Genomic DNA, 72,089 nt, shown 5'->3' on the forward strand with positions numbered 1-72,089 from the left:
GCCCTTTTCTAGGTATCACAATATTCTATTCTGTGTTCTAATCAGAATTATTTGTTATGACCTACTACATGGAACCAAAATTATATTTTACTAAATTGTAGCAAGAGAACAACAAAATCATGTAAATTATAGAATAATAACAAAAAGTTTAAAAAAATCAAGGCCTAAGACTAATTATGATTTACTTTCATATTTTTCTGCCTCCATGGATCCCTTGCCTCTCTTCTTCTTGACCTTCTTAAAGGAAACATGGTGCTTCTATTTTCATTTTTACTTGTCCTGCCTTTATGTTATCAAATTTACTGTTTCCTCCAAGGCCTAACAATTTAATTTTGAGACATACAGACAGACTGTGAAATTACAACCTAAATCCTAGCAGGAAAAGGTCTCAGTTAGGGTTAGGCATCAATAGCCCATCCACAGACTAATACCTTTTTGCAATATAGAACCTAGAACATGAATGCTCACGTCAGTGACATAATTCCTATCCTTTGGCTTCATTCATTTTTCTAAGACCCAGTTTCTTAGGCCAACTCCAGCACAATTTCTTTTTTGTAGATCCTCTGCAATCCAATGCACCCAGATTCTTTTTTTCTGCTCTCCCTATCTTATACCACAGGCAGCAAGTGGAGTCCTGTGTATGTTTCTACTTCTCCCCACAGACTTTCTGTCCCAAAGGCATGCATTTAGATAAAAGGAAATAGCACAGAACTGAGAACAAAACTAACCATATAGATCAGAAAAGCCTTAATATAAGACCACAGAAACTAGTTGTAATATTGGATACAAATCTGCAATTTGCAATGAATTATCAGTTTCTCTTTGGAGTCAATTGAGCAGAAACATGCAAATGAACTCACTGTTATGTTGGAAAGTTCCACAACAATTCTAGGAGTGCCATAATATTCCATCCACTTTTCCCTAGTCTTAGGTGGTTTTCCCTAATAGGTTGATGCTACTAAAGCATCTAAGGTTTAGGTCATTTGTACTGCCAACTCTCTACTTCTTAAATAAAGAGGGCAGTGATATTAATGATAATTAGTTTAGAAGCCCCAAAGATAAGGCACAGTTTTCACCGTTTAACTTGCTATGTCATAAAACTATAAATATAACCTTTCTCTTCCTAACCTTCTCCTCCATACAACCTCACTTTAGTCCAAAAGATAACTGGCCAACCACCCCTTGAAGATTAATGTGACAAGACTGAATTTTAGTCTGTCTGCCTAATCCTTCTGAATATCTAAGTTTTAATGTAACTGGTGGTCCTCTACTGGTACCTCAGGCCCACAGCTTTGGAGTGATGTCTCATACCTCCTGATCATACATACATGTAGTCCATTCTATTGCCAAATCCATTTACTCATTCTAGTGGTTGAATGGGATTTAAAAGCAGCACCTCTGTATCCTAACATCAGTGGTCCAATCTGATAAGCCAAAAACTGGGTAGTTCCATGGGTGGCCCTCCCTTTGCCTAACATTTTATCCACTGTCCTGCCCTCAATTCACTCTCTGGTATTGCTCATGTCTCCCTGTCTCTTCTCCTCGTGCTTTGTGAAGCACAAATGAGGTCAGGGGCAGTGCTTTATTCATCTTGGTATCTGTCTAATAACCAGCACTATACTTTGAACATAGTAGGTTCTCAAGAAAGTTTGGTAAATAAATTTCCATTTAACATATTTTAGCTCTATGTGTACAAATGAAGGCCACTGTGCAGGCTACAAATCATTAATGGACTTCTGCAGAGAAGAAGTGTCTGTCTTCAATTTGTCGTATATGATGCTATCAGGGGTGTTCAGCAAAGTTACTGATTTGATAATATTACATCTCTCCTCAAAACCTTAGACTGTCGGGCTTCCCTGGTGGCGCAGTGGTTGAGAGTCCGCCTGCCGATGCAGGGGACACGGGTTCGTGCCCCAGTCCGGGAAGATCCCACATGCCGCGGAGCGGCTGGGCCCGTGAGCCATGGCCGCTGAGCCTGAGCGTCCGGAGCCTGTGCTCCGCAACGGGAGAGGCCACAACAGTGAGAGGCCCACATACCGCAAAAAAAAAAAAAAAAAAAAAAAAAAAAAAAAAACCTTAGACTGTCACTCAATGAGTGAAATACAAACTTCTGAGCACAGTCTTCAGGGCAACAGACTCACTGCCTTCTTTACTCTGTTTCTCCTCTCATCTTCCATCCCAATCATCAGAACATACTCAGTATCTAAATGCAAAGCTTAATAATTACAACTGTTTACCACATCGCTATCTCATCACATTTGCTTCCTCCTGTCCTGACTTCTTTGGTTCCTAATTCTATTTTATTAAGCTTACTGTGTATGTCCTTTACGTTAGCATTAGAAAAAACAGAGAACCAAGGAGTTGGAGGAAGAGAAGAGAGAGGAGGTAAATGGTGGAACAGACACGATGCGTCCACAGTTGAGTCTTGGGAAGCAAAGAGCTGCATCAGAACAAGAGGACTAAGCCAAAGGCCTTGAACCTGGGTTCTTTTCTGTAAGGTAAAGGAATGTGACATGGGTGCAATGGGCAGAGCCATACCAGATGTGTTGTAGCTAGGTTTTCTTGTGCTGTGTCCTGGAATTGTCCTGGGTATAGCTAAAGGTATTTTAACCCTGTGTATTTGAAAGGAATGGGAGAGAAGCTCCAGGTCATATACAGAGTTCTTCATCTTAGCTGAGTTTTAATAAAAGGGTATCCAGAGCATTTGCTATTGAAAAGACTCAAGTGATTCTGTAGTCTAGGGTGGGAGTTGGTCAGGAGGAAGAGGGAGGCAGGAATTAACACTGTGTAAAACTACACATAATCATTATTCTCTCACTTTTATTTCTTGAAACTACCTTGATACTGAGCTAGTCAGTTTCCTTCCTTCAGCATCCTTGTATCCCATGAGCCCTCAGCAAATCAGACAAGCTGACTTCTATCACTCCTACCCCCAAATCCTTTTCTAAAACGCTTGGTCTGAACATCAACACCATTTACCACCACACACTACTTCACTTTACCCAACCATTTGCATCAGAGTTTGGGATTTATAAAAACTATCCTGAACCTCATTTGGTTTCTTGAGTGTTTAAAAGATGATGGTGTTGGGTATGTGTGTTCCATCAGGAGTTATTTTATGTGCATGAACTATTATTCAAGTTTGAGGGGAATAGGACATCAGCAGAATGGGTGGCCACCAAGGTTTGAGGGGTGAAAGGCTCCCAGGCCAAAGAAAAGTTCTCCACTGGCCTTTATTTTGCATCATGAGAGACTGATTACTTCGGATTACAGTGCAAATATCCTTAGGGGGGTAGCAGATTAAGTCATTAATACTATATATATAACACATCATTGTAAAGCAATTATACGCCAATAAAGATGTTAAAAATAAATAAATAAATATATAGTAAACGAATTTATCATCATTAGAAAACCAGTAACCTCAAAAGGCAAAAGTAATGCAGCATTTTTGAGTGGGGATGGGGAAAAGAATAGATCCAGATCCCAGAAGTAGTGCTCCCTGAAAGGGGAGTGAAAGTACTGTCTATCGGGGGCACAGGACTAAAGGGAGAACAAAGAGAGAAGGAGGTGGAAGAGCGCAAACAGCTAGCTTTGCCTACTTTGCAATTTTAGCTTAGTCCTAAGAGGTTGCAAAAGGGGAGAGTTACTACAGACAAGTAAAACTACAAGAATGGAGGACTCAAACAGCACTCCTGTGTAATTATTTAAATATTAATTTAAAGCAACACATTACTTTATTAAGTTTTCTTAGATATTTACTTTTTTTTTTTTTTTTTTTTTTGTGGTACCCGGGCCTCTCACTGCTGTGGCCTCTCCTGTTGCGGAGCACAGGCTCCGGACGTGCAGGCTCAGCGGCCATGGTTCACGGGCCCAGCCGCTCCGCGGCATGTGGGATCTTCCCGGACTGGGGCACGAACCCGTGTCCCCTGCATCGGCAGGCGGACTCTCAACCACTGCGCCACCAGGGAAGCCCCCTAGATATTTACTTAATTGATGAGTCGTGAGAAAAGAAGATTCCGGGAGCTGCAGGTGAATTTTCAGAGAGAAAAAGAAAATTACTATTTATTGGTATCCTTCATGGGCTACTTGTAAAATGGTAATTAACGTATCTTAATAGGTCTTTTATTCCCTGCTGTCAATGCTCTGTTTAAACCCTCCAGGGACTACCAGTCAGGCATCAAATACACCTTAAGGTCTGGGATGATTGCCTTCCTCACCAGCCTCATCTCTGGTCACCATTCTACATATATTCTATGCTCCAGAGATACTGAACAATACGCAGTTCCCTTTGCCTCTGCCCTCACTATTTCCCTTGTAACTCTAGTGTCCCTCTTAAATTTCTCATTTTTAGGACTCATTCAGCTTGTGTCACCTCCTTCAGAGAGCCTTCCTTGATATCTGCCTAGATAGACGCATTCTCTGTCAATGCTCCTGAAGCACCCTATACATCCTTCTGTTATAGGACTTACTATGCTGTATTGTGAGTACTAGATTACAGTGCCTGGCATATACTAAGCACTCAAGAACATTTATTTGTTGAATTAATTCTTCTTTTCTTTTGGCTGCGCCACGTGGCATGCAGGATCTTAGTTCCCCAACCAGGGATCGAACTCGCGCCCCCTGCAGTGGAAGCGCAGAGTCTTAACCACTGGACCTCCAGGGAAGTCCCTTGAATTAATTCTTTAACACACGCGTTGGCTCAATGTTTGTTCATTAGTCTGCCTGTCATTAATCTCTTCCCACTCAAATACTGTCTAACATGCTTTGTATGCCATCTAGCAAAGTTCCATAAGTGGATTTTAGTGACTATTTCTGGATAATGATACTAAAGCAAGTCTTCATGTAGAATACATCCAAGGAATACTGGGATGGTGTATGTCAGTTGTGCACAATCATGACTAAACAGTCTTAAACAAACAGAATACTTTGAATAATAGAAAGTATTAGAAAGTATTGGTAGTATTACCAGTTAAAGCCAGTTCAAAGTCAAGGTGAATATCTATTTATTTTTCTCCCAATAAATGTAAAGTGTATTGTGAATAACCAGTGAATTCCAACGATCTGCATAGAAGTTTTACTTAAATTTTATGTACCTTCTTGAGTTTCTTTGTGTATGAGTATGTTTTTGAGTGTGTACAGTTTTGGAAAGGAAGGAGCTGGAATTAATAGTGAACAAACCTGGAAAAAAGTGTGAAGATAATACTGTTGTGGTGTTTTTGAAATATGTCTACAAATTCTTTCATAATACTCCCTCCTGTGGTGGAGGTTAATTCTTTTCTCCTAGGTGTGGGTTGGACTTAGTGACTTGCTTCTAATGAATATGTAGTGGAAGTGATGGTGTATAACTTCTGAGACTAGGTTGTAAAATATAGTGTGGCTTCAGCCCCTTTCTCTTGGATTGCTCACTCTGGGGGAAGCCAGATGCCATATCATGAGGATGCTCAAGAGATGTATGGAGATGCCCACGTGGTGAGGAACTGAGACTTCCTGCCAACAGTCATGTGAGTGAGAAACCTTAGAAGTGAATCTTCCAGTCGCAGTCAAGCCTTTAGGATGACTGCAGCAGCCCTGGATGACATCTTGACCATAACCTCATGAGAGACCCTGAATCAGAACCATCCAGCTAAGTTGCTTCTGTATTCCTAACCACAGAAACTGTGAGATGATTTTTTTAAGCTGCCAGGTTTTAGGGAGTTTTTTTGGTTATTTAGCAATAGATAAATAATGGCGTGGTTAAAAGAATAAGGAACTCTTCTATGGTTTCTAGCAACATGGTGCATTAAATATCCTAAAGAGCCTAACTGTGTAAAACCTATTAGAAATGCAATGGGAATTTGATAAAAATACAATTATAGTGTAGAACTTCCATACACCTCTTTGATGGCTGGACACATCTAGCAGGCAGTAAGAAAAGAGTCTAGTAGACAAAAAAATCAGTAAAGACATATAATAATTGAATAATATAATCAATAAATATAATTTAAAATTCATTTAGAGCCTTACATCCTTTAAATAATTATACATTTTTTGTATGTCCATGGAATACTTTCAAATATCAGTCACATATTTGGCCACAAAGAAAACGTTAACAACTTCAATGTGTTAAAGATCTACAGGCTACATTCTCTGAACCTAACTTTAAAAATGTGGCCGAAAATATTAATTTCATGATAATTAAGCAACATACTTATGGATAACTCTTAGGTCAAAGAGGGAATAAAAAGGGGAAAGTATAATCTACCTTAAAAAGAACACTTTATATCAAACCTATGGGAACAGCTTTTATTATTTCCCATAGGTTTTGATATAAGGTGTTCTTTTCACTGCTTCTCCCATGCATCCCAGACCAATATCTACAACTGCCCCCTTGACTATTCCACTTAGATGTCCCACTTGGATGCCCTCAGGCATCTCAAACTCAACATATTCAAAGCTGAACTTATTTTTTCTCTTCCAAACTTGTTCATCTTAATGTATTGCCTGTCAACTGAATGGCACCACTATTCACTATCCATTAAGTTGCTCAGACTAGAAATCTGGGAGTTGTCTTCAATTCATTCTTCCCCCATATTCAATCAGTAACCAAATCTCATCCATTTGACCCTCTTAGTCTGAGTCCAATCTGTGCCCAGCTCTTCATCCTCACTGCCACTGACTTTGTTCAGGACTCATTTCTAACCTTCACTATTGTAATAGCCTCTTAATTGTAATAAGGGGCAGTATGGTATTGCAGTTAGGATTGGTTGAGTAAGATAGACCTAGGTTAAAACCCTGGCTTTGCCACATATTATGTGAAATCTTGGGCATGATAATTTACCACTCTGAGACTTAGTTTACTTATGTGTAAAATGTTAGATAAAAATACTTTTATTGTTGGGAGGGTTAAATGAGAGAATATAGTTTAGTATAGTTCCTGGTACATAGTAAGTGTTCAATATGCTAACTGTTATTTTTATTGTCTCATTGCCTCCAGTCTCTTCACGTCTACTTCCACTCTCCTTTTTTATAAAAGGCAAATTCTTTTTTTTCTTTCTTTTTTTTGGTCATTTTTTGAAGTCTAGTTAATTTACAATGTTGTGTTACAGGTGTACAGGAAAGTGATTCAGATTCTTTTCCATTATAGGTTATTACAAGATATTGAATATAGTTCCCTGTGCTATGTAGTAGGTCCTTGTATTTTATTTATTTTATATATAATAGTGTGTACCTGTTAATCCCAAACTCCTAATTTATTCCCCCCCCCCACTCTCCCCTTTGGTAACCATATGTTTGTTTTCTATGTCTGAGCAGAAAAGGCAAAGTCTGACCATATTATGCTCCTGCGAATATTCTTCAATAGTTGCCCTTCGATAACAGGATAAAAGGTAGATTTCCTGGCACAGCTTACCAGAATCTTAATGATCTAACCCTTATCTACCAGTCAAGCTTCATCTGTAATTCTCTAACTTGAACTTTTAGTTAAAGCAATTCTGAAAAAAAACTATTTCCACAAACCCACTATGTTCTAATGTATATATCTTGGTAGATGTATTCTCTTCTCCTGGAAGGTTCTCTTTCCATTTGTCTGCTTAGAAAATTCTTTCTCATCCTTCATGTCTCCTCAGCTCAATTGTGGCACCTTCTGTAAAAGCTTCCTTGGCTTCCCTATGGAGAGTGGACTTTGTTTATATACCTCCTTTATTGCACTTATTATATTGGATTGTGATTACTGGCATGACTGTTCTACACTAAACTGTAAAATCCAGGATAGGGACCATGGCTTCTCTACTTCATGTGTTCAATAATTAGCATAGTGCATGGCATGTAGCAAAAGCTCAATAAATGTTAGTTGAATGAATGCATTAATGGATTGCAGGATTTCCTTAATAGTTATTGTTAATGTTTACCTGACTCATAGTTTAAGCTTGATTTCTTGGCCTTTTCCCCATTCACATCAGCATATGTCACCTATACATGCCACAAGAAAAAACAAAGAAAATCCTCAAATGAGTTTTCAAAGAATTTGAACATCATCTATTTCTCACAGAAATTTAATAAAGTGATTTAAAAAGTCCATTTATAATATACACGTGTTTCATTTGGTTTACATTACGTACATTACTTACAGAATTCAAAGGCTTATAGAATTCATTAATATACTAAAATTAACTAACTGAGGAATGCACTGATCAGCATGGAAGGTAATCAGTTGATAGCTAAAAAGAGTATGTGTGGTTTTTAAAGAAAGTTAACTATAGGGAAAATGTTTTGAGAGAGCTGGAAAGCACAGAGCAGGTTTTCTGCACACAAGGGATGTGACTCTTTGATTTGGCCAAGAGATCTACCTGCTTAGGTAATTATACAGGAAGATAAATCCAACAGAGTAGACTTTATTTGTTTTCCAGGCCTGAGAGCTGAACACAAGCCACCAGAAGTACATTTCCTGACACTGATGGGATGGGTGAAATAAGCTGGAAACTAGCATTGGATTCTATTGTAATAAAAGTGGTCATGCTATTTCTCAAAATAAATTAGGTGTTTGTGACCATGTGATTTATGCATATTGTCCAATGTATTTTAAAGCCTTCTTTAAAAGCAGATGGTCTAAATTCGTTTATTGGGTTTTTTTTGATAACATATGTAGTACTAAGTTTGCCGTCCACGCTACACTCAGAGAATACTTTTTTTCTGACTGTATAGTGAGGCTAGTGAAAAAAGTTATTAATTCCTGATGTGCAACTACTAAACTATCTTAAAGTAGTTAAGATTCTTTAATCAGGTACTAAGCATACAGATTATGGATGTTAGCACAGTAGCACAGTGCCCTGGACACAGCAGGTGTTTTATAAATATGTGTTTATATAGAGAAGCATATTGTGGCTAACATGCTACATTTGAAGAGATATATAATTGGGTCTGTCACTTTCTATGCATTTAACACAGAATATGGCAAAATATGTTAACTTTTTAGAACAGGTGAGCCAGTTAATGCAGTGCTAACGGAGCCAAGGAGGTGCATTTGATTCTTATAATGAATGACAAATTGGCAACCCACAGAGGTAATATATGTTGTGACCAGGTACACTGAATGTCTGTGGCCAACTTCCTGCCATCAGATGAGTGATCACTGGTCACAAAGGGGATAGGGCGAGGCAGTATGGCTGTCTCTGCACAACCCATCAGCACTAGAAGAGAAATGATTCACAAAAGCCCAATGTGTTGATTCTTCTGCAGGGCATAGGCATGGACCTTGAAGCTCTTGAAGCTCATCATTTAGGAAGACTGTAACCTAAGGGCTAAGTGGGAACACTCAAGTTGTTTCTGGTAAATCTCTATTAAGAGTTGAGACAAATATTCAAATTTTGGATCTATTTAACACATTTAAACTCTCAGGCTCACCATTTTTCTTTTGTTAGCTTACAGCTTGTTACTGATATTCCCTATACTTAGAGTATGGCAACACTAACATAACTGATAACCATGAGTGCTGGAAGTCTGAAGTAGCACAGGATTATTCCTGTGGGTTCACATTTCAATTTTTATAAAATCTTACTATAGGGTGGTTAATTTCAGGGAATAAGGCTGTTCTGAATTGTCATTTAATACATGAAACTGTGTTATGCCAATCTTGATCATACTTTCATATTTCATTTGTTCTGTCTGTATCTGGGACAAAAGAAATGTTACTTGCCTCTTGTTTTGAAGTATCCTGTAGAGAGTGTCTATAGACATTTGCTGTTTTTGCAGAAACACCTGGAGTTTGAAGTGAAGTACTTGTAATTTCTGGGGGAAAGAAGAGGTACCTTTAAATAAGAAAAAATGATATAGTTCTCCTTGTTGGGCTGCCATAATGTCTAGAATTACCATAGTCAACGATGTATTTATTTATGGAAGTTAAGGCAGTATCTCTAAGTATAAAAGGCCTTTTTTTGAAGTCCCCTGCTTACCAGCTTCCAGTGGCCTGCCACTGCCATCAGGGACAAGCCTGAACTCCCTAACTTCTGGCCCTAAATTACTTTGCCAGCTAAATCTCCCACCACTCCCCTGCCCTAGAATGAACTGTTTTGCACTTCATTCAGTAGGCAAGGGGGAACCACCGAGGACTTTTTGGTCGAGGAATTATATGTCCAAAGCTGTATTTCAGGAAGATTACATTCACAGCAAAATGTAGGATAGATTAAGAGGAAGAAGAGATTGGAGGCAAATTATTGCAGTACTTAAGGGCATGGGTAGCACGAATGGAAAGGAAGGGAAGATTATGAGAGAATTTAAGGTGGTGGATTGGACAGAAGGTGGCAGCTTTTGGATGTAGGATATGAGCAGTAGGAAAGAGTCAAAGATGACTCAGGTCTTGTGCCTGAATAAAATTAAAAGAATCAGAGAACGGGTTTGGGGGTGACTAGAAGATGATGAATTTGGTTTTACACATATTGGATCTGAGGTGCTTGTGGGCTGCCCAGGTGGAGATGTCCTAGTGCTCTTGGTGAGTGTGCAGGATATGCGTGGGAATCTTTTGCAGAGACTAACAAAGACTTAGCTAACCTCTAGTCCAGTCCTGGGAGATGGGAAACAGGATGTATTTTTATGTCTGGGGAGAAAAATGGCATTAGAGGGTAGAGACCTTCATGGGGAGAATTCTCTGTACTAGGACTCCCTAATGGCAGTATGTTGGGAATTTATATAGGCAGCCACAGCAGAGGGTCTAACTTCCCCACGCTTTCTTTGCCAATTCCAAAGGGCCTACTCACCCAGCAATCACTCAAAAATGTGTGATACTAATATTTACAATCATGAATAATTTTTATATCTTCCTTTATCAAATTAATCATAGGTTTTATAATCAGGGTAAAAAGCATAACTTGGAAAACTATATGATAAAACTAACTGGAAGATATTAGAGCAATTGCAAATATTGTTCATTTTCTTACCTCCATCATTTAAAGGATATGATGTCTTAATTGTTTCTCTTTCTTTCTGTATGGTTTAACATTCAAGACAAAAAATTAATTAGTACTCAGCCTTCTAAAAGAGACTTTTGCTGACTCTAGAGCAATCAAATTAATACAGTATCTCCCCTTTCCCCTCATCCCCTACTTCTCTCCTAAGCTCTGGTCTCAATGCTAATATCTATTATTAACCTCTTACTGGGTATCTTTTACAGGTACCTAAACTTAACTAGTTTAAAATGAAGCTTATCATGTACTCAGGTACTCCCATCTTTCCAAACTTGCTACTTCTCTGTCTTCCATATTCCGGTTAAAGGCCTAACAATCCATCCAGTGCTCCATTCCAGAAAGCTTAGAATTGTTCCGTTTATTTCAGATAAGGCTAGTTTAATCCAATCTGATGCTTATTGAGTACACGGCTTGGAACTGAAATAAGGTACATAATTCCCGACCTCAAGAAGTTTATCATCCAGTAGAAAGGACAGACAAATATGATGGAGTATAATGAGTTCTGAGTTAGAGGTAAGCCTCAGCACTATGGGAGCACAGAAAACCCATACACAAAAATTAAATCATCATCATCATCGTCATTGTCGTCTCCCTTTCTCTGGTTCTACTCATCTATTGAGTCACCAAATCCTGACATAGTCTGATCCTGAAATATCTTAAGTCTGTGGCCTCTTGTTTACCCTCATTGTCACTGCTTTAGTTTGGGCCTTTATCACTTTTATCTGGACTATCCCAATAGACTCAAAACTATCTTGTTTCTAATCTCTTTTCTCTATGTATCTATATCACACACTGCAACCAGATTATCTTTTTAAACCCAAATCATTCTTATTTCACACCCCTACTCAAAAACCTGCATCGGCTCCCTACTACTGAGAGAATAAATTCATACCTCAGCAAGGTATACTAAGTTCTGCCTTCAACCTACCTTTTTAGTCTGCTTTCCTCCTCTGCCATGGTTTTGCTGGCTTGAACTTTCACGCCTTCACTTAACACTTTAAGCCTGTCTGTAATATGGCCTCACCATATCCTCACATCTACTCATCTGGAAACTTCCCACTCATGTTTCAAGACCTAATTCAATTAAGCCCTCCTTTTATAAAGCATTTTTAGATTTCTCTTGGCAGGACTATTCTCTAAATCTTATGTGCTTCTACATTTTGTACAAATCAAAACTCTTCTCTCCTTTGACTGTAAGGACTTCTGTTTATGTGTGCCTGATCCCTGGAAGATGAGTCCTCAAGAGCAGTGATGATGTCTTTTCCATCTTTGTATCCTATGTCACCTACTTTCCCCCCTTTTCCTTCCTTCTAGCTTAGCACAGGACCTGGCCCACAGCAGGTTCTCAATAAATGTTAGCTATCATCATCATCATCATCATCGAATATTTGTTAGTTTCTGCTCAACTACATGGTACATTTAGCATGAAGCTGACTCAGAACCTTCTCTACCAAGGAGAGGGTCCAGACCTGTGTAGAACCCCATTATTTCTAACCAATCAGTACCGTGCCAGTGAAGGGGCTATCCCATACACAGGAAAGTTAACCAGATAAATAAATGATCAATACAAAGCACCCGAGACATACAGCTTTCTACCTTTTGTTCTGTTGTGTTACTCTGTACATCATGAGGAGAAGATGATGAGGGTGATGTTTTTTCAGGAATATTTACAGAACTATGTAAATGGTGAGATGGTCCTATAGCAAATGAAAGAGAAATCATTTAATTTTTAAACTTTATTGAATTATAATTGAAGTACAATAAACTGAACATATTTAAAATGTACCATTTGTTCAGTTTTGACATGTGTATAAACCTATGAAACCATCACCACAATCAAGATAAACATTTACATCACCCCCAAAAGTTTCCTTGTGCCCCCTTATAGTTCATCCCTCTCTCTACTCCTGTCCCCCAGGAAATCACTGATCTGTTTCACTATAAATTAGTTTGCATTTTCTAGAGTTTGCTATAAATGGAATCAAACAGGATGAACTAATCAGTTTTTTTGGGGGCGGTGATCTGGCTTCCTTCATTCAGCATAATTATTTTGAGATTCATCAATATTGTTGCCTGTATTAATAGTTTTTTCCTTTTTGTTACTGAGTAGTATCCCATGGTATGGATGCAGTACAGTTTATCCATTTGCCTGCTGAAGGACATTTGGGTTGTTTCCAGTTTTTTGGCTATTATGAATAATGTTGCTATGGACATTGATGTACAAGTCTTTATATGGACATATATTTTCATTTCTTGTGGGCACGTACCTAGGAGTGGAATGACTGAATCATGTGGTAGATGTAAGTTTAACTCAGGCTGCCAAAATGTTTTCCACAGTGGTTGTACCATTTTACATTCCCACCTGCAATGTCAGAGAGTTCTAGTTGCTTCACGTCCTTGCAAATACTTGGTATGATCAGTTACTTAAATTCTAGACATTTTACAGGGTGTATAATGTTATCTCACTTTGGTTTGGTTTATATTTCCCTAATGACTAATAATGTTAAACAGCTTTTTGTGTGCTTATTTGCCATCTGTACGTCTTCAGTAAAATGGTTGTTCATGCCTTTTGCCCAAGTTTATTCAGTTGTCACATTACATATATTGCATGTTTTTCTATATTTTACACTTTTTACAGTGATCATGCCTTCTACACGTAGGTCTGGAGACCATCTTTTGCTGTGCTCACTTTTGGGGCTTGACAGATGCGAAACAGCCATTATGCAACAGGGCTATTTTTTAAATTGTATATTATTTTTTTCATTTTTGACTCTCTAAGTACAAGACCTCTACCCTAGTCTTCCATAGGCATCCACCTGCCTGGGGGTGGAACTAGGGGAGGGGAGGTTAGAATTTTTAACAGGAGGAATGCCACGATAAACACCCAGGTAATATTCAGCACCTGTCATCCCAAAATATGATGACACAGCCAAGACAGTATGACCTGCAAGCCATGCAATTGTCTCAAGAATTTCCCTAAATTTTATCTTCTTTTCTGTGTAGGAAGAGCCTGGAATACTTAGAAAATTCTCCTTTAGTGTACTGGAGATACCCTAAGCCCACCAATAACAGTTATCTGGGCTCAGAAAGAAGGGCTGGGCTCAGTTATCTGGGCTCAGAATATGACTTAAGGAAAGTTAGGGGGAAAAAAGTCCACTCCTTTAGCAGCTCAGAGATGGTGGGAAAATGGAGAGGTGGTGGGAGAGGCTGGAGAGCAAAGATAGGGCTTCACATTTGGGCCTGGGTGCTTCAGATAACTGAGGTTAATATGGAGAGAAAAGAAGAGCTATTGCTCTGCTCTCTGTTTTGGACTCTAGAAAGAGATTTCTTCGGCTACCCCCGCCCCTGCTGCCTCCTCCTCACCTGGGGCATGACCCAGAAACGTTGCAATACAGTGTGGTCAGGCAGAGCAAGGCTCTCTCTGAAGTTTTGCTTTAACTATCTTACAACTGACATAAAATTGTAAGATAGTTAAAGTATACATTGTGGTGATTTGATATATATGTATACTGTGAAAGGATTCCCCCCATTTAGTTAATTAGCACATCCATCACCTCACATATTTACATTTGTTGTTGTTGTTGAAAACATTTAAGTTCTACTCTCTTAGCAAATTTTAATTATACAAAACAGTGTTTTCAACTATAGTTGCCATGTTATACACCGGCTCCTTAGAGCTTATTCATCTTATAGCTGAAAATTTGTACCCTTTTACCAACCTCTCCCTATTTCCCCTTGAGGTTTTGCTTTCTTAAGCCACTCTTGGTTCCCATGTGGTATACACATGGCCCAGAAAGGGCTGAGAGTCTAGCTGGGAAGCTTGCCATGGGGAGTCACTAGGCTGGGGGTAAGAGGGCTCCATCCCGAGTGTTAGTGGAGCAGCCAGCCAGAACTGAGGTGGAATGGGAAAGCCAGAGGATTCTACTAAGCCCAGCGAGACTAGACCATGAGTCATGGCAGTGATGGCCAAATCAGCTGTGAATGACAACAGGCCAAGGACTATCTCAGTGGAGATAAGGGCATCTCTCTGAAGACCAGAGAAGGCAGAGGACAAAAAAGTCATCCAAGCCCCCTTACTTTATTCCACCTCCATGAGGTCATGGAAGCCAGTGTTTCCCAAAATTTAATGTGCATATAATACACTGGGGATCTTATGAAAATGCAGATTCTGACTCAGTAGGTCTGGGGTGTGGCCTGAGAATCTGCATTTCTAATAAGCACCCTGGTGATGCCCATACTGCTAACACTTAAAGGAGTAAGAACATAAGCCACACCTCTTGCCCCAGACATCTTTGGGAAAGAAGCAGAAAAGTGGGGAAGCTCTCTGAAGGTCTGAGCCATTTTGGGGACCCCACAAAGGCAGAATCTAGAGGAGTATGTTAGAAAAATCAATGACTGAGCCAGAAAACAAAAGGAAGGAAGGCACTTAGATCCAGCAAATTGTGCTAGCCCTACATGTGCTAAAGAAGCCAACTCAAGAAGTAGGTTGAAATGTTAAAATGGCAACAGCTACTACTCAGTTGGGCAGTTCTAAAAGGAACAGGGGAATAAGAGTGGTGACACTGGGGCTTCCCTGGTGGCGCAGTGGTTGAGAGTCCGCCTGCTGATGCAGGGGACACAGGTTCGTGCCCCGGTCCGGGAAGATCCCACATGCCGCGGAGCGGCTGGGCCCGTGAGCCCTGGCCGCTGAGCCTGCGCGTCCGGGGCCTGTGCTCCGCAACGGGAGAGGCCACAACAGTGAGAGGCCCGCGTACCGCAAAAAAAAAAAAAAAAAGAGTGGTGACACTGATTGCACACTCCACTGCTGCAGAAAAATATGTGGCAGAATGAAATACTTCTGCTGCTAGTAAAGTGACAAGCTACTTCAGACCTGAAAAGTCCAAAGCCTAAGGAAGGGCAGGGTTTTGAGAGAAAGCACTGGTCCAGGTCTTGATCCTCACGAGGTCTTTAGGGCCATAGGCTTCAGAAACATCAGTAGCAAGCACCTCCAGTGAGCAATTTGCAAGGATGATGCTCCAGGTGAAACCAATGAGCTTCCCTAGGAGGCAGAACTGCTGAGCAAGGTATGGGAGCTGTGGTGGCAGCAGTCAGTGAAGCACAGCGTAAAAAAATGCTTTGGGATCTTTTTGGGAATGGAAAAGTACAGAAATGAGATCAGGAGCAGGGGCTGTGTGTGGAAGGGACAGGGCTCTGCACTGGGCTTGCAGAGTTGTCAGCTGCAAAACTTAGGCTGTCCTGTTCAGAGGCGTGTGGAGACAGTGACTCCAATTGAGTAATTAGGACCGCAAGAGCGGCTGTAGCATTGTTGGTAAGCATTACTCAAAATCCATCATTTATAACAGAGGACAGAGGATTTATCCATCTTATAAGCGGAAGCAATCAGTACCAAATCCAGTCTTTACACAAATTACTATTTTAGTATTTCTAATCATAATATTACAATTACGTTTTTGTCCTTGGTGTAATTTCTGGTGACCGGCAGATACTCATTTCCTTGATCTTTGGATAAGAAGCTTAAAAAAACACAATGATATTTATTTTTAATAGTGCTGATGACAAAGTTATTCAAGATAGATTCTATTTATCCTTTCATGCCCAACAGGAGGGAGCCATAGCCTAATCTGTATATGGGGTTGTGGGGAGGAATTAGAGAGGATAGGTAGTGGGTCTCAATGGGAGGCAATTTTGTATCCCAGGGGATAATGGAATTTGGACATGTCTGGAGACATTTTTTTTAAAAATATATATATATTTTACATCTTTATTGGAGTATAATTGCTTTACGATGGTGTGTTAGTTTCTGCCGTATAACAAAGTGAATCAGTTATACCTACACATATGTCCCCATATCTCTTCCCTCTTGCGTCTCCCTCCCTCCCACCCTCCCTATCCCACCCCTCTAGGTGGTCACAAAGCACCGACCTGATCTTCCTGTGCTATGCGGCTGCTTCCCACTAGCTATCTACCATACGTTTGGTAGTGTATATATGTCCATGCCACTCTCTCACTTTGTCACAGCTTACCTATCCCCCTCCCCATATCCTCAGGTCCATTCTCTAGTAGGTCTGTGTCTTTATTCCTGTCTTACCCCTAGGTTCTTCATGACATTTTTTCCTTAAATTCCATATATATGTGTTAGCATACGGTATTTGTCTTTCTCTTTCTGAATTACTTCACTCTGTATGACAGACTCTAGGTCTATCCACCTCATTACAAATAGCTCAATTTCATTTTGGTGCTCAGGCTCTTCGTTGTGGTGTGTGAGCTTCTCTCTCGTTGTGGTGTGTGGGTTTTCTCTCTCTGATTGTGGTGCATGGGCTCCAGAGTGCATGGGCTATGTAGTTGTGGTGCATAATTTTTATGTTTAAAAATTTAATATCAACTTGCCACTGGAAATGCAAAACAAATACTTCAAATATGGTGGTACATTTGAAGGGAGCCCTCATTCCTGTCTTGAGATTTCTAAAGTCACAAAGAGTACAAGGCTAGGAAGGTAATAAGGGTAAGTTTCCTTTTGTTGTCCAGCATGAAGAATATATTTTAATAACTAGATCTAATTTAACTCATTTCCTACTTTCTGGAGACTGGTCGCATTTCAGACCAGCCCTTGAAGTCCAGGTTCAGACCAGACTCGCTCTCTCCATCAATAGATATCCTTGTGAGTTTAGGCCACTTCTGAAAATTCACACTTTAAAATATCAAAATTGGCAAAAGCCTGTCCTCAAAATAGCCCAAATTATTGGTCAAAGCTCACTCTACCTTCTGGTGAGCTTCTTCTTTGACTTTTCTATGTTGTTCCTCAACTCTTGCTTCTCTTTTTACTTCTTCCTCAATCTTTGTTAGAAGTAACATTTCCTTTTTTGTTTGTTTGTTTTTGTTTTTGCGGTACGCGGGCCTCTCACTGTTGTGGCCTCTCCCGTTGCGGAGCACAGGCTCCGGACGCGCAGGCCCAGCGGCCATGGCTCACGGGCCCAGCCGCTCCGCGGCACGTGGGATCCTCCCGGACCAGGGCACAAACCCGTGTCCCCTGCATCGGCAGGCGGACTCTCAACCACTGCGCCACCAGGGAAGCCCAGAAGTAACATTTCTTTTGTTTTCCATTCCTAAGGAGCACAATGTCATGGTAGTCAGCAGGGGTTCTCTTTCATAATCTTTTTTTGTTTTGTCTTTGTCAGTAGGTGAATTAGGTCAAATCAAGGGCCTTACAGAAATTTGGACAACCATAATGAAAATCTTACATTGGCTTTAGAATGGGCTTATCTTACTGCTTTTTTATTCAGAATATATTGGTGGATGCAACAGAATGGCAAAAGGAAGGAAATTATTTTGTTACTGGAAACAATTCAAACATAAGCCTGGCTCCAAAGATGGATCTAAAAAGATGCTGGCAAGGGGACTTTCTCTTATGGATTTGGGGGGTTATCATATGTGATCTGTTGACCTTAAATGTATTTTGACAGAGAACCTAAACAAGTAGCCTTGTCTGAACGTTGAGGAGTGAGAATACAGGCATGGTTATTTTTCACTAGAGTTAAATTCTAAAACTTTAAGAGCAGATGAAGTGTGACTGTACTGTGATGGATATATAATGTGTGGTATCAGTCTCACTGTATTAACTAAAAACTTGTCTGTTATAACAGTGATACAAGATTAATAGCAGTTTATTATTTAAAAAAAGTATAAACAGTGGTTTACTTTTTAGACCTGAAATAACTTCAGGTAATATGGTGGGACTGTTAAAAATGTTTATAAATAAAACAATCATGCACAATTTTCCCATCATTTAAAATTTGGTGTTTCTCACCTCTTCAATTTATCTACGGAGACTAAGTTTTCTTAGAATGTGGTCCCAATGTCCTCTTTCTTCTTCCTTTATCTGGAGTATGTTCTGCTTTTCTGCCATGTGTTCAAGCTTGTTTAATTCCCTACTAATCATATCTAAATATCTAAGTAAAAGTGTAAATATAAGTGAAGATAAATTGGGTGTTTCCCTTATGATGGTATTATCTATTCTGACATTCCCAAACCACCTTCTGGGTTGCTTTTTATTTCTTGAACTACAGGAAACGTAGAGATTTTCAGGGACTTTTAAGCTAGTCAGATCCACCCACTCACCATGATGTACTAATTTTATCAGACTCTGTTGTTGTGGCTGGGACAATGGCAAAATATAGAACAGAGTGATTAAAAGCATTTTACATGGGGATTAGTCATAACTCAGGAGTTCTGGGAACATGAGTTTCCAAAGACAGCTGAAATCAACTTAAGCACTGACTTCAAAAAACAAGTAGATTTGAATTTCCTTTAAAAAATAAGTGGGTACTGGCCTCTCTGTAATTCCCAAGTTCTTGAACAACCTCTCATGTATAGATAGGTCTGTAGACTACTAGTCTGCCACTCTGGTGAATCAGTATATATTCTGGCATATCATGACATGAATCCATGAAATATAAGAGCCAGGTGATGGAGAACTGGCCCCCATCCCTGATAAAGGAGAAAGAGGAGGAACTATATATAATTCAACGCTTTGCCTCCTGGGGCATGGGATTGGCCGCTGAATGGTAACATTGAATGTGTGTGGGTAATAGCTGAATGAACATACACAGTTGGTTGGGGAATAACACCTGTTTATATTATCATCAGATGAAGTTACGGCAACTCTCTCTTTTTGATCTTGCAGTAATTTCCTTAAACTTAAGTTTGAAATGTGCTAATGACACCTTCTTTCCTCTGTTACTATGGACTTGGGTTTCCCAAGGTCAGGGATCTGTACTTTGGAATTGTTCTTCAAATATCAGTTTGCCTTACCTCTTGGGCTCCCTAGTGACTCCATTTTCTCAGGTAGAAACTCTCCTCCCTAGCCATGGTACCAAGGTTCCCAATCCCTGTTACCTCTTAATCTCCTTTCCTTTCTCTCCACATTGAAGACTACGGGAGATTAAATAGTGTCTAATACTTTTTTTATTCTGCTTTCAATTATTTCTAGTACTTTTACAACTTTCTGGGGTCCACAATATGTCCGCAAAAAAATGCATTAACTTTGGTCATACCTCTGCTTTATTAACAGCTCTTGGTCTGGAGTTGTTTGTATACTTTCCTGTAACAGCCAGTCTTGGAACTGTGTATTGTCATAATTGTCACAGGCTCTCTTGGTTTCATACAACTTATTTACTTGTTTTTCAATCATTTTCTGAGAGAGAAAAAAGAATTAAAAGTTTTTATATTGGCCAGAAATAACCCTGTCCTTTGATATGCCTTCTTATGTTTAGGGCTTGGTAAACTTCCTATAGTTTACAAATGGTTAATTAACTTGCATTTAAGTCTAGTGTGGCTCCACTCCAGATAAGTGAAAATTTCTCTGTAAGTGAAAGGCAGAGGTCTCATTTTTATCTCATAGATATTTAGAGATATTTTTTGATTTGTTACCTTAATGCTTCTAGGTCAGGATATCATAAGAAAATATTCTGTATAAGACCAAACCTTTTTTCTACAACCTACATAAAAACTTTCTTACAGTCCTCAAAGAAAACAAATTTAAGTGTTTAACTTACTTGTTCTCTTATATAGTTTCTTTCAAAGTCTAATTTTAAACTGGTGAGATACTGCCTGTACTTATTCAATTCCTTCAAGGTACATACAACCTATAAAAACAAAAACCAAAAACCAAATATATAAATAGAAAGTTGTAACAATCATGAACCTTTCCAGAGAAGAGAGTCATAAGAACATTCATTTTAGTAACAATTTTGGGATCAAGGGTAGTGATAGCATATTTTGGTAATAATATGGAAGGCAATATCTCTCTATAGTGGTTTATCACCAGGAAATTTCTACCTAAATAATATTATTTCAATAATATGGTTCACATCATAATCAAGAATTTACTATGCTTAATGAATTTGTTATTAAAACACCAGTATAATAATGATGTTAACTTTCAGAAGAATTTATTCTATCAAGCTGTATTCTGCTAGGTTTCCATTTTGTCTGTAGTCTTCTCAAAGGGTATAGGAAATATTCCTTGACAGGTATACAGTGCCATTATTACTTTTAGAGGCAGAGGAAAGGCACTAAAAATACAGCTGAGAGAAAATACATACATAAATAAATGTGTATGTATATGTCTTTACATATTCAAATCATTTGGTGCTTATCTTTTGCTTTTATCAAAGAAAAAAGATCAAGTGGGAACAATTTTATTTAGAAACAGCCGCCTGATTTCTCTTTACTCAAATACTGAGTAATTCATTGAGTTTTCTGTTAGGTATTCTTTATTGCTCAATTAAAAGTTGACACAGGCTCCCAGTGAAGTACAGAAGCAAGCATCTATCAAGTCCATAGGTTTTTGCTGGTTAACAGGAAGCAGGATTCAACCCACCTTATTATTGCTGGTGACATAGCCGCCTTTCTTTAATCTCCTCAGGATATCCTTTCGCCTATAGTATATTTTTAAATGTGGATCATGCAGGCTTTTATAGCTTGTTTCCAAAAGTTGACAATAAGAATCAGTCAGGTTAAAGTCATAAGAAGGTTGATAAAGCTGCAAACACACAGATTCAAAAGTACTACATGTGTAAAATGAATGAAATCACACTTTTAAACCTCAATTTGTTGAAGTGATTAGGCTGTTTGTTGAAAATAAAACATGCAAGAAGAATCTGAAGTGAGGGAATACTCCCTCCTTCAGAGGGAATCTGAAGTGAGGCTGATTTGGGTAAATCTAATGCCTTTCTCTTCCTCTCTATCAGAGCTGACTTTAGGCTGGAGGTGGCAGCCTCAGCCTCAATCCCATTCCTGGACACTGAGATATGGCCCTAAATGTTCCTGTAAGGTAGGTAGGATACTAAATATGAGCAGAGGAGCAGACAGGAAGGGGCATGATGGGTTCTAGCTTTGTTTTCCCATTGAAAAGCTTCTTTTGTAAGTTTCTGACTACTTGATTGATGCCAGCCTCTTGTCTCTCCCAAGGGACCTATATAAGGAAGCTGGATTCCCTGACTACCAATGTCTTCTTAAAAAGGCAAAGAAAGACATCCTTCTGGGCAATGATTTAATTTACAGTGAAACTAAACAGGAAGCCCATATCTTTCCTAGAAGAGAAACAATCAGCAGTGATGGCAATTGAAACAGTGCTGCAGTTAGTGGGTTGATTATTGCTTCTTTTAGATGTTGACTTTTGTTGGTGATGGCATGAGTTGACCAAACCTTGGCTACTGACCTATCAGGAAAGAACAAATCCATTCATTAAGGCCAGGGTAAGCTTTCTATTGTCAATCAAAATAATTGGTTTCCCTGAACAGAAGAATTTATTATGTCATCACTACCTGCCAGCGGGAGATCATAGGGCAGACTTTTAAAAGTAGGCAAATTGTTCTTTTCACTTAAGGTGGTATCTTTTCCTGAAAGCAAAGTGGCAAGGTTAATTGGCAAAGTATTTACTATTTACTTTACAGTAAAACCAATTTAAGGAGTTTGTGAACAGGTGCTACTCAAGTATAGTATACTAATAAGCAAATTAATTTATAGATAAATTACTTGAGAATAAGTTTACTATCAAATGTTGAAGGACTATAGCCAGTATTTTATAATAACTATAAATGGAGTATAACCTTTAAAAACTGTGGATCACTATGTTGTACACCTGTAACATATAATATTGTACATCAACTATACTTCAATTAAAAATGTTGAAGTAATAGGATCAGTTGTCAGGTTTGGATTAATGAATAGCTAGACAGGTACATTACATTGTTATATTTTAATCTTATTGAAAAGAAGACAGTTGAATACTATAATTTCCCTTACACTTGCATTCAAAATAATATGAAAGACCTTTAAATTACATTTCTGTAGCACTCTGCTAAAGTGGTTTGCAGTTCAGGAAGCAGCAAGGTCAGGTGAAGGAGCATGGCCTAAGAAATCAGGAGACTGTGGTTCTGGTCTAAACTCTGCCACCATCTACCTGTCATAGCTTCACCTTAAAAGGTGGTCATGAGGGTAAAGTTAAGTTGAAAAAAAACCAACTAAATGTGTAAATATAAAGTCTTACTTCCTTGAGGATATCTTGCCAAAAGACAAAGAAGGATCCCAGTAAGTTAGTCTTTACAGGAGTTGAATATAGTACCTGACCATGATTAAATGCATACGTTTTGGGCTTCCCTGGAGGTGCAGTGGTTAAGAATCTGCCTGCCAATGCAGGGGACACGGGTTTGATTCCTGGTCCGGGAAGATCCCACATGCCAAGGAGCAACTAAGCCTGTGCGCCACAACTACTGAGCCTATGCTCTAGAGCCTGCGAGCCACAACTACTGAGCCCACGAGCCACAACTACTGAAGCCTGCATGCCTAGAGACTATGCTCCACAACAAGAGAAGCCACTGCAATGAGACGCCCGCACAGCACAAAGAAGAGTAGCCCCCACTCGCCACAACTAGAGAAAGCCAGCGCGCAACAACAAAGACCAACTCAGCCAAAAATAAATAAATAAAATGAATAAATTTATATGTAAAAAAATAAATGCATACGTTTTGGGGGAATCAGTATAGTATAGAGCAAATCAGTATAATTAAGTATGGAAAAAAATCAGGAAATAAGAAGTAGCTAACAAGTGAATAACAGAATAACACAATATAAATATGGCAAATAAAAGATATTTGAGGGGGCTTCCCTGGTGACGCAGTGGTTGAGAATCTGCCTGCCAATGCAGGGGACACGAGTTCGAGCCCTGGTCTGGGAAGATCCCACATGCCACAGAGCAGCTAGGCCCGTGAGCCACAACTACTGAGCCTGTGCGTCTGGAGCCTGTGCTCCGCAACAAGAGAGGCCGCGACAGTGAGAGGCCTGCGCACTGCGATGAAGAGTGGCCCCCTCTTGCCGCAACTAGAGAAAGCCCTCGCACAGAAACGAAGACCCAACACAGCCAAAAATAAATAAATAAATATTTTAAAAAAAGATATTTGAGGAAGAAACCAACAGAGAGGGCTACATTTACAAAGTAAAAAGGAGTGTTATCGCTAGTAGTGAAATAGGCTTTGAGTATGTTTTAGGAATGCTAATTCATGGGAGCGGGTAGAACATATTGGGTTTGAAAATAGAAATTATATTGTTTTCCAGCAATAAAACTTTAAAAAATCATATATATTAGACAAATGTCTGAAATACCAAGGATCCCTGTACTCATCCTTGATGACACCCTAGAGAGTGGAAGGGTAAGGATGTCATAAATATTCCTGTAGAACCTTTTGCTACTGTGATCAAAGCACACACTCAACCAGAGAGTTCTCAACCTCCTTCAGGCTTGGCCTAAAGCTAAGGACAGTGTGCGGAGTGTTAGGCAGAGGACTTAAAATGTGTAACAATGTGAGTGCAGCACTCTGAACCAGTAATAGTACTTTCAGTGCTGAGTGAGAGAGTGCAGGCCAAGGGCAATGTAAATCCTAAGGAAGAATGAGACAATTGGGGGTTGGGACACTGGGGAAAGGCTTCATATAGTAGCTCTTGAAAGATGGCTCAAATTGAAGGTCAGGAAGGGGAGGAGTGCATGCCAGGTTTCAGGAGCCAGAAGAACAAAGGCACAGAAGTAGGAATTAGCATGGTACGTGTGGGTAGGCAGAAAAGACCCCGACCTTTCAGAGTTGAGGTTCTGGGTTGGAGATAAAGCTGAATTGGGTGGCTGAGGCATATCATGGGGGCTTCTATCATTAAAGTGAGGTTCAGACACTGAACACTTCAACTCATTTTAACTTCACTTGGTGTGTGAAATTGAAGTTGACTCAAAGCAGAATCATAGCAGTGTTTCAAGTTTAATAGCAAGCTGAAAACAGTCAAGAAAATCACTTCAGCACTATTAAAAGTTAGTTTGCCTTTTCACTTTAATTTGTAGGCAGCTTGACCCCAAGAGGAAGATTCAATAGATGAGCAGCTCCCACCTCTGGAATGGGTTTTTTTTGAGAGCTCTGTCAGATATAATTAGAAAGTTTCTTTTTTTCTAGAACTATTCTTTTAGTTTAGACCAATCTACTTAAACTTCAATAGGCTAATACCTCCAAATAAACCAAAGAATCACACACTCAGGGTTGAAAGAACCCATCCTGCTGACAACCTGGAAGGACTCCCAGTTTACCCTGGTCACCAACCCTATCTCTGAGCACCGTTCAGAGCTAATCCAGGCCAGAGGCAGCTCTAGGCACTAACTGCCGGGGGCCTGGGAGCCGGACCCATCCCCACCTCTGCTGAGATCTCCCCCTCTTCCATCTGCCCACCCTCCTTCCCTTCCGAGACCAGCCCCGGATCCCGGAGGAGGACCGACTGGCCGCCACTCACGGAGTCGCACTGCTCCCTGTCGGCAGTTAGGCTGCTGGCAGCCGCCTTAGCGGCGGCGGCTTGGACAGTGTTATAGCAGTTGCTGAGGTACAGATCCATGGCCATACGTCAGCCCCCAGGGGGCTGGGGGCTGGGGCGCAGCAAGCAGTCTTCGTTTCTTCTCTTCACTCACACCTTTCCCGCTCCACGCCCACATCCAGTCTGGGCAGCCAAGACAGTGGTCGCCCGGGTAAATACATTGAGAGCCGAGGCTGCACTTGGTTTGTTGGGAATTTGTACGTTGTCTCCCTGTTCTTTCATGCATCTTTTTATTGTGCTAAAAGTGCATAACATAAAATTTACCATCTTAACCATTTTTAAGTGTACAGTTCAGTAGTGTTACATATATTCAAATTGTTATGCAACAGATCTCCCGAACTTTTTCATTTTGCAAAACTGAAACGCTATACCCATTAAACAGTTCTCCTTTCCTCCCTTCCCCCCAGCCACTGGTAGCCACCATTCTGCTTTCTGTTTCTATGAATTGGAATACTTCAGATACCTTATATAAGTGATATAAGTGGAATCAAGGAGTATTTGTCTTTTTGTGATTGTCTTGTTTCACTTAGTATAATGACTTCAAGGTTCATATGTGTGGTAGCGTGTGGTATGGTTTCTTCCCTTTTAAAGGGTGAATAATATTCTGTTATATGTATATATCACATTTTCTTTATCCATTCAACCATTAATGGACACTTAGTTTGCTTCTACCTCTTGGCTATTATGAATAGTACTGCTATGAACATGGGTGTGCAAATGTCTCTTTGAGACCCTACTTCAAAACTTTTTGGATATGTACCTAGAAGTGGGATTGCTGGATCATATGGTAATTGTATTTTTAATTTCTTGAGGATGTTTTCCATGGTGGTTATGCCATTTTACAATCCCATCAACAGTACACAAGGGTTTCAATTTCTCCACATCATTGCCAACACTTATTTTCTTCCTTCCTTCCTTCCTTCCTTCCTTCCTTCCTTCCTTCCTTCCTTCCTTCCTTCCTCTAGCTCTCCTAAGGGGTGTGAGGTGATATCTTATTGTACTTTAGATTTGCATTTCTCTGATGATTAGTGATGTCAAGCATCTTTTCATGTGCCTTTTGGACATTTCTTGTCTCCATATTTTTGGTCTACTTCTTTGTTATATCTTGGTCATTTAGTAACAATACCTATCATTTATTGAGAACTTATTAATTTTAGATTCTATGCTAAACCTTGCCTCGTTTAATCCTCACAACAACCCCATCTATATTTACTCCATCTCTGTAGATGAAGACTGTTCACAATGACAATGGATAATTTGTGATGGGGCTGAGATTTGAATCCAAGTTAGCTGACTCCAAAAGCTATATTCTTAATCAATACGCTGTACTCTTATATGTGTTCTTGTTTTAATTCCGCATATATGATTACAACTCCTGCATTTAAAACTCTAGCCTGGTTATATACACTACTGCCAGCCAAACACTTCTATACGGATGTCTGACAAGCAACTGAAATTGACATGCCCAACACTCAACTCAACCTCTCCTCAGTGAAACAGAACCAAAAAAGGCCTAATTATTCCTTCTGTATTTCCTCTGTCAGTGACTGGTACTAGTTCTACTGAAGCCAGAAACCAGAGAATGCTCCTAGATGCCTCTCTTTCCCCATGACCTTGACATTCAATCCATCCTTAAGTCCTGCTGTGTTCACCTCCTAAATATTTCCTCTATTTTTCCTCTCCTTGCCACTTCTTCTACCACTGCTCCAATTAAGCCACTCATCACTTCTTGTCCACACCGTTATCACAACCTCCTAATATCTCTCACCTTTCACTCTCTAATCCATCTTTCATCCTGCCACCAACGTGATTTTTCTAAACTGCTAACAGATCATGTCTCTCCCCTGCTTAAAACCCCTAATGATCCTGAGGAAGAAAGAATGAAAACAAAGCATAAAACGTTTTTTGTGACTTGGTCCCTGTCTACCTCTCCAAGACACTACTGCAATACCATCTCTCAAACTTGACCCAACAGTAAGATAGAACTGCACACAACCTGCTGGTTCGTGACTCTGTGCCTTTGCTCATGCTGTCCCCTCTGCCTTGCATGACTATGCCCCTTCTTTGCCTGGCTAATTCTGGGGCCTCAATTGGAATGACTGGGGTAATTGGGCTCTCTCTCCGTGAGTTTTTCATGCTCTAGGAGCTAAGGCCATGCTTCTTCACATGGTGGTCTTAGGGTTCCCAGCAGCAAGAAAGGGCAAGCCCCGAAGTGCAACTACTTTCAAGATTTGGCTTACATCACCTTGACCAAAGCAAGTCACACAGGCAAGCCCAGTCAATATAGCGGAGGATTAACCAAGGGCATGGATACAGAGAGGTGTCGTTTATCTTTGGTGATTAATATGACAATATAGCACTGGCTTCCTCTGGTCCCTGTGATTCCTGTTCCTCCTATAGGCAAAATATACTTACCTCTCCCAAGACCCCAAAAGTTTCATCCAATTATAGCATCAGCTCAAAGTTCAGGATTTTGTCATCTACAGTCATACCCAGAGGTAGCTTCTTGTTGTTCCAGAGATTTATGAACTGTAAAGCAATTTGCATTAGTTATCTATTGCCATGTGACAAGTTACCCCTATATTTAGTGGCTTAAAACAATATAAAATCATTTATTACCTCCTTGGCTTCTGTTTCAGACAGGGCATCAGAGAGTATAGTTTGTCTCTGTTCCATGATGTCTGGGGCTTCAGTTGGAAGGCCCTTTCAGCTGAAGGTGAAGGCTGGCAGCATCTTAAGACTTTGTTCACTCACATGTGTGGCTTGTAGCTGTTGGTTAGGAGCCTGTCTGGGGTTGCCAGCCAGAACACACACACTAACCTCTTTGTATTGACTGGGCTTTCTCACAACATAGCACCGCATTGCAAGGGCAAGGGGAGAGAGAGAGCTAGAGCAAGAGCACGTGAGAGAGGGTGCCAGGCGAAAGCTCTGTTGCCTTTCATGACCTAGCCTCAGAAGTCATGCAGCATCACTTTCATGACATTTTATTGGTTGAGGCAGTTACAAAAGTCCACCCAAGTTCAAGGGAAAAGAACATGGATGCCACCATCTTGATGGAGAGCTGTCAATGTCACATTGTGAGAACAGCATGTGGGATAGTCTATATATTGATGTGACCATCTTTGGAAAAATACAATCTGCCACACAAGTTATCTGTACCACCCTAGATCCTGATTCTATTCCCTGGGAGTGGCTTTCTAGTTCACTGTTATCCATAGCTCTTATTTTCATCCTCTGGGCTCTTGACTTGGCCCCATGGGTCATACTTTTATATAAGAAATGGCCTGTGTTTACAACTTAGTGGCTTTCTCAGCCTTCCCCCTCCCTGCCCACAGAAAGCTGGGGGCCCAGTCGGAATTTGCAAATTGAGCAATCTAGGCTCTCTTAGATCTATTTGAAGGTATTTTGCTAGTTCAGCTCTCTTAAAAATGTGAGTTCATATGAATCTGACTCCACTGAACAGAAGTTATACCCACAACACTTTTTGAGACGGGCTTCTCTCTACTTTGGGTAGCATGTTAAGGGCTGTGGGACAATGCCCTTTTTCTTTTTAAATTGAAGTGTAGTTGATTTACAATATTATCTTAGTTTCAGGTGTACAGCATAGTGATTCAATATTTTTATAGATTATACTCCATTTAAAATTATTATAAAATATTGGCTATATTCCTTGTGCTGTACAATATATTCCTGTAGATTATTTATTTTATACATAATAGTTTGCACTTCTTAATCCCCTACCTCTGTCTTGTCCCTCTCCTCTTCCCTCTTCCCACTGGTAACTACTAGCTTGTCCTCTATATCTGTAAGTCTGTTTCTGTTTTGTTATATTATTCATTTATTTTTTAGATTCCACATATAAGTGATAACATACAGTATTTGTCTTTCTCTGTTTGACTTAAGATTCACTAAGAATAATACCCTCTGGGTCCATCCATGCTGTTGTAAATGGCAAAGTTTCATTCTATTTTTATGGCCGAATAATATTCCATTATTATTTATAAAAATATAAATAATATAATTTATAATATTATATAAAATTATTATATAAATAAGTAATATTATTTATAATAATATAAATAATAATATTCCAAGATGCTTCCATAAAGAAGCATCTTCTTTATCCATTCGTCTGTTGGATGGACACTTAGATTGCTTCCATATCTTTACTATTGAATCAATAAATATTGCTGCTATAAACATTGAGGTGCATGTATCTTTTTGAATTAGTGTTTTTGTTGGATATGTGCCCATGATTGGAATTGCTGGATCATATGGTATTTCTATTTTCAGTTTTTTTAGGAACCTCCATACTGTTTTCCATAGTGGCTGCATCAATTTACATTCCTATCAACAATGTACTATGGTTCCCTTTTCTTCACATCCTTGTTAACATTTGTTATTTGTAGTCTTTTTGATAATAACCATTCTGACAGGTGTGAGGTGGTATCTCATTGAGGTTTTGACTTGCATTTCTCTGATGATTAGCCATGTTGAGCATCTTTTCATCTGCCTGTTGGCCATCTGTATATCTTCTTTGGAAAAATGTCTATTCAGTTCTTCTGCCCATTTTTAATTGGGTTGTTTGTTTCTTTGATGTTGATTTGTATGAGCTGTTTATATATTTTGGATATTAACCCCTTATTAGTCATATCATTTGTAAATATTTTCTCCCATTCAGTAGGTTGTCTTTTTGTTTTGTTGATCGTTTCCTTTGCTGTGCAAAAGCTTTTAAGTTTAATTAGGTCCCATTTGTTTATTTTTGCTTTTGTTTCTTTTCCCTTAGGAGACAGATCCAAAAACATATTGCTGTGATTTATGTCAAAGAGTGTTCTGCCTACATACAATGCCTTTTTTCTATTTGAAAGTGTCTCTTAGGCACCAGCTTATATCTTTCTGGTGTCTTCACAAAGGATCTTACAGTTACACTCTTAATCTTTGCTGGCTTGGAAAACTCAAAATGTGAAACAGTTTCATTTTCTGACCCAGAAAATCTTTGCTTTTCGATATTTCCTCTAAAATTCTTTTCGTAAATTCTGTTAAGCTCACCTCTGTCTTTCTGTACATTATGATGTGCAGCTAAATGTCAAATGACACTCTCAACATTCTTCATGACTAGACATTCTCCTTAACTAGATACACAAGTTCATTAGGTACATTTTTTTCCATCTTCCACATTACTGCAGGTGACAGGTTTTTTTTGTTGTTGTTTGTTTTTTTTTTTGTTTGTTTGTTTTTGCGGGCCTCTCACTGTTGTGGCCTCTCCCGTTGCGGAGCACAGGCTCCGGATGCGCAGGCTCAGCAGCCATGGCTCACGGGTGCAGCCGCTCTGTGGCATGTGGGATCTTCCCGGACCGGGGCACAAACCCGTGTCCCCTGCATCGGCAGGCAGACTCTCAACCACTGTGCCACCAGGGAAGCCCTGCAGGTGACAGTTTTGCCAATTGTTTTGTTACTATATGACATGAGATGTCATTTTCCAACCTTCTATTACAGTTTCCTCATCACTTTTAGAGCTTCTACTTTGTTCACCCATTTCCCAGCCATTTTCTTTGCTGCTTTTCTAGCCTCTACCCACCACTCGGTCCCGAAGTTAATGCACCTGTTTTAGTTTTTTTCTTTTCTTTTCTTCCTTTTTCTTTTCTTTTTTTTTTTTTTTTACAATAGTACGTTACTTTTAAGTACCAATTTCAGTGGTCTAAGATGGCTTTACTCATGTATGTGGGACCTTGGCTACGAAGGTTGGAATAGCTGGAATGTCTGGGCCCCCTCTCTCCACATGCTCTTTTATCCTCCTTCAGTATTCAGCCAGGGAAGTGGCAGAGCCACTACATGTTTTGTGAAATAACATTAGACTTTACACAACTTTGGAAGGGTTAGTTGGAGAGTCAGAAGATGTGAAAAACCGTCACTAAGCAACCATGCTGAAGTGCTAGCATGGGTGGACAAATAGGAGTTTTCAGGGACATCTGAGAAGCTAAGCATGTTTAGTCAGTGAAGTGAGACAGTGGTGGGGGAATTGGTGGACAGGAGGAAAGCTGGAGCCTCTGGGTTATTACTCTTTTTGTGGCTTCACAGCTAAGAATATGTTGGTGGTCCTGGTGGAACTTATTAAATAAGTCAAGATGGAATCCTAAAATCATGTGCAAGTAACCCACAGAAAAGCAAAAAAATAGAAACGATGTAACAAGAAAGGAAAACAGAGCTTCAAAATACATGAAGCAAAACCTGATAGACATGAGAAAAGCAATAGATAGATCCACAGTTATATGTGGGGAGTTCAACACTCCTCTCTCAGTAAGTGATAGAACAAGTAGACAGAAAATCAGTAAAGGACATAGGAGACCTGAACTAAACTGTCAACCAGCATAACCCAAGTGACATTTATACAACACTTCACCCAACAGCCCCCAAACACACATTCTTTTCAAGTGCCCATTGAATATAGGCCAAGACAGACAGACCATATTCTGGGCCATAAAACAAGTCTTGAATTTAAAAGCATTTAAATGATAAAAGTATGGTCTTCGATAATGTTATTGGTTGAATTGTGTTCTCCCAAGACATATGTTGAAGTCATACCTTAGAATGTGACAGAATTTGGAAGTAGGATCATTGCAGATGTAATTAGTTAAGATGACATCATCTTGGAGTTGGATGCCCTTAATCAAATATGGTTGATGTCCTTCTAAGGAGACACAGGAGACATATGAAGGGAGAATACCATGTGACAACAGAGGCAGAGACTGAAGTGCGGCAGCTGCAAACCGAGGAATGTGAAGGATTGCCAGCAACCACCAGGAGCTATGAAGAGGCAAGGAAGGATTTTCCCCTATAGGCTTTAGAGGGAGCGTGGCAATGTTGGCACCTTGATTTCAGGCTTCTAGCCTCCAGAACTGTGATATGACAAGTTTCTGTTGTTTTAAACCACACAATTTTTGGTACATTGTTATGGCAGCCCTAGGAACCTAATACAGACCATAGTGGAAATAAACTAGGAATCAGTAGCAGAAATGAAGATTTCCACTACTGGAAAGGTAGAATAGATATAATTTTCCCCATTCTTCCCACTAAGTATAGCTAAAAACCTTGTACCTTATATATAAAACAAGCACAAGAAGACTCTAAATGATCTTCTCTGATAGAGAAGAAGGAAGACCTGATAAAGACCTGAAACCTGAGGTGAGTTCCCTGGGTTTCCTTTTTGCTTCAAATGTCCCAAACTGAATACTGGAGAAACCAGCAGCCCAGAAATGCCAATGGGTACAAACAAAAAAAGTCTCAAGAAAATCCTACTTTCTTCAGCCAAGACCAGGAAAGGGGCAGCCTAGCAAGACAGAAAACTTTTTGACAATAACTAACACCCAAGCACCACAGACAAATCTCTGGTTTCATCTCTACCCACAGCAGCTAAGGCTGAGTGGAGCACCTAGCATTCCCCCTTGACAGACTGTAATATATTGTCACAGCCCTCACTGCTGCGGTCGTGTCAGGGAAGCTGACTCAGGAGCTGGGACCTTTACCCTCATTGGGCAGTAACAATCTTCTTTCCCTCTTCCCCCTTAACCTCCTCTTCCTCCACCTTAGTGGCAGTGGAGGCCACATAGGAGACGTGGACTTCCACCACCACTTGGCAGTAACAAGGCACTTTTCTCATTTTCTGCTAGAGTGGTGGCATGGGAGGCCTAGTGGGCATTCAGGACACTCCCCACCCAACCCTGACATTAATGAGTCAGTGCTCCCTCCCTCATTCACCCCCATTCCCTTGCTAGAGCAGTGTCAGAGGAAGCCTCCGGAAGCAAAAGATATAAACAGGATTCAGATCTTATAGTACTTAAAATGTCCAGGTTTAAATAGAAAATTTCTCATCATACTGAGAACCAGGAAGATCACAACTTGAATATGATGCCAACAGTGAGATGAATCAGATGTTGGAATTATCTGATAAGAATTTTAAAGCATTCATCAAAAAATGCTTCAATAAGCCATTACATATTTTCTTGAAAGAAACAATAAATAGAAAAATCACAGCAAAGAAATAGAAGCTAAAAAAAAGGACTAAATGGAAATTATAGGACTGACTGAAAAATATGATAACAGGAAAATTAAAAAACCCACTTGTTGGATGGCCTCAATAACAGAGTGAAAATGACAAAGGATAAAATCAGTGAGTTTAAAGACAGATCAATAGAATTCACCCAATCTGAACCATAGAGACAAAATAGAGTTTAAAAAAATGAACAGATCTCAAAGAACCTGTGGTACTATAACAAAAGATCTAACATTTATGCCATCAGAGGAGAAAGATAGTGTTGCTGATAGAATATTTAAAGAAATATTGGGTGGAGACATCCCAAATTTGGTGAAAGACATAAACCTATGGATTCAAGAAGTGGAGCACCCCCCCCCGCAAAGATAAACCCAAAACACATCATAATTAAATTTATGAAAATTAATTACAAGAAAATTCTTGAACGCAGCCAGAGATAAATGGCACATTACTTATAGGGGAACACCAATGTGCATGACAGAGTATTTATCATCTGAAACCGCAGAGGGCGGCAGGAAGTGGCACAGAGTTTTTCAAGTGCTGAAAGAAATGAATTGTTAACTATGAATTCTATGGCTAGTGAAAATATCCTTCAGGAATGAAGAAAAAGACATTTTTAGATGAAGTAAGACTAAGAATTTTATGCTAGCAAACTTATCCTTAAAGAATGGCTAAAGGAGTTCTCTAATCAGAAAAGAAATTAGAAGAAGACTTGGAACTTTAGAAAGGAAAGAAGAACATCAAAATGGGTAAAAATAGGGATAAATATAATAGACTATCCTATTTTTCATGAGTTTCTTAAATCATATTTGATGATTAAAGTAAAAATTATAACACCATCTGATGTGGTGGTTATGTATGTAAAGGAACTATTTAAGACAATTATATTTAAAAAGTGGGCAGTGTAAAGGGACATAAATGGAAGTAAGGTTCCTATGCTTCACTCAAATTAGGCTTTGGTAAGTTACCTATGTATATTGTAGTTCCTAGAGCAATCATTAAGAAAAGTATACAAAGTGACATATTTAAAAACATTATAAATAAATCAAAATGGACTCCTAAAAATGTTCAAGTAACCCACAAGAAGGCAATAGAAGACAGAGTAATGAGAAACAGAGGAAACAAACAGAAAACAAATAATAAAATAGCAGACTTAAACCCTAACATAGCAATGATTACCTTAAATATAAATGATCTAAACATAGTAATAGGGAAAAAACAGTCTCCTCAATAGATGGTGTTGGGAAAACCAGACAGTTACCTACAAAACAATGAAACTGGACCACTTGCTTAAATCATTATACAAAAATGAACTCAAAATGGATTAAAGACTTAAATGTAAGACCTGAAACCATAAAATCTCTAGAAGAAAAGATAGGCAGTATAGTATGCTCTTGGACATTGGTCTTAGCAATATTTCTTTGGATATGTCTCTTCAGGCAAGGGAAACAAAATCAAAAATAAACAAGTGGACTGGATTAAAAAAACTCTTTCATAGTGAAGGAAACCATCAACAAAATGAAAAGGCAACCTACTGAATGGGAGAAGATATTTGCAAGTGATATGTCTGATAAGGGGTCAGTATCCAAAGTATGTAAAGAACTCACACAACTCAATATTTAAAAAAACCCAAACAATCTAATGAAAAATGGGCAGAGGACCTGAATAGACACTTCCAAAGAAGACAAACAGAGAGCCAAAAGACACATGAAAAGATGCTCAACATTGTTAATCATCAGGAAATGCAAATCAAAACCACAATGAGATATCACCTCACACCTGTCAGAGTGACTATCACCAAAAAGACAACAAAATCAAGTGTTCACAAGGGTGTGGGGAAAAGGAAACCTTCATGCACTGTTGGAGGGAATGAAAACTGGTGCAGCCACTATGGAAAACAATTTGGAAGTTCCTCAAAAAATTAAAAGTGGAACTACCATATGATCCAGCAATTCAAATTCTGGTGTTTATACAAAGAAAATGAAGACACTAATTTAAAAAGATATTTTAAAATAATAAAATATTGTAAAATATTGTAAAATAATCACAGGGATGTAATGTACAGCATAGGGAATATAGTCAGTAATATTGCAATAACTTTGTATGGTGACAGATGGGTACTAGAATTGTGGTAATCAATTTGCAATGTATATAATGTTGAATCACTATATTGTACACTTGAAGCTAATATAATATAGTATGTCAACTATACTTCAGTAAAAAAAACTAGAAAAATAAACTAATTAAAAGACAGAGATTGGCAGAGTGGATTAAAAATATTCTCCAACTATATGCCGTCTATAAGAGATGCACTTCAAATACAATGACATAAGTAGGTTGAATATACAATAATGGAAAAAAGTATTGAAGCAAATATTAATTTAAAAAAAGCAAGAGTGGCCATATTTATATCAGATAAAGTAGATTTCACTTGCTAGATACAAAGAGGCACATTACATAATGATAAAAGGATCAAACCACCAGGAAACATAATGATTCCAAAATGTACATGTACCAAAAAACAGAGCCTCAAAATACATGAAACAAGAATGATAGAGATGAATGGAGAAAAAGACAAATCCACAGTTATAATGTGGGACTTACTAAATGCCTATCAACAGGAGATTTGATAAATAACAATTATGCTGTACTCATGCCTATACAGTAGCTTAAGTGAAAGACTTGGAACTACATATATTAACAACATGTACTTTAAAAACATAATCTTGAGCAAAACTCAGTAAGCTGCAGAATGATATAATTTATTTGAAGTTTGAATCATGTTTATGGATAACCAGTTATGTAGTAGTAGTATAAAATCCTGCATGAAAAAGAGAAAAATTTAGGATAGTAGTCCCCTGGGGAAAAAGGGAGGTGAATGAGATCATGAAGGAATGTGAAAGAGACTTTGACTTCATCTTTCATATTTTATTGCTTAAAACCAAGTCTGACTCTTCTTTTACCCCTTCCTTTCCTTCGCTTCCCATCTCTTCTATAAAAATTTATTCCTAAATTAAATAGATGGGACAGAGCAAGGTAGGTGTCCATGCAGAGGAGCGGCTCTGGGTGGGGATGCTCAATTGTGGTAAGGTAGAAAACCACAGATGAAGGCAGCCTGAAGTGGAGTCAGAGCCTGAGAAGAGTGAAAAGGTTGTTTTTCTATGGGGGTTGGTTTGGTGTAAAGAATCAGAATCCAGGAGGAGAGAGGAAGGCATCCACATTTATGAGCAATTTACAAGCAGCTCAGTGTGGAGTGTCAGAGGCCAAGCCGGTCAATGAGGGTATTTACATGGAAGGGTGATCTAGCATGGAGATTCAGAGCATGAGTAGGATGGGGGATTAGCAATGTGTGGGACAGCATGGAGTATCAGAGTCTGTATTAGTTTTCTAGGGCTGCTGTAACAAAGTACCATGAACTGGATGACTTAAAACAATAGAAATTTGTTGTCTCAGAGTCTTAGGGGCCACAAGCCTGAAATCACAGGGTTGGCGGGGCCATGCTCCCTCTGAAACCTGTAGAGGAATCCTTCCTTGACTGTTCCTAGCTTCTGATGTTTGTAGGTAATCTTTGGTGTTCCTTGACTTGCAGCAGCATAACTCCAATCTCTGCTTTCATTGTCACATGGAATTCTAGCGTGTCTCTGTCTTCACGTGCTTGTCTTCTTATAAGGACACCAGTCATAGTGGATTAGGGACCCACTCTACCCTAGTATGACCTTATTTTAAGTAATTGTATCTGCAGTGACGCTATTTCCAAGTAAGGTCACATCCTGAGACACTGGGGGTGAAGACTTCAATATATACATTTCTGGGGACGCAATTCAACCAATAATGATCTGCCCTTTGCCTTCCCCACAAATTCACGTCCTCCCCACATGCAAAATACTTTTACCCCATTCCAATAGCCCCCAAAGTCTTAACCCATTTTAGCATCAACTCTTATGCCCCAAATCTCATGTAAGTATCATCTAAATTAGGTATGGGTAAGACATGGTCCATCTTGGGGCAAAATTCCTCTCCATCTATGGATCTGTGAAACCTAGAAAACAGTTATCTGCTTTCAAGATATAATAGTGAGGCAGACATAGGATAAACATTTCCATTCCCAAAGGGAGAAACTGGAAAGAAAAAAGCTGTCACTGGTTTAAAGCAGTTTGTAACACAACAGGGCAAATTCCATTAGGATTAATAGCTTTAGAATAATTCTCTGTGGCTCTGTCCACTGGCCCACCTCCTCAGCCCCACCATCTGGCAGTAGAGATGGCCTGGCCCTCTGGCTCTTGGTGGTGTCCTTGAGCCCTGGATGGAAGTTCTGCCCCCTCAGACCTGGGCAGCTATGCTGCCCTCTGCATCAGAGGAGGTAGCCCCTCCCTCTGGAACCCAGAAGGAGGCTCTGCCCTCGGGACAGGAGGAGGTCTGTACCTCTTAGCCCTGTCCAGAGACCCCAACGCCTGGACTCAGGAGGGAGCCCTACTCTCTGGAGCCCAGAACATGGCCAGTCCCATTGGCCCTGGCTGGCAGCCTGCCTCCATCCTGGGTGGCAACTTTGCCCCCTGATCCTTGGGCAGTGACGTCACCCCCTGATCTCTGGGCAGAGATCCCACCCTCTCAGGCCTACACAGTGACCCCATCCTCTGGAACCCTGATGGTTGCCCCACTCGGATTCTGGTGGTGGCCCCGTCCCCTAGCCCTGAGTAGCAGCTCCACATCCTCATGCCTTGATGATGGCCCTATGCACTCATGCCTGGGCAGTGGCTCTGGCCTCTAGAAGGAACTGGTGGCTCTGCCCTCTAAAACCACAAGTTTGGCCCAGGTGTCTGCATCCATGGCTCTTCCAGTTATTCTTCCTTCATTTTGTCCCTGTTTGTTCCTTCCAGTCCAGGTTGGTAGTGTTTCTGAGGTGTAAAACTCTCAAAAACTCTGTAAGTGTCCGTGCAATTCACAGAAGTCCAAGCCATCAGAAAAGAGGGCTCTCCACAGATCTTTACTGGATTACTACATCTCTATTCCTAGCTTCTGCTGAGATGGTTGATTGGATCCTGACATCATACTTGTAAGCTCTTTATTAAAGGTTGTCCAGCCACACCTTTGTTGTTCTCTCCAACAAAGATATTTCATATCTTCAAGTTCTGGTTCCTTTTTGCTTAACAATTCATTCATTAATTTATCTCTTTCTTCTCTCTTCTTAGTATAAGCAGTAAGGAGAAACCAGGCTGTACCTTCCACACTTTGCTTGGAAATTTCCTTAGCTAACTATCTAAGTTCATTGCTTACAAGTTCTACTTTCTTCCCAACAGTAGAAGATAATTCAGCCAAGTACTTTGCCACGTTGTAATAAGGGTTACCTTTCTTCTAGTGTCCAACAACTTTTTTTCTCATTTCTATTTGGACCTCACCAAAAGTACCTTCCAGCGTCTACCCATTACCCAATTCCAAATTTTAAGGTACAGTTCCGCATTTTAAGGTATTGGTTACAGCAGTACAGTACCCCACTTCCCAATACCAAAATTGGTATTAGTGTTCTAGAAATGCCTTAACAGAGTTCTGAAAACCATGTGGCTGGAGACAATAAACAGAAGTTTATTGTCTCAGTTCTGGAGGCTGGAAGTCTGAAATCAAGGTATCAGTAGGGCCATGCTCCCTCTGAATCTTCAGGGGAAACCTTCTCTGCCTTTTCCTGCCTTCTGATGATTTGCCAGCAATCTTTATGATATTCCTTGGCTTTCAACTGCATAACTCCAATCTCTGCTTTCATCATCACGTGACATCCTCCCTGTACGTGTCTCTATTTATATGGACATCTTCTTATAAGGGCATCAGTTATGTTGGATTAGGAGCCCATCCTACTCCAATATGGCTTCATCTAAACTAATTATATCTGTGATGTTCTGAGGTACTATGGGCTAGGACTTCAATTAATGTTTTTTTTTTTTGGCGGAGTGGCAGGAACAACTCAAGCTTTTACAGAGCCTAAACAAGGTGAGGAGGGTCTTCTTGTGTGTGGGTGGCCTGGCATGGAGAGTCAGAGCTGGAACAAGGTGAGGAGAGTGTCCACACATGTGAGTTGCATGGTGTAGGGTGTCAGATCCCTAGCAGTGTGAGGAGGGCATCTATGCAGGGGAAAACTTGATGAGGGGGTCTGAGCCCAAGCAGGATGAAGAGAGCATCTGTGAGGTGTGTCGGGCTTCTGAGAGTGAGCAGCCTTGTCTTGTTCCTGATCTTAGAGGAAATGGTTTCAGTTTTTCACCATTGAGAACAATGTTGGCTGTGGGTTGGTCATATATGGCTTTTATTATGTTGAGGTAAGTTCCCTCTATGCCTACTTTCTGGTGGGTTTTTATCATAAATGGGTGTTGAATTTGGTCAAAAGCTTTCTCTGCATCTATTGAGATGATCATATGGATATTCTCTTTCAGTTTGTTGATATGGTGTGTCACATTGATGGATTTGCATATATTGAAGAATCCTTGCATTCCCGGGATAAACCCCACTTGATCATGGTGTATGATCCTTTTAATGTGCTGTTGGATTCTGTTTGCTAGTATTTTGTTGAGGATTTTTGCATCTATGTTCATCAGTGATATTGGCCTGTAGTTTTCTTTCTTTGTGACATCTTTGTCTGGTTTTGGTATCAGAGTGATGGTGGCCTCATAGAATGAGTTTGGGAGTGTTCCTCCCTCTGCTATATTGTGGAAGAGTTTGAGAAGGATAGGTGTTAGCTCTTCTCTAAATGTTTGATAGAACTCGCCTGTGAAGCCATCTGGTCCTGGGCTTTTGTTTGTTGGAAGATTTTTAATCACAGTTTCAATTTCAGTGCTTGTGATTGGTCTGTTCATATTTTCTGTTTCTTCCTGGTTCAGTCTCAGAAGGTTGTGCATGTCTAAGAATGTGTCCATTTCTTCCAGGTTGTCCATTTTATTGGCATAGAGTTGCTTGTAGTAATCTCTCATGATCCTTTGTATTTCTGCAGTGTCAGTTGTTACTTTGCCTTTTTCATTTCTAATTCTGTTGATTTGAGTCTCCCCCCGCCTTGTTTCCTTAATGAGTCTGGCTAATGGTTTATCAATTTTGTTTATCTTCTCAAAGAACCAGATTTTAGTTTTATTGATCTTTGCTATTTTTTCTTCATTTCTTTTTCATTTATTTCTGATCTTTCTGATTTCTTTCCTTCTGCTAACTTTGGTTTATTTTGTTCTTCTTTCTCTAATTGCTTTAGGTGTAAGGTTAGGTTGTTTATTTGAGATGTTTCTTGTTTCTTGAGGTAGGACTGTAGTGCTTTAAACTTCCCTCTTAGAACTGCTTTTGCTGCATCCCATAGGTTTTGGGCCATTGTATTTTCATTGTCATTTGTTTCTAGGTATTTTTTGATTTCCTCTTTTATTTCTTCACTGATCTCTTGGTTATTTAGTAGCATATTGTTTAGCCTCCATGTGTTTTTATTTTTTACAGTTTTTTTTCCTGTAATTGATATCTAGTCTCATAGCATTGTGGTTGGAAGATACTTGATACAATTTCAAATTTCTTAAATTTACCAAGGGTTGATTTGTGACCCAAGATATGATCTATCCTGGAGAATGTTCCATGAGCACTTGAGAAGAAAGTTTATTCTGTTGTTTTTGGATAGAATGTCCTATAAATATCAATTAAGTCCATCTTGTTTAATGTATCATTTAAAGCTTGTGTTTCCTTATTTATTTTCATTTTGGATAATCTGCCCATTGGTGAAAGTGGGGTGTTAACATCCCCTACTATGATTGTGTTATTGTTGCTTTCCCGTTTTATGGCTGTTAGCATTAGCCTTATGTATTGAGGTGCTCCTATGTTGGGTGCATAAATATTTACAGTTGTTATATCTTCTTCTTGGATTGATCCCTTGATCATTATGTAGTGTCCTTCTTTGTCTCTTGTAATAGTCTTTATTTTAAAGTCTATTTTATCTGATATGAGAATTGCTACTCCAGCTTTCTTTTGATTTCCATTTGCATGGAATGTCTTTTTCCATCCCCTCACTTTCAGTCTGTATGTGTCCCTAGATCTGAAGTGGGTCTCTTGTAGACAGCATATATATGGGTCTTGTTTTTGTATCCATTCAACCAGTCTGTGTCTTTTGGTTGGAGCACTTAATCCTTTCACGTTTAAGGTAATTATTAACATGTATGTTCCTCTTACCATTTTCTTAATTGTTTTGGGTTTGTTATTGTAGGTCTTTTCCTTCTCTTGTGTTTCCTGCCTAGAGGAGTTCCTTTAGCATTTGTTGTAAAGCTGGTTTGGTGGTGCTGAATTCTCTTAGCTTTTGCTTGTCTGTAAAGGTTTTAATTTCTCCGTCGAATCTGAATGAGATCCTTGCTGGGTAATCTTGGTTATAGGTTTTTCTCCTTCATCACTTTAAATATGTCCTGCCACTCCCTTTTGGCTTGCACAGTTTCTGCTGAAGGATCAGCTGTTAACTTTATGGGGATTCCCTTGTATGTTATTTGTTGCTTTTCCCTTGCTGCTTTTAATAGTTTTTCTTTGTATTTAATTTTTGATAGTTTGATTAATATGTGTCTTCTCTTTCTTTTTCTCTTCCTCTTCTGGGACCCCTATAATTTGAATGTTGGTGCGTTTAATGTTGTCCCAGAGGTCTCTGAGACTGTCCTCGATTCTTTTCATTCTTCTTTCTTTATTCTGCTCTGCAGTAGTAATTTCCACTATTTTATCTTCCATGTCACTTATCCGTTCTTCTGCCTCAGTTATTCTGCTGTTGATTCCTTCTAGATAAGTTTTAATTTCATCTATTGTCTTGTTCATCATTGTTTGTTTGCTCTTTAGTTATTCTAGGCCCTTGTTAAATGTTCCTTATATTTTCTCCATTCTATTTCCAAGATTTTGGATCATCTTTACTATCATTACTGTGAATTCTTTTTCAGGGAGACTGCCTATTTCCTCTTCCTTTGTTTGGTCTAGTGGGTTTTTACTTTGCTCCTTCATCTGCTGTGTTTCTCTGTCTTTTCATTTTGCTAAACTTACTGTGTTTGGGGTCTCCTTTTTGCAGGCTGCAGGTTCGTAGTTCCCATTGTTTTTGGTGTCTGTCCCCAGTGGCTAAGTTTGGTTCAGTGGGTTGTGTAGGCTGCCTAGTGGAGGGGACTCTTGCCTGTGTTCACATGGATGAAGTTGGATCTTGTCTTTCTGGTGGGAAGGACTGCGCCCAGTGGTGTGTTTTGGGATGTCTGTGACCTTATTATGATTTTAGGCAGCCTCTCCTGCTAATGGGTGGGGTTGTACTCCTGTCTTGCTAGTTGTTTAGCATCAGGTGTCCAGCACTGTAGCTTGCTGGTCGTTGAGTGGAGCTGGGTCTTAGCGTTGAGATGGAGATCTCTGGGAGAGCTTTTGCCGTCTGATAGTATGTGGAGTGGAGCCGGGAGGTCTCTGGTGGACCAGTGTCCTGAACTCGGCTCTCCCACCTCAGATGCTCAGGCCTGACATCCGGCTGGAGCACCAAGACCCTATCAGCCACACGGCCAAGTAAGTGGGGGAGTTTCTTGCCTTTTGGGAAGTCTGAGGTTTTCTGCCAGCGTTCAGTACGTGTTCTGTAGGAGTTGTTCCACATGTAGATGTATTTTTGATGTATTTGTGGGGAGGAGGGTGATGTCCACGTCTTAACTCCTCTGCCATCTTGAAGGTCCCTCAGGCGGGTGATTTTTTAAGGTTAACATCAGATAGATCAATTTCCTTTTTTTTCACCTTTAGAGGAAAATTTGAAATTCCTCCAGTTAGTGTGTTGGACTTAGGTCCCTGTTCACTTGCAAGTCGTTGCTGTAGGCACTAGAGGGCGCACTCCTATCAAAGACCATACAAAGTTCTGAAAAGAAAATATTGTAACATTTTTTGAAATCTAAAAAAAAAATAATAAAAAATCAAATAAACCTTCAACCATTTTTTAAAACACCAACATGGTATCCTGGTATCCTTTTCATTTATCTTATATCTGTTTACTTTACTTTTAGAATTGTAAGATGTGGAATCTACTATTGTCTACATCATGGCTGTCAAAATTCTGGCTTCTATTTAAGACTAATTCTACCTCTTTGCCCTAGGTAGTAGCATGAACCCTACTGAGGCTATGTTGGTTGTCACTACAATTTTCTCACACTTCCACAGAGATGAAATTGTCACAGCTACCTTGTCAGTTGTCCTGTCATGCTCCCTTTGGAGTTATGAGACCAGTTTTTATTTTTATAGATTAAAAATATTCTTTTGTGTGTTTGATGGTTTTTGAGAAAAAGGCAAAGTTTTTTTCTTTTGAAAACCAAATCAATCCTGATATTGGGGTGCGTGGGAGGGGGGCAGGAGCTGGGTTTATTTGAGGAGGTATTTGAGGGTGGCAGTACTTGCTAGGGCAACTTTTCCCATGAAGCAAGCCCATTGCAGACTCAAGACTGAGTCAGTTCACTGTTGCTATGATGCATACATCACTGAGACACAGAGAGTGTTAGCGGTGAGAGAGACCTAAACAAACAACATCATTTCCTGTCTGTATTTAGTGAAACCCTAGGGCTGCACAAATGTTTGATGTGAATTTTGTTAAGAAGTTTTAAGCCCAAACTTGTACTAAAGGAAACTTTGTCCACTCAAATGTCAAGCTAGCTTCTTCTGGGTTCTACCTCAACATAATTACTCTTGGTATCTCAGTACTCAAACTTCTTTTATTATTTATTTATTTATTTTAACATCTTTATTGGAGTATAATTGCTTTACAATGGTGTGCTAGTTTCTGCTGTATAACAAAGTGAATCAGCTATACATATACATATATCCCCATATCTCCTCCCTCTTGCGTCTCCCTCCCACCCTCCCTATCCCACCCCTCTAGGTGGTTACAAAGCACCGAGCTGATCTCCCTGGGCTATGTGGCTGCTTCCCACTAGCTATCTATTTTACATTTGGTAGTGTATATATGTCCATGCCACGCTCTCACTTCTTCCCAGCTTACCCTTCCCCTCCCTGTGTCCTCAAGTCCGTTCTCTACATCTCCACCTTTATTATTGTCCTGCCCCTAGTTTCTTCAGAACCATTTTTTTTAGATTCCATATATATGTGTTAGCATATGGTATTTGTTTTTCTCTTTCTGACTTACTTCACTCTGTATGACAGTCTCTAGGTCCATCCACCTCACTACAAATAACTCAGTTTTGTTTCTTTTTATGGCTAATATTCCATTGTATATATGTGCCACATCTTCTTTATCCATTCATCTGTCGATGGACACGTAGGTTGCTTCCGTCTCCTGGCTATTGTAAATAGAGCTGCAGTGAACATTGTGGTACATGACTCTTTGAATTATGGTTTTCTCAGGGTATATGCCCAGTAGTGGGATTGCTGGGTCGTATGGTAGTTCCATTTTTACGTTTTTAAGAAACCTCCATACTGTTCTCTGTAGCGGTTGTATCAATTTACATTGCCACCAGCAGTGCAAGAGGGTTCCCTTTTCTCCACACCCTCTCCAGCATTTATTGTTTGTAGATTTTTTGATGATGGCCATTCTGACTGGTGTGAAGTGATACCTCATTGTAGTTTTGATTTGCATTTCTCTAATGATTAGTGATGTTGAGCGTCCTTTCATATGTCAAGCTTCTTTTAAATTTCATTGATTAATAATAATAATATCTGATACTGAATGCTTACTATGTAGCAAGCACCTTGCATGCATCATCTGGTTTAATAGTATGATTAACACTGTTTTTTTCCTACTTTACAGATGAGAGAACAGAGGCCTGGGGTCAAGGGGAGAGTGATTTTTAAAAATAAGATTGGTCATTTTTCTTTTTACACCTTTAAGTGATTTGGTCACTTAACTTAGGTCTGTTGGACACTAAGTCTTACTTACTTAACCATTAAACTATATAGCCTTCCCAGATAGGTAGTTGGTAACACTGTGTTTTTTTCCGCCAATACCAGTCTGTCTGCATCTGTTTATATAAAGTTGTATAAACGATAAGCCAAAAGGCATATATGGGCCACACTCAGCTTAAAGCTAGGAGAGCCTTTGAGAACTTGCACTGGGTGTGTGCTCTTGATGCAACAGAGAACACTGAGTGAAAAGACCTGATGGAAACCTGTGTGGAAGTTTGAGGGGCAGCAAAGTAGGCCCATGTGGCTGAAGTGAGTGAATGAGGGGGAGAGTAAGAGAAGGGACCAAATTAATAAAAGAGGACCAGATTTTGTAGGAAATTATAGACCTTTTACTTATAGGCTTTTACTCTGAATGAAAAGTGCAGCCATTGCGGAGTTTTGAACAGATGAGAGACATGATCTGACTTAAAGGTTTAGTAGGATTCTTCCAGCTACTGGGTTGAAAGTAGACAGTGGGCAGTCAAAGGTAGAAACAGGGAAACCAGTTAAGAGACATATTAGTTTCCTAGAGCTATAAAAAAGTGCCACAAACTGGGTGGCTTAAAACAATACAAATTTATTGTTTCACAGATCTGGGAGCTAGAAGTCTGAAATCAAGGTGTCAACAGGGCCATATTCCTTCTGATACTCTGGTTAGAACCTTTTCTTGCCTCTTCCTAGCTTCTGGTGGTGGCTGTTGAACCTTGGAGTTCCTTGCCTGGCAGCTGCAGCACTTCCATCTGGGCCTCTCTCATCATATGGCTTTCTCCCTGTATGTCTCTACCCTCGCATGGCCACCTTCTCTCTGTGTCTCTCTCCTTTTCTTATGAGGACACCAGCCATATTGGATTAAGGGCCCATCTTGCTCCAGTATGACCTCATCTTAACTTATCGAATTATATCTGCAATGACTGTTTTCAACTAAGATCACATTCTGAGGTAGTGAATGTTGAGACTTCGACATTTTTGGGGGGACACATTTAACTCATAATGGGAGGATATTGTGATACTCTAGGCAAGAGATAATTGGAGCTTGGGCCAGGGTGGCAACAGTAGTGGTAGTGAGAAGTTATCTGGCTATGAATATATGTTGAAGGTAGAGTCAAAAACTTTGCTGAAGCCTCATAGAACAGGGAGATCAGCTTGGTGCTTTGTGTCCACCTAGAGGGGTGGGATAGGGAGGGTGGGAGGGAGACACAAGAGGGTGGAGATATGCGGATATATGTATATGTATAGCTGATTCACTTTGTTATACAGCAGAAACTAGCACACCATTATAAAGCAATTATATCCAATAAAGATGTTAAGATGCGGAGCGGCTAGGCCCATGAGCCATGGCCACTGAACCTGTGTGTCTGCAGCCTCTGCTCCGCAACAGGAGAGGCCACAACAGTGAGAGGCCGGTGTACAGCAAAAAAAAAAAAAAAAAAAAAAAAAAAAAGATGTTAAGAAAAAAAGCTTTGCTGATGAATAGAGAGTGAGGCCTAGATAAAGAAATGGATCAAAGATGAGTCCAAGGTGTTTGGCTTGAGGAACTGGAAGGATGAAGTTAGCAACAACTGAGCTGGTGAATGTAGAAGAGTCAGTTTAGGGGGAAATCATGGTTTGAGTTTGGATAAATTAAATTTGAGATGCCTATTAGGCATTCAAGTGAAGATGGCCAGTATAGTAGGTAGTTAGCTATATGAGCGTGGAATTCAGGAAAGAGTTCCAAGTAAGAGACAAAGTTTTGGGAGTGATTTCTAGGGAGCATGAGAACCCACTTACAATTTGAGGTCATGAAGCTTAAAATGAAACTTAACTCCATCTAGGCTCAGTTGCCAGGATGCAGATGTAGAGAAGATGGAGAGTTGAACTTAACCTTAGTTCAGGTGTTTCTAGGTAAGTATGATGGTGGGAGAGGGAGTTGGGGAGTTGAGGATAGATGCTAGGAGTGATTATAATAGTGGACTATGAAATCTAAACAGGATAAACATGGAAATGAGGATATGAGCGAGGTGGTGGAGAGCAAAAAATGGTTGGGAGGATTTTCGGAGTGGTATTATTAGAGGGAATTAGATAGAGAGAGGAGAGTGGCTTGCTTAAAACTAAGATTTTAAAGGTGCTATGATAATTTGTAATGACAAGGGCTAGGAAATGAGTGTGGGCATGGGTGGCTGGGATTGGTAAGAGGACAAGATCTTTGAGTAGAAGTCAAGCAACTGAGAGGCCAGAGTATTACATGGATTGTTTACAATGTAGACAATATATGTATGTAGACTCCACATAGATATTGAAATCTCCAAGAATGATGACATGAGCAGTTGTGAGGAAGACAGTGAACCATGAGCTAAAATCATCAATGAATAAGGGAACTTGAACAGGAGGAGGGTAGATAACTGCAATAAAGAGGTGTAGTAGGCACTAGAGTCTGATAGCAAACTGACTGAAAGGAGCTGGTCAGGGGGTTTAAGGAGGACCCACGGACAGAAAGTGCCAAGGAGGAGCAAGGACACATACACCACCTCTGTGTTCAGTTGTATGTCAGGCATGAGAAAAAATGGCCACCACTTGAGAAGGCTGTACAGGAAACAGGATCCTCAGAGGGGAGCCAAGATTTTGATAAAGCAAGAAGTTCAAGGGAGATTTTGGAGAATTTGAGGACGTTGGGGATTTTGCAGAGAGCAGGAGAGAAGGGTTTGGGAGTGTTGGGGAGGGGTAGTAGATTGAGCCAGATTAGGGGATGTAGGAATTCATTTCCATGTGCAAAAGAATATGAGTGATCAGGTAGAGAGAACAGACTTGTGGTTGCCAAAGGGGAGCAGGGTGGGGGAGGGATGGGTTTGGAGTTTGGGATTAGCAGATGCAAGCTATTATATATAGGTTGGATAAACAACAAGGTCCTCCTGTATAGCACAGGGAACTATATTCAATATCCTGTGATAAACCATAATGAAAAAGAATATATATACGTATACATTCTTTTTCATATTATATTATCATATATACACACACTTTACTGTACAGCAGAAATTAACACAACATTGTAAATCAACTATACTGCAATAAAATAAATTTTAAAAATATTAAAAAAAAGAATGTGAGGGATAATGGATGATCTAGGTGGTTTGAACTTTTTGTGATGATTGAGATGAATAGGCATTTAAAGCATGATGAGTCCCTATGATCTCTTGGCTGGGAACAAATGGTCGTTTTTTTTTTTTTTTTTTTTTTTTAAACATCTTTATTGGGGTATAATTGCTTTACAATGGTGTGTTAGTTTCTGCTTTATAACAAAGTGAATCAGCTATACATATACATATGTTCCCATATGTCTTCCCTCTTGCGTCTCCCTCCCTCTCACTCTCCCCATCCCACCCTTCCAGGCTGTCACAAAGCACCGAGCTAATATCCCTGTGCCTTGCGGCTGCTTCCCCCCAGCTATCTACCTTACTACGTTTGTTAGTGTGTATATGTCCATGACTCTCTCTCGCCCTGTCAAAACTCACCCTTCCCCCTCCCCATATCCTCAAGTCCATTCTCCAGTAGGTCTGCGTCTTTATTCCTGTCTTACCCCTAGGTTCTTCATGACATTTTTTTCCCTTAAATTCCATATATATGTGTTAGCATACGGTATTTGTCCTTTTCTTTCTGACTTACTTCACTCTGTATGACAGACTCTAGGTCTATCCATCTCATTACAAATAGCTCAATTTCATTTCTTTTTAAGGCTGAGTAATATTCCATTGTGTATATGTGCCACATCTTCTTTATCCCAAATGGTCGGTTTTAAATGTAGGCTTTTCTTGAAAATGGTGTCTTATGTAGTATATAGTGGTTGATAATGGAGATTATAGGGGGAGGTGGAGTGGTAGTCTCACCAGGAGCATGTAGAGCACTGGGTCCCCCTTTGATCTTTTCCAGAGAGGTGGCAAGTCTGGAAGAGGCTTAATCTTACCAGGAGGGATTGTAACCGTCAGGGCCTCCCTTTTAATCCTGTTGGCTAATTGCAATACTTCTTTTATTTCTTTTATTTTCATATGCTGCTCATCACTTTAAAATAGCACAGTAGCACAGTGATGTTTGTTTTCATAAAATTGATATATGATTATTATAAGATATTCAAGTAGTTGAGAAAAGTGAGGTAAGAAAAAAACCTCCAGACTCCCTCTTGCAAGAGCACCGGAATCACAACTAACTGCTGAACAATCATCGACAGGAAGACACTGGAACTCACCAAAAAAGATACCCCACATCCAAAGACAAAGGAGAAGCCACAATAAGACAGTAGGAGGGGCGCAATCACAATAAAATCAAATCCCATCACTGCTGGTTGGGTGACTCAAACTGGAGAACACTTATATCACAGAAGTCCACCCACTGGAGTGAAGGTTCTGAGCCCCACGTCAGGCTTCCCAACCTGTGGGTCTGGCAACGGGAGGAGGAATTCCCAGAGAATCAGACTTTGAAGCCTAGTGGGATTTGATTGCAGGACTTCGACAGGACTGGGGTAAACAGACTCTACTCTTGGAGGGCACACACAAAATACTGTGCACATCAGGACCCAGGGGAAGGAGCAGTGACTCCATAGGAGACTGAACCAGACTTACCTGCTAGTGTTGGAGGGTCTCCTGCAGAAGTAAGAGTGGCTGTGGCTCACCACGGGGACAAGGACACTGGAAGCAGAAGTTCTGGAAAGTTCTCCTTGGCATGAGCACTCCCAGAGTCCACCATTAGCCCCACCAAAGAGCTGGGTAAGTTCCAGTGCTGGGTCACCTCAGGGAAAACAACCAATAGGGAGGGAACCCAGCCCCACCCATCAGCAGACAAGCAGATTAAAGTTTTACTGAGCTCTGCTCACCAGAGCAGCACCCAGCTCTACCCACCACCAGTCCCTCCCATCAGGAACCTTGCACAAGCCTCTTAGATAGCCTCATCCACCAGAGGGCAGGCAGCAGAAGCAAGAAGAACTACAATTCTTCAGTCTGTGGAAGGAAAACCACATTCACAGAAAGATAGACAAGATGAAAAGGCAGAGGACTTTGTACCAAATGAAGGAACAAGATAAAACCCCAGAAAAACAACTAAATGAAGTGGAGACAGGCAACCTTCCAGAAAAAGAATTCAGAATAATGATAGTGAAGATGATCCAGGACCTCGGAAAAAGAATGGAGGCAAAGATTGAGAATAGGCAAGAAATGTTTAACAAACACCTAGAAGAATTAAAGAACAAATAAACAGAGATGAAAAATACAATAACTGAAATGAAAACTACACTAGAAGGAATCAATAGCAGAATAACTGAGGCAGAAGAACGGATAAGTGACCTGGCAGACAGAATGGTGGAATTCACTGCCGCAGAACAGAATAAAGAAAAAAGAATGAAAAGAAATGAAGACGGCCTAAGAGACCTCTGAGACAACGTTAAATGCAACAACATTCGCATTATAGGGGTCCCAGAAGGAGAAGAGAGAGAGAAAGGACCCGAGAAAATATTTGAAGAGATTATAGTCGAAAACTTCCCTAACATAGGAAAGGAAATAGCCACCCAAGTCTAGGAAGTGCAGAGAGTCCCAGGCAGGATAAACCCAAGGAGAAACACACCGTGACACATAGTAATCAAAATGACAAAAATTAAAGACAAAGAAAAATTATTGAAAGTTACAAGGGAAAAATGACAAATAACATACAAGGGAACTCCCATAAGGTTAACAGCTGATTTCTCAGCAGAAACTCTACAAGCCAGAAGGGAGTGGGAAGATATATTTAAAGTGATGAAAGGTAAGAAGCTACAACCAAGATTACTCTACCTGGCAAAGATCTCATTCAGATTCTATGGAGAAATCAGAAGCTTTACAGACAAGCAAAAGCTAAGAGAATTCAGCACCACCAAACCAGCTCTACAACAAATGCTAAAGGAACTTCTCTAGGCAGGAAACACAAGAGAAGAAAAAGACCTACAATAATAAACCGAAAACAATTAAGAAAATGGTAAGAGGAACATACATATCGATAATTACCTTAAATGTGAGGATTAATGCTCCAACCAAAAGGCACAGGCTCGCTGAATGGATACAAAAACAAGATCCATATATATGCTGTCTACAAGAGACCCACTTCAGACCTAGGGACAAATACAGTCTGAAAGTGAGGGGATGGAAAAAGATATTCCATGCAAATGGAAATCAAAAGAAAGCTGGAGTAGCAATACTCATACCAGATAAAATAGACTTTAAAATAAAGAATGTTACAAGAGACAAGGAAGGACACCACAAAATGATCAAGGGATCAATCCAAGAAGAAGATATAACGTAACAATTATAAATATCTATGCACCCAACATAGGAGCACCTCAATACATAAGGCAACTGCTAACAGCTATACAAGAGGAAATCGACAGTAACACAATAATAGTGGGGGACTTTAACACCTCACTTACACTGATGGACAGATCATCCAGACAGAAAATTAACAAGGAAACACAAATTTTAAATGAAACAATAGACCAGATAGGGTTAATTGATATTTATAGGACATTCTATCCAAAACCAGCAAACTACACTTTCTTCTCAAGTTCACACAGAACATTCTCCAGGATAGATCACATCTCGGGTCACAAATCAAGCCTCGGTAAATTTAAGAAAATTGAAATCATATCAAGCATCTTTTCCAGCCAGACCGCTATGACATTAGAAATTAATTACATGGAAAAAGACGTATAAAACACAAACACATGGAGGCTAAACAATACATTACTAAATAACCAAGAGATCACTGAAGAAATCAAAAAGGAAATTAAAAAATACCTAGAGACAAATTACAACAAAAAGAAGACAATCCAGAACCTATGGGATACAGCCAAAGCAGTTCTAAGATGGAAGTTTATAGCAATACAAGCCTACATCATGAAACAAGAAAAATCTCAAATAAACAATCTAACCTTACACCTAAAGGAACTAGAGAAAGAACAAACAAAACACAAAGTTAGTAGAAGGAAAGAAATCATAAAGTCAGAGCAGAAATAAATGAAATAGAAACAAAGAAAACAATAGCAAAGATGAATAAACTAAAAGCTGGTTCTTTTTTTTGTGTGTGGTACGTGGGCCATTCACTGTTGCGGCCTCTCCCATTGCAGAGCACAGGCTCCGGACACGCAGGCTCAGCAGCCATGGCCCAGGGGCCCAGCCGCTCTGCGGCATGTGGGAACTTCCCGGACTGGGGCATGAACCCATGTCCCCTGCATCGGCAGGCGGACTCTCAACCACTGCACCACCAGGGAAGCCCTAAAAGCTGGTTCTTTGAGAAGATAAATAAAATTGATACACCTTTAGCCAGACTCATAAAGAAAAAGAGGGAGAGGACTCAAATCACTAAAATTAGAAATGAAAAAGGAGAAGTTACAACAGACACTGCAGAAATACAAAACATCCTAAAAGACTACTACAAGCAACTCAATGCCAATAAAATGGACAACCTGGAAGAAATGGACAAATTCTTAGAAAGGTATAACCTTCAAAGACTGAACCAGGAAGAAATAGAAAATATGAACAGACCAATCACAAGTAATGAAATTGAAACTGTGATTAAAAATCTTCCAACAAACAAAAGCCCAGGACCAGATAGCTTCACAGGTGAATTCTATCAAACATTTAGAGAAGAGCTAACTCCCATCCTTCTCAAACTCTTGCAAAAAATTGCAGAAGAAGGAACACTCCCAAACTCATTCTATGAGGCCACCATCACCCTGATTCCAAAACCAGACAAAGATAGTACAAAAAAAGGAAATTACAGACCAATATCACTGATGAATATAGATGCAAAAATCCTCAACAAAATACTAGCAAACAGAATCTAACAACACATTAAAAGGATCATACACCATGATCAAGCGGGATATATCCCAGTGATGCAAGGATTCTTCAATATACACAAATCAATCAATGTGATACACCATATTAACAAATTGAAGAATAAAAACCATATGATCATCTCAATAGATGCAGAAAAAGCTTCTGACAAAATTCAACACCCATTTATGATAAAAAAAACTCTCCAGAAAATGGACATAGAGGGAACCTACCTCAACATAATAAAGGCCATATACAACAAACCCACCGTGAACATCATTCTCAATGGTGAAAAACTGAAAGTATTTCCTCTAACATCAGGAACAAGACAAGTATGTCCACTCTCACCACTATTATTCAACATAGTTTTGGAGGTCCTAACCATGGCAATCAGAGAAGAAAAAGAAATAAAAGGAATACAAATTGGAAAAGAAGTAAAACTGTCACTGTTTGCAGATGACCTGATACTATATATAGAGAATCCTAAAGATGCCACCAGAAAACTACTAGAGCTAATCAATGAATTTGGTAAAGTTGCAGGATACACAATTAATGCACAGAAATCTCTTGCATTCCTATACACTAATGATGAAAAATCTGCAGGAGAAATTAAGGAAACACTCCCATTTACCATTGCAGCAAAAAGAATAAAATACCTAGGAATAAACCTACCTAAGGAATTAAAAGACCTGTATTCAGAAAACTATAAGACACTGATGAAAGAAATCAAATGACACAAAGAGATGGAGATATATACCGTGTTCTTGGATTGGAAGAATCACTATTGTGAAGATGACTATATTACCCAAAGAAATCTGCAGATTCAATGCAATCCCTATCAGATTACCAGTGGCATTTTTTACAGGACTAGAACAAAAAATGTTAAAATTTGTATGGAGACACAAAAGACCCCGAATAGGCAAAGTAGTCTTGAGGGAAAAAAATGGAGCTGGAGGAATCAGACTCCCTGACTTCAGACTATACTGTAAAGCTACAGTAATCAAGACAATATGGTACTGGCATAAAAACAGAAATATAGATCAATGGAACAGGATAGAAAGCCCAGAGATAAACCCATACATCTATGGTCAACTAATCTATGACAAAGGAGGCAAGGATATACAATGGAGAAAAGACAGTCTCTTCAGTAAGTAGTGCTGGGAAAACTGGACAGCTACATGTTAAAGAATGAAATTGGAACACTCCCTAACATCATACACAAAAATAAACTCAAAATAGATTAGGGACCTAAATGTAAGACTGAACACTATAAAACTTAGAGGAAAACATAGGAAGAACACTCTGACATAAATCACAGCAAGATCTTTTTTGTTCCACCTCCTAGAGTAATGAAAATAAAAAGAAAAATAAACAAATGGGACCTAATGAAACTTAAAAGTTTTTGCACAGCAAAGGAAACCATAAACAAGATGAAAAGACAACCCTCAGAATGGGAGAAAATATTTGCAAACGAATTAACAGACAAAGGGTTAATCTCCAAAATATATAAACAGCTCATGCAGATCAATATTAAAAAAAACCCAACTGAATCAGAAAATGGTCTGAAGACGTAAATAGACATTTCTCCAAAGAAGATATACAGATGGCCAAGAAGCACATGAAAAGCTGATCAACATCACTAATTATTAGAGAAATGCAAATCAAACCCACAATGAGGTATCACCTCACACCAGTTAGAATAGACATCATCAGAAAATCTACCAACAACAAATGCTGGAGAGGGTGTGGAGAAAAGGGAACCCTCTTGCACTGTTGGTGGGAATGTAAATTGATACAGCCATTGTGGAGAACAGTATGGATGTTCCTTAAAAATCTAAAAATAGAACTACCATACGACCCAGCAATCCCACTACTGGTCATATACCCAGAGAAGACCATAATTCAAAAAGACACATGTACCCCAATGTTCACTGCAGCGCTATTTACAATAGCCAGGAGATGGAAGCAACGTAATGCCCATCGAGAGACGAATGGATAAAGATGTGGTACGTATATACAATGGAATATTACTCAGCCATAAAAAGGAACAAAATTGGGTCATTTTTAGAGATGTGGATGGATCTAGAGACTGTCATACAGAGTGAAGTAAGTCAGAAAGCGAAAAACAGAGATCGTATGTTAACGCATATATGCAGAACCTAGAAAAATCGTACAGATGAACTGGTTTGCAGGGCAAAAATTGAGACACATATGTAGAGAACAAATGTATGGACACCAAGGCAGGAAAGTGGTGGGTGGTGGTGGTGGTGGGATGAATTTAGAGATTGGGATTGACGTATATACAGTAACATGTATATAATAGGTAACTAATAAGAACCTGCTGTATAAAAAATAAATTAAATTAAAAGAGAACCTCCATAAATAACCATCATTAACTAGGTATACATCACCTGAGACAACTGTATGAATTTTTACATTTGTAACTATTTTACACGTTCTTGGATCTCTTTTAAATAATATTGGCCCATTGTTAGAAACAGTTTGAATAGTGTAGATTGACTCTAATCCTCTTACTTTACAAATGAGGACATTGGGTCCTAGAGGCAGGAAAAGTCCAGTCCAAGGTCACTCATCCAGTCAGTTAGATCCAGGTCTCTTGACTTGCCAATTCAATTTTTTTTTCTATTAAACCATGTTCCTCTTTTCTTCTCTTACCATCTACATGGCATACCTCCTGCTCTTTCACCATATAAGTCTCTGAAGGGCTCACTTTGTCATTTGATTCAAACATTCATTCATCTAGTCATTCAGCAAATATTTATTGAACACCTGCTATATGCCAGGCAAAATCATAGCCATTGGGCATGTGGTGGTGAACAAAGTAGGCAAGATCTCTGACCTTGTGATGCCTACATTCTACAGAATGCACAGAAAGTTTATGTTTCACTTCTCAGTTTTCTCCAATCAGGCCACAACTCCTGTAACTATGATTTATTTATAACCCCAAATCCTTCAATGATGGGAAAACAAAATGGAAGTTTGTATAAAGAGTGAAAGTTCCTCACATCCTCACCCCCAATCTTAGTGAGTAACCATTAACATATTGATGTGCATTTGATGTGAATGATTTCAGATCTTTTTCTATGCTCTTAGAAACAAATGTGTGCACACACATGTGTATGCACACACACATGCAAACAAAAGGGAGTTTTGTTTAAGTTTTAAGTTTTTTGTTTTAAGCTAGCAGTGGTTGGAAGCTTAAAGTTCAGTGGTTGAGAGCGCATTCCTGTGTTTTCATTTTCTACGAGAAGAACAATGCAGCCATATGCCAGTCCCTCTCTGGATTTAGTACTTGATGCTTGGAATGTGAGCAGATGCTGAAGGCCATTAACGAAGCCCTTGAAGGGAGGCCCATTAGTGTATGTTGTAGACACAAGGCCAAAGTTGAATGTAGTATCTAACTGAGCAGCTGGCAAGGGGGCAGAAAAATGAAGAACACGCCCACATTGGTTGCAAGTTGATGGGCCATGGGAACCACATCATCTGGATCAGTGTTCCATAATTCCTACAATTTTGTAAACGGAAGCAGTACTTAGAGCCTCATGGTCTTTTAACCTCAATTGTTAAATTAGTGTGTTACAAAACAAACAAACTAACAAACAATGCCCTGATACGGTCTAAATAAGACTGATTTGTGTCATGCCTAAAATTGGAAAACTCCAAGATTTTCAGTTTTCAAATTCCTTAGATACAAAGAATAAGCCACAGTAATGTATGTTTGATTAATGCCAACTCTCTAAACCCTTTACTCTCAACTCACTACTCTTCATTGCCAAACACCACATGTACTCATCTTTCAGTTTAGGCATAATGACCCAGCTGCAGAAGACACAGTGGTGGTCTCTATCATGCCAACAATCAGATATTTGCCTTCTAATCAGATTTCATAAGAAGCCTCAATGAAGTAGTTATAACCAGATGTGAAATAATTAACCTTTGCTAATTTAAAAGGCCTAACAGGGAATGGTCTCTGTGACAGGTGTAAAATTTCATTCCTTCCAGAAAATTACTTGTCCAACACATGTTCCTTTTGACTGAAAAAGAAATTTCATTTTAAGAAAAGGTTCACCTTTTATCATGACCATTCCATGGGCACAACATATGAAGACAAGGGTTTTCCATGTAGCGGTTCATGACCTTGATCTTCTGATTGCTAATATTTATTGTTCACGTACAGATTATAAATATCCACTTGTTTCCATTCACCATCAGTGCACTTGAGTTCTGGTGCTTACAGTCCCTGGAAGTCTTATAATATATCATAGTATTGCTTTCTCAGAGAGAAGTGAAATAGGTTGGCACGTCAAAGAGTTGAATTGAAAATAGAGATTGGGAAAAAGAATCCTATTTCCACTGTCATAGAGTAGAATCAAGAGCAAAGAGAAACTATTTTGATGCCATAGTGCAAATATAAGAAACCTTTGACCTATCATTTGGGTGTGACCCTGGGCTTAATTTAGTACAACTTGAAGCAATTTTTTGAGTTCTTACCTTTCTCCTCCTACACTGACCCACACACATATACAACTTCTTCAAGTCGAGTTTAACATGAATGTTGCATGAATTCAAAAGAGATCTCTGGGTGTTAAAAGACCGCCCCCAAGGCCCTGAGACAGCCTTTGAGAGGGATAGGTGCTTTGCACAGAGACCTAGTTTTCAGGAGGAGGAGTTGTGTGGATGAGAGCAATGGGAGAAGGGATGGAGTCTGTACCTCCTTCGGGTTAAGTGAGATTAAATTTGAGAGGAAGTTAGTGAAGGGGGGTTGCTGATCTTGGGTATGTCAAACTTGCTGAGTGCTAACTGGAGGTGACATTAAGGTGGCAAAGCTGGAAAGGGCATAGTGGTAAAGGCTTCTGAAAACAGTGGCTGATAAATGGTCAAGCAGAGCAGACTGGCTGTTCTTTTGATTTTTTTCTCTTTCTTCTTGGGTTTCTCTCCTCTCTCTGGCTTGATTTTGTTCTCTTTCCCTCTTTTTCATGAGGTAGGAGTGAAAAGGATGGGCTTCAGAGAGGCTATGAGCTCACTGAAATTTCACTAAAGGGAAGGATCTATAGTTTGTGTAAGCTTCTCAGAGTTATCCAGATCCAGAACCCCCAAAAGACTGGGAGCTGCTTCTCTGCTCTGCCTCACATCTAATCCAAGTTGTCTCTATATGCCCCTTTAGAGCCCTCTTCTTTGAAAGTTCCCATTTCCTTGAGTCTTTTCTTTCCCTTAGTTCTTCTCTTATTTATTTAGACATAAAATGGAAGCAAAGTTATCTTTATTCACTTTTATTTATTGAACAGAGTTTTACCTTTTATTGTAAAAGCAAGTGAGTGGGATTTCTTTTATTTTTTTTCTCATAAAACCTCACCTAGTTAAATTTTTTCAAGTTTTTTTTTTCTGCCCCCTTTGGGACAGTTGCTCTTTTTTTTTTTTTTTTTTTTTTTTTTTTGCGGTACACGGGCCTCTCACTGTTGTGGCCTCTCCCGTTGTGGGGCACAGGCTCTGGACACGCAGGCTCAGCGGCCATGGCTCACGGGCCCAGCCGCTCCGCGGCATGTGGGATCTTCCCGGACCGGGGCACGAACCCGTGTCCCCTGCCATCGGCAGGCGGACTCTCAACCACTGCGCCACCGGGGAAGCCCTTTTTTTTTTTTTTTTTAACATCTTTATTGGAGTATAATTGCTTTACAATGGTGTGTTTGTTTCTGCTTTATAACAAAGTGAATCAGTTATACATATACACATGTTCCCATATCTCTTCCCTCCTGCGTCTCCCTCCCTCCCACCCTGCCTATCCCACCCCTCTAGGCAGTCACAAAGCACCGAGCTGATCTCCCTGTGCTATGTGGCTGCTTCCCACTAGCTATCTACTTTATGCTTGGTAGTGTATATAGGTCCATGCCACTCTCTCACTTTGTCCCAGCTTACTCTTCCCCCTCCCCATATCCTCAAGTCCATTCTCTAGTAGGTCTGTGTCTTTATTCCCATCTTGCCTCTAGGTTATTCATGACCTTTTTTTTTTCTTAGATTCCATATATATGTGTTAGCATATGGTATTTGTTTTTCTCTTTCTGACTTACTTTGCTCTGTATGACAGACTCTAGGTCCATCCACCTCACCACAAATAACTCAATTTCATTTCTTTTTATGGCTGAGTAATATTCCATTGTATATATGTGCCACATCTTCTTTATCCATTCATCTGTCGATGGACACTTAGGTTGCTTCCATGTCCTGGCTATTGTAAATAGAGCTGCAATGAACATTTTGGTACATGACTCTTTTTGAATTATGGTTTTCTCAGGGTATATGCCCAGTAGTGGGATTGCTGGGTCGTATGGTAGTTCTATTTTTAGTTTTTTAAGAAACCTCCATACTGTTCTCCATAGTGGCTGTATCAATTTACATTCCCACCAACAGTGCAAGAGGGTTCCCTTTTCTCCACACCCTCTCCAGCATTTATTGTTTCTAGATTTTTTGATGATGGCCATTCTGACCGGTGTGAGATGATATCTCATTGTAGTTTTGATTTGCATTTCTCTAATTAATGATGTTGAGCATTATTTCATGTGTTTGTTGGCACTTTGTATATCTTCTTTGGAGAAATGTCTATTTAGGTCTTCTGCCCACTTTTGGATTGGGTTGTTTGTTGTTTTCATATTGAGCTACATGAGCTTCTTGTAAATTTTGGAGATTAATCCTTTGTCAGTTGCTTCATTTGCAAATATTTTCTCCCATTCTGAGGGTTGTCTTTTGGTCTTATTTATGGTTTCCTTCGCTGGGACAGTTGCTCTTAATAGAAAAAGTACTGCCCATCCCTTCTGTGAGGGCTTTGTATTCTGCAGACCTATTGAGAAATAATATTCATAATAAGAACTAGCAGTTATTGAGCTTTCTGTGTGCCAGGGATTTAACATACATTATCTTAATTAATAATCGTACCTACAGCACAGGGTTGTTGTGAATATTAAATAAGCTCATGCATATGACGTGCTGAGTGCAATGCCTGGCACATAGCAAGCTGTCAATAAAAGTGAGCTATTATTACTGTTATTGTCACTCCTCCTCCTCCTCCTCCTCCTCCTCCTCCTACTCCTCCTACTACTACTACTACTCTGTTACTAGAATACGACACAACCAGTGGCCTTGAAAAAGCAAAGTTCAGGGTCTACTAACCAAAATTCTTGCTAGATACAACAAGACAGCTGGGAGTAGGATAGTATTCTTGAGATATGGCAGAGGAATAATGATCTGGAAGGAAGGGATAGGCTGAGAACTGCCCCAATTCCCAGCCCTGGGGATAGGTGTGACAACTTCTGAAGATGGTCTCTAGCAAGACTGACTGTTGTAGTGAATAAGAGCACATCCAGACTTGGGTTTCAGTTCTAGCTGTGTCATTCATTAGCTGTATGATCTTGGATAAATCACTTAACCATTCAGAGCCTCACTTTCCTCATCTGTAAAATGGGGGAGCTAATAGACCTTAGTTCAGAGGGTTGTGTGATAACACATGTGAGATAATAATACATGTGAAGTAACCTTAGAATGCCTGCCACTTAGTAAATGCTGTTGTTATTATCATTCTCCTTCCAACCACCCTGATAAATAGGTATGATTACCCCCGTTTTATAGTTGAGAAAACTGAGACTCACAGGGCTTAAATAGCTTGTCCAAGGTACAGTCAGTAAGCACAAGGCTAGAATGTGAACTGAGACTGATCTGCCCCAAAGCCTGTGATCTTTCTATCACTCCATGATGTTTCCCAGAAACATTGCTCTTATTCCAGAAATGAGAAGCACAAGGGCAGCTATCACCTTAAAATAATAACAATAACAAACCCCAAACATGTGCCTTAGCCCTTGAGGTACCCTGGCTACTCATTTCACTCGCTTTCAACTCTAGGGAAAAGGAGCTGTTTGTTACCTATATTTTGGTGGAGCTATTTTTTTCTTCTGAAAAGCCGCTTCCCATTTTCACTAAATTAGTGTTATTTCCATGAAACAAAGGTGTTTCTGATGTTTCAGCCTTTTCATCTCCTGCTAAACATCTACTTTCTGGCAGCTTTTTATTTTCAGGTAGACTACTGCTGCCCCAAACACAAGGGCCTCAGGTCTAAGGATTTTTCTAGTGCCTCAATATCTTTTTGAGGACAATGCTAGTGCTGGGCTTCTATACAGGGGATTCTAGACATATTTTCAGAAGACCTACATGCTTTTCTCATCCTCTACACGATGCTGCACTCACACCTTTGGCTTTAGTGTTTGGCATATGGCATTCCTGGCTCTGGCATCTGATAGTCTCTGCAACTTTTGTGTTGGTTCTTTTTTTTGAAGTAGCATGCCCTTTTAAGGTATGGCTCACATATGTCCTGTTTAGTATTGCTAGCATATGGCGTTTCTAAAGCTTCACTATTCTTACCCTGTAGAAGGGTGAATGGGAGCACATTTATCTTGCTGAACTTGGGGAGATCAAGGATTCAGTAGGATTAATGTCTCAGGGAAATTATTGGAATTGTGAGTGGGAAGCATTATTAATTGCATGGTGTCAATTTATTTGACAGAAAGTTATTGAAAGTGTATTCTGAAGATGCATTGTGCTGAAATACTGCAGGAATACGAAGACATGGTCTCTGTCCTTATGGAGCATATGACTTAATAGTGGGCTAAAACAATCTTTCAAGTCTTTGTGGAGTCGAGCATCTTTGAAGGCAGAGAGGAAGGGCCCTGTGGAGAGGGAAAATCTGGAAATGTGGGAGAAACTGGCTAATTCATACAAAGAATTCACAGAGGAGGAGGGCTGAGATGGGAATTAGTGGAAGAGTTTTCCTTGGAAAGGAGCATTTTCTTTTTCAGACATGGGGTGAAGGGAAGAGTGATTTAAAGGAAATGTTTTGAGGAAGAGAATGAGCTGCAAGAAAAGGAGAGAGTAACAGAAGTTTGTTCAGGCCTGCCTATAGAGCCTTACTCTCTTGGCAGAATCCTCAGAACACATTTCTCAAAGCCTGCCCATCACCTAGGCCTCTTCCCAAAGATTTATGGCCTGATTGATTCTCTTCAGCTTCAGTCAGAGACAACCTGACAGCTGCAGTCGGCTCAGGCCTTCTTGCAGTGAGCTGACACCATTTCTGGTGGGCTTCAACGACAGTATAAATGGCTTTCCCCTGAGAGCAGGCTATGCTGGGTGCCCAGGCAGCCTCATTACGCAACCAGTTAAACTGCTATCACTTGGAAGCAATCGATGGAAGTTTAAGGTCTGCTTGAGTAAGTAGTCTTTGCATTTCCATGTTCACACATTATTACAGTCTTACAGTCAAGGAGCTCCCAACCACTGCAAGGGGAAGATGTAAACATGACCTTAGAAACAGTGTATTCTCTTTCTCTAAGGGGAAGTCCCATGGTAAGCAAGATCCCTTTAATCTTTCTGAAGAGGAAGGAGTCCAGTCAGTTCTTTAATACAGTGGGAAGCTCAAGCTTTTTGTTCTGTTGCACCATCTGGACACAGGCATATCTGTTCTCAGTGTCTGTCCTTCCTGGGGATTCCTAAGTGAGGTCCCTGGGTGTTGAGCTCAGTAAGCCAAAGTCTGGGTTTTCCCCGTAGAAAGGCTACAACTCTCTTGCAGATATATCTTTCAGAAACCGATTTAGCTGGTTCCATTGAGGTGAACTGGGAAATAACCCAACGAAAAGACTGAAGTGGGGGGCAGAGGGATGTGTGCCAGTTATATTGCTGCATCAGGAGTGGCCACGCTGGGCCTTTTGCTTTCTGCAGGAGAATGTTGACTTTCTGAATGCAACACACTTTCCCATCTACTTAACTGTGTTATTTAAATAAATTGCTTTGCTCTTGAGGGACTTTGTACTCTTTGGCTCAGTGAGAAGCTGGTAGATTGGAGTCAGAAGGAGCTGTCAACGTGGAATCTAATAGAGTTTCAGTGGGGGAATATTAGGGGTCAGGTGCAAGCTCACATTAGTTATTGCATCTTGTCATTAGATGACATGGATATTACTATAAAGAGTAAATCTGTGGGGAGCGTGAAGATGAAAGTGATAAATTGGCTAGAAGAAGTAGGAGATTTCAATATGAAAGCAAGTGCTTCTATTCAAGATGTGAACACTAAACCACTCCACGGACTGCTCAGACTCCCTGCTTTACTCTGACCTCATATCACTTTTTACTCTTTGAAATACTGTCAAGTTTGGATTATTTATTGATTCTTTTAAAACAAGGTCAGGCCTTCTTCCTTAGTGGCCTCAGCAGAGAAGAGTTCAGCACCAGCAGACTAATTTTAATGCCAACCTAAACAAACTTAATTAGGGAGGCTGTTCTGCTGCCAAAAATCACCAAATGCCTTCTAAAGCAAACCTAAGGGGCTTGTGGAATTTCTGTTGTTGTTTTTCTTCTTTCTTGAAGGGCAAGGCACACAGGAGCTTATTGCTATCCTGGCTTCCCCACTGACTGGCTGTGTGACCTTGGCTGAGTTATTTAATTCCTCAGTTTCTCCTGTGTAAGATGGAGATAATAATGGGACTCACCTCTGAGAATTGCTGAGAGTGTTCAGTGAAGTCATGCATTTGGAGTGGTTGGCACAGTGCCTAACACACAGTAGGCACTAAGTCAATCATAGTTTAATAATAACAATAACAACCATTTAAAGCAAATATGTAATGAATCAGATGTTTGTGTACTCTGGGGGCTGATTCATTTTATTTGATCTGATTAAAGATGTTTTGAAAAGGACAAAAAATGTGAGGACAGAGGGGTAGGTAATATATATTCACGTGTCTGTTTTCTTTGCATCTGACGGTTTCATAATTAAGATTTTAAACTAAGTTAAGTGAGAAGGCTACAATAATCTGCCCTTGCTAGTGTCCTCCAAACTCAAGAGAAGACTGCAAAGAACTTCTGTGTTTTGTCACCCATAACTTATAACATCACTATTACTACTGGTAAAAATACATATAGTTTTAAAATATATCAAGTGATGGGACCTAGGGGCCCATACTTTGTATTAGCTGAGCTATGCAACATCTTACTTCTCTTTGATCCATCATTTTTTTTAGTGGACACATCAGAAAAATTGGAACCTGCATATCCTGTGCAAATTAAGTCTTTTGGGCCTCCTTAGAGGTTCAGGTTCAGGAGGATTGGAATGGGGCTCAAGAATCAGAAGCACCACAGGTGATTGAGATGCCAGTGTGCAAAAGTCAGACTTTGAAAACCATAGGCAAGTGGGTTCTGTTCTCTCCCTACCCCAGTGACACCCCTGGCCATTCCATGCTGCAGTCTGAGATCCTTTTGTATTCTTTAGTTGGCATGGCTTTAGAGTCCCAGTTCAACACTCTTGTCTCCTGCAGAGTAGACATGAGTCCTTAAGCGAGGTTTGCCCTCTCCTCCTGATACGAGCTCCCTCCTGCACCCCACATCATTACCATAATTGTCTCCCAACTTCTGATTAGATACAAACATGACACCAGCAATCATGTTTCATCTTCAACTTGTAATTGGATGCAATATGGTGATTATGCATCCTGCTCGAAGGTCATTTCCATGGGGTAGTAAGTGCTCACAGTAACAGTCTCCTTGGGATGTTTTTGCTTTTGCGTTATAGCTGGAAGTCCTGTCTCAACTTCCCTTCCCACAAAGGGAGAACATGACTTCAGCATCTGCCGCTGATTTCGTCTTGATCTTCCCATCTCACACACACACACACACACACACACACACACACACACACACACACACACACAATCTCAAGTGGTGCATCTGTTGTTAATTGGCAGCCTTTCATGGCTAGTTCTCCTTCTTGGGCTCACTCCTTCCTCCAACAATCCCTCTAAGCCTCACGGTCACTTAGAATGGAATTGATAAAAATGATCTGTGAATCACTTCAGTAGAAGATGGGTTTATTTTCCTCCATTAGTACATAGCATCTTTTTCCTTCATTTTGTCCTTCTCATTGTCTCATCTCTCTATTAACAGAATCGGGCCCATGGTGTTCTTTCTCTCTCTCTCTCCCCCCCTACCCTGTTTCTCCTCATCTGTAAATGCGGAATTAACATGGTGCAGTTATAAGGAGCCTAGGCTTAGAAGTTACATAGTCCAGTTCTGCCATCTACTAACTGTGTGAACCTGAGCAAATTATCTCACTTCTCTGAGCCTAAAGTCTTTTTTTTTTTTTTTTTTTTTTGGCCATGCCACGCAGCATGCAGGATCTTAGTTCCCTGACCAGGGATTGAATCTGTGCCCCCTGCAGTGGAAGCGTGGAGTCTTAACCACTGGACCACCAGGGAAGTCCCATGGTCCTTTGTCTATAAGATGAGAATTGTTGTGCTTACAGCATTCTGTACTTTGCAGGAATAAATTACACATATGAAAGTGCCAGGCTCAGAATGAGCACGCAATAAATGCTGGTCATTGTTTTAATACCTACCACACAGGGTTTTTAAAAAATGAGATAATGTGTATAAATAGCTTAGAACAGAGCCTAGGGAGTTGCAAAACAGTTAACTGCTCCCTTCCCGGTAGCTTTTTTGGAAAATAGGATCCAGAATGGAGAGGAGGAAGAAATGTCATTGGATCCCAAACCAAAGATTTAAGGATTCTTCATAATCACGCCATCTTGCACTAATGTGCAAATGGTCAAATGTTTCCACTGTACCTGACCTAGTCAGTGCAATAGACCACATTTCCCCTTACTCCTTAGAAGGCTCTGTGTCTTCCTCACTGTGTGGTACAGGCCCCCTTCTGGGAACCCTTACATTATATTCTGTATCACCCTCTGTGTGGGCTGTTCCAGGGCTTGGTGATGGTTGATATGAAGGTTATCTTCGGAAATCATTGTTCACACTCTACCTCTTTCTTTTCTCATCCTTGCCTCTTTTTACCTTGCATAACCCTGCTGTTGGCATTCAAGACTGAAGAGGGTGCTAAATTAAGTGCTATATTTCTGTGCCAACCACCATGTATCTTACTGAATTTGATTTTTGTTTACTATTCTGTAAATGAATAAATCATGGCATATCAGAGTTTGGAAGACATTTAGAGACCATAAGTCCAAGCCACTCACTTAAAGGGAATTGACACTCAGAGATGTCAACTTATTTGTTCAGGACCAGGCAGGGAATTCATGACAGAGCTTAAGCTAGAGGCTAAGTCCCTGGCACTAGTCAAGTGCTTATCCCTCTACATCACACTGCTGTTTTAGATTTTGTTTTTTAATCTATTAAGCCATAAGTTACAGACAATTCTACTCTTTTGATTTATCCCAAAGGCTCCCATTTTGATTTTTTCTATCGTTTCTGGCTCCCAAAATAGTTATGGGTTGAATTGTGTCCTAACCCTCAGTACTTCAGAATGTAACCTTATTTGGAAATAGGGTATTTGCAGAGGTTAAAAGTTTAAAATGTTCAAGTTAAAAATGGGGTCATTAGGGTGGACTCTCATCCAGTATGACTGGTGTTCTTATAAAAAGGGAAAATTGGGCACCAAGACAGACATGCACAGAGGAAAGATGGTGCAAAACGCACAAGGAGGTGATGGCTATGTGACTGGAATGAAGCATCTACAAGCCAAGGAATGCCAAGAATTGCCAGCAAATGCCAGAAGCTAGGCAGAGGCAAGGAAGGATTCTCCTCTAGAGCCATCAGAGAAAGCATGGCTCTGCTGACACCTTGATTTTGGGCTTTTAGTCCTCAGAACTATGAGACAATAAATTTCTATTGTTTTAAGCCACCCAGTTTGTGGTAGTTAGCTATGGCAGCCCTAGGAAGCTAATATACCCACCTTGGATACTCTTGTAATCTCCTAAGGGTAAATATTATTAAAGCCAGACAGAGAACTTTGTCAAAAGAGCAAATATCTAGCACACGAGACTTTTCTACTTTAGATTACACTGTATCTATACTTGGGAGCCCAGAAAAATGTCCATGGTATCAGTGTTATGATTGTTTCCCAAGGCTTCTATTGAATCTCTAAAATCATTTTGTTGTTGCTTTGTTGCTTGTGCTTATTCTGAGACTTGGAGGATTTCTGAAGAATGTGTTTTGGTTGGTGTTTACAGGGGGTGAATGTGCTGGCCAACACTACTCCTCTATGCATAGTTATAGTTTTGAAAGATTATTACAGCTTCCCTACTTGTGCGGCACTCTCCAGATATACCTTTGTTCTCTCATCTTGCTTTCGAGCCAATGTATCTGGGCCATGCTAACATAAGTTTCTGTATATTATTACCTTGGTAATACAGCTATCACTGGAATCTCACAGGACAGTGAAAGAATCAAGAGATGATGTTTTTGATAAGCATCAAAGTTAAGAAATTCATACCAATAAGTACCCTCTTCCCCATCCTGGCACTGGTGCAGTTACTAAGAATTGTCAGCATACATGTAGTGGTAATCTACACTAGGAAATGCGCAAACCATACCTCATGACAGATGCTTGGAAATTTTCATAAACAGGCATCTTCACTTTTAATCCTCTTTTTAAATAAATTATTTTAAAATTCCTATACACTAACAATGAAAGATCAGAAAGAAAAATTAAGGAAACAATCCCATTTACCATTGCAACAAAAAGAATACAATACCTAGGAATAAACCTACCTAAGGAGGCAAAAGACCTCTATGCAGAAAACTATAAGACACTCCTGAAAGAAATCAAAGATGACACAAACAAATGGAGAGATATACCATGTTCCTGGACTGGAAGAATCAACATTGTGAAAATGATTATACTACCCAGAGCAATCTACAGATTCAATGCGATCCCTATCAAAGTACCAATGGCATTTTTCACAGAGCTAGAACAAAAAATTTCACAATTTGTATGGAAACACAAAAGACCCCGAATAACCAAAGCAATATTGAGAAAGAAAAATGGAGCTGGAGGAATCAGGCTCCCTGACTTCAGACTGTACTACAGGGCTACAGTAATCAAGACAATACAGTACTGGCACAAAAACAGAAACATAGATCAATGGAACAGAATAGAAAGCCCAGAGATAAACCCATGCACCCATGGTCAACTAATCTATGGCAAAGGAGGCCAGAATATACAATGGAGCAAAGACAGCCTCTTCAATAAGTGGTGCTGGGAACACTGGACAGCAACATGTAAAGAAATGAAATTACAACACTCCCTAACACCATACACAAAAATAAACTCAAAATGGATTAAAGTCCTAAATGTAAGGCCAGACATTATACAACTCTTAGAGGAAAACATAGGCAGAACACTCTATGACATAAATTGCAGCAAGATCTTTTTTCACACACCTCCTAGGGTAATGAGAATAAAAACAAAAATAAACAAATGGGACCTAATGAAACTTAAAAGCTTTTGCACAGTAAAGGAAACCATAAACCGGATGAAAAGACAACCATCAGAATGGGAGAAAATATTTGCAAGTGAAGCAACTGATAAAGGATTAATCTCCCAAAATATACAAACAGTGCATGTAGCTCAATATCAAAAAAACACAACCCAATCAAAAAATGGGCAGAAGACCTAAATAGACATTTCTCCAAAGAAGACATACAGGTGACCAACAAACCCATGAAAAGTTGCTCAATTTCACTAATTATTAGAGAAATGCAAATCAAAACTACAATGAGCTATCACCTCACACCGTCAGAATGGCCATCATCACGAAATCTACAAACAATAAATGCTGGAGAGGGTGTGGAGAAAAGGGAACCCTCTTGCACTGTTGGTAGGAATGTAAATTGATACAGCCACTATGGAGAACAATATGGAGGTTCTTTAAAAAACTAAAAATAGAACTACCATGTGACCCAGCAATCCTACTCCTCGGCATATACCCTGAGAAAGCCATAATTCAAAAAGAGTCATGTAAAAGCCTGGGTGCTTCTCCCTCCAGCTGCTTCCACGCTGCACCCTGGGGCAAGTTTGGGTGATGAAGAAGGGTAACCAGGCATGTACATCTACAAATTTCCCTCTAGGAATTGCTTTAGCTTAATATCAGGACATTGATAGCCTCATCCACCAGAGGGCAGACAGCAAAAGCAAGAAGAACTACAATCCTGCAGCCTGTGGAGCAAAAACCACATTCACAGAAAGACAGACAAGATGAAAAGGCAGAGGGCTATGTACCAGATGAAGGAACAAGATAAAACCCCAGAAAAACAACTAAATGAAGTAGAGATAGGCAACTTCCAGAAAAAGAATTCAGAATAACGATAGTGAAGATGATCCAGGACCTCGGAAAAAGAATGGAGGCAAAGATGCAAGAAATGTTTGTTTAACAAACACCTAGAAGAACTAAAGAACAAACAAGCAGAGATGAAAAATACAATAACTGGAATGAAAACTACACTAGAAGGAATCAATAGCAGAATAACTGAGGCAGAAGAACGGATAAGTGACCTGGAAGACAGAATGGTGGAATTCACTGCCACAGAACAGAATAAAGAAAAAAGAATGAAAAGAAATGAAGACAACCTAAGAGACCTCTGGGACAACATTAAATGCAACAACATTCGCATTATAGGGGTCCCAGAAGGAGAAGAGAGAAAGGACCCGAGAAAATATTTGAAGAGCTTATAGTCAAAAACTTCCCTAACATGGGAAAAGAAATAGCCACCCAAGTCCAGGAAGCACAGTGAGTCCCATACAGGATAAACTGAAGGAGAAACACGCAGAGACACATAGTAATCAAATCGGCAAAAATTAAAGACAAAGAAAAATTACTGAAAGCAGCAAGGGAAAAACAACAAATAATACACAAGGGAACTCCCATAAGGTTAACAGCTGATTTCTCAGCAGAAACTCTACAAGCCAGAAGAGAGTGGCATGATATACTTAAAGTGATGAAAGTGAAGAACCTGCAACCTAGATTACTCTACCCAGCAAGGATCTCATTGAGATTCTATGGAGAAATCAAAAGCTTTACAGACAAGCAAAAGCTAAGAGAATTCAGCACCACCAAACCAGCTCTACAACAAATGCTAAAGGAATTTCTGTAAGTGGGAAACACAAGAGAAGAAAAGGACCTACAAAAACAAACCATTAAGAAAATGATCATAGGAACATACATATCGATAATTACCTTAAACATGAATGGATTAAATGCTCCAACCAAATGACACAGGCTCGCTGAATGGATACTAAAACAAGACCCATATACATGCTCTCTACAAGAGACCCACTTCAGACCTAGGGACATATACAGACTGAAAGTGAGGGGATGGAAAAAGATATTCCATGCAAATGGAAACCAAAAGAAACTTCAAAGCTTTTGCACAGCAAAGGAAACCATAAACAAGACCAAAAGACAACCCTCAGAATGGGAGAAAATATTTGCAAATGAATCAACGGACAAAGGATTAGTCTCCAAAATATATAAACAGCTCATGCAGCTCAATATTAAAGAAACAAACAACCCAATCCAAAAATGGGCAGAAGACCTAAATAGACATTTCTCCAAAGAAGACATACAGATGGCCAAGAAGCACATGGAAAGCTGCTCGACATCACTGATTATTAGAGAAATGCAAATCAAAGCTACAATGAGGGGGCTTCCCTGGTGGCGCAGTGGTTGAGAGTCCACCTGCTGATGCAGGGGACGCGGGTACGTGCCCCGGTCCAGGAGGATCCCGCATGCCGCAGAGTGGCTGGGCCCGTGAGCCATGGCCGCTGGGCCTGCGCCTCCGGAGCCTGTGCTCCACAATGGGAGAGGCCACAGCAGTGAGAGGCCTGCGTACCGCAAAACAACAACAACAACAACAACAAAAACTACAATGAGGTATCACCTCACACCAGTTAGAATGGACATCATTAGAAAATCTACAAACAACAAATGCTGGAGACGGTGTGGATAAAAGGGAACCCTCTTGCACTGTTGGTGGGAATGTAAATTGATACAACTGCTGTGGAAAACAGTATGGAGGTTCCTTAAAAATCTAAAACTAGAATTACCATATGATCCAGCAATCCCACTACTGGGCATATACCCAGAGAAAACCATAATTCCAAAAGACACACGCACCCCAATGTTCACTGCAGCACTATTTACAATAGCCAGGTCATGGAAGCAACCTAAATGCCCATCGAGAGACAAATGGATGAAGAAGATGTGGTACATATATACAATGGAATATTACTCAACCATAAAAAGGAACGAAATTGGGTCATTTGTTGAGACGTGGATGGATCTAGAGACTGTCATACAGAGTGAAGTAAGTCAGAAAGAGAAAAACAAATATCGTATATTAATGTATGTATGTGGAACCTAGAAAAATGGTACAGATGAACCGTTTTGTGGGGCAGAAGTTGAGACACAGATGCAGAGAACAAACATATGGACACCAAGTGGGGAAAGCTATGGGGGATGGGGATGGTGGTGTGATGAATTGGGTGTTTGGGATTGACATGTATACATTGATATGTATAAAATTGATGACTAATAAGAAAAGAAAAGTCATGTACCACAATGTTCATTGCAGCACTATTTACAATAGCCATGACATGGAAGCAACCTAAATGTCCAACAACAGAGGAATGGATAAAGAAGATGTGGTACATATATACAATGGAATATTACTCAACCATAAAAAGGAACAAAACTGGGTCATTTATAGAGACATGGAGGGACCTTGAGTGTGTCATGTAGAGTGAAGTAAGTCAGAAAGAGGAAAACAAATATATATTAATGCATATATAGGTGGAATCTGAAATTGGTATAGACGATATTATTTACAGAGCAGAAATAGAGGCATGAACATAGAGAGTGAACATATGGATACCAAGGGGGAAGGGGAGGTGGGATGATTTGGGAGATTGGGATTGACATATATACACTATTGATACTATGTATAACATAGGTAACTAATGAGAACCTGCTGTATAGCACAGGGAACTGTACTCAATGCTCTGTGGTAACTAAATGGGAAAGAAATCCAAAAAGGAAGGAATATATGTATACGTATAGCTGATTCACTTTGCTATACAGTAGAAACTAACACAGCATTGTAAAGCAACTAT

At 39.8% G+C, this 72,089-nt stretch overlaps 1 pseudogene; it reads right to left on the reverse strand.

Moving 5' to 3' along the window:
- Window positions 1-17,507: 17,507 nt before the first annotated feature.
- Window positions 17,508-25,358, reverse strand: LOC136142246 (fibrous sheath-interacting protein 2-like; annotated as a pseudogene).
- Between the last annotated feature and the right edge of the window lie 46,731 nt (window positions 25,359-72,089).

The sequence above is a fragment of the Phocoena phocoena genome, chromosome X (assembly GCF_963924675.1).
Source record: "Phocoena phocoena chromosome X, mPhoPho1.1, whole genome shotgun sequence".
Classification (NCBI taxonomy): domain Eukaryota; kingdom Metazoa; phylum Chordata; class Mammalia; order Artiodactyla; family Phocoenidae; genus Phocoena; species Phocoena phocoena.